We start from the raw sequence: 72089 nt of genomic DNA on the forward strand, positions 1-72089 counted from the left end.
AGCTTCGACAACTAGAATTGAGCCACTTGTTACAGCAAAAATTAAGGTTTTGGCTCGATTAAGGGTGAGCATTTGGTGCTCATGATGTACTTGATGTCTAATAAAGCTGCTATGTATTATGACTATTCAGTGACCAATAAAGCTATTTTTTTCATGTATTATGATAATTGAGTTCCACTTTTTCCTCTGTATTATGACATTTCGGTGACCAATGAACGTATTTTTTTAAACACATAGATATTTCATTTTTTTGGTTCACAGTGAAGCACGTATCCATGAGTTTTGATTCACTTCTAAATGTCACAATTTGCTTTCAGACACATAGATATTCCATTTTTTTGGTTCAGTGTGAAGCACGTATCCACGAGCTTTGATTCACTTCAAAATCTCACAATTTGCTCCACCCCGCACATAGGTGGTTGGTCGAGCAATACACTAGTAACACATTTACACACGTTCCACTACATGAAGCCTTTGAAGTGAAGTTGTTGCGAGTTTCCCCTCTAAAGATCAAGACGACATGAGAAAATGAGGCTTCTTTAATCATGGTGAGAGAGCTCTCAGTGAATAAACTAATTTTTTGGAGGCTTTAAGATCTCTAACCATAACATGGAAAGTCAACTACATTGTAAACATTATCAAAAAAAATATCCTTATATAAATTGAGAAATTAGGTGAAATTCTATGCTAATAAAATAATGAACCTTCTATTTTATAACATCTTTTTAAAAATAATACTAACACATATTCATAAACTACACTTATTTAATATCCACTAACTCTCTTTATGTGGTTGAGAATGAGTCAATCATTCCTTTCATAAAAATCGCTCTAGTCAAACGAGCTCAAACAAAATGGGACAGAGGGAGTAACTTTTAGAGAATATTTGTAAAAATACGATCTACAATTAGATGCAACCAGATTTAAGTTTAATTAATTGGCCTCACAGGGGTTGCAAGTATGGTTGCATCTGTTTGCAAGTATAATTGCATGTGGTTGCATACAATATTTTTGCAAATATTTTCAAAAATTGCAAAAATTGAGAAAGTCAAATTAGCTCAATTTATTCGAACATTAGAGAATATATTTTTCTACCATTAAACAGTACTAAAATTAATTTTTAATAACTTGTTATATTCAAAATACTTCAAGCCCACGAGCAGCGAATGAACCAGTATGATGATGCAAGCCATTTGGAAAAGGCGTTGCAAAGTAAGTGTCCATTGGTGACAGTTCTGGCAGTAGCAATTCTGCACGTGGTAGAGGTGGCTTTAGAGGTGGCTACCTTCAATAGAGGCCAGAATTCTGAAGGCTATCAGTCATCTGGTCGTGGTCAAAATTTTAGAGTCCGAGGACGAGGCGGATATCAACAACGAGGTGATAAGTCTCAGTATCACGGCTATAATTGTAATAAATATGGTCACTTCAGTTATGAGTGTGGAGCCCCAAAGGTGGAAGAAAGAAGTCATTTTGCTGAAACAAAAGAAGATAGAGATGTTGGCACTGCTATGTTCCTCACTTACAAAGGAGACGAGGAAACCAAGAAAAATATTTGGTATCTTGACTCAGGGGCCAGTAATCACATGATTGGTCACAAGGAATTATTCACGGAGATAGACGACACCATCAGCGGAGAAGTTACTTTTTGGGATTCGTCAAAGATTCCAGTCAAAAGAAAAGGTACCGTCACGATCATTTCAAAGAAAGGTGAAAATAAATGTATAAATGACGTTTATTATATTCCTGCTTTGAAAAATAATATTATCAGTCTCAGCCAACTCATGGAGAAAGGATATAATATACAAATGTAGGTCAATTCCCTCATTATAAGAAGTCAAGCTCGGGAATTGATTGCAAATGTGGAGATGTCAAAGAATCATTTGTTTACACTTGATATGCATACGAAGGCGCAGAAGTGCTTAAAGTCGGTCATTAAAAATGACTCGTGGTTGTGGCATTTGAGATATGGCCATCTTGGAATTTCTGGCTTGAAACTATTGTCAAAGACAAAAATGGTGGACGGTTTTCCAGAAATCAACGAACTAGAAAATTTGGGTGAAGCATGTGTAGAGGGGAAGCAACATCGACAAAGTTTTCCCGTTGGAAAATCATGGAGAGCCAGGAGGCCATTGGAGATAGTTCACACAGATATTGCTGGTCCATTTGATATCTCATCACTGGGACCAACTTCAACGGAGTTATGTTTAGCAATGGATGGACCGTAGGACTGTGATGGGCAGTTTCTTGAGCATCAATTGGGGCTCTGGTTGGTTTTTGGACTAGAGCATGAAGTTTGATGGGTCGGCATGGAGAAAGGACTGTTTTGGAGTTGTGTCAAAACTACTAAGATGAACTGTTTATATCTTTGCTCTTAATGTACATAAAGCTGCTATATATTTAGATACTTTTTTCTCTGTATTATGACAATTCAGTGACCAATGAATTTTTTTTTTCCAGACAAATTGATATTCCACTTTTTTTTTTCACAGTGAAGAGGCAACAAATGATAGCTAATCACATTTATATTAAAAAAACAAGGTAAAGAAAATGGAAATGTAGTAGCACAACCACTAAGAGTATCTCCCATTGATCCACATGTCATGAAGGTTTTCTAATGTTCTTGCAGAAAGATAGAGATGTTTCAGTACTGATATAAGCTTTTGCTTGTTCTCAAAATAATCTAAACCCTCCACCTCTTCTGCTCCGCACAAGTCCTTCCCATTCACAATCACCATTGGGAACCTTACCTTGTCATTACCGACCAGCTCTTCTAGGTCTCTCATATACTCTGACTCTTGTGAACAATTCCTCTCCTCAAATACAACATGCCCACTCATCAGAATTTTCTTTACCAACCCATTTGCACCTAGGCCATTATTAACACTAATTTTGTAAAGAATCACCTTGTGGTTAGATATTTAACCCCTAAGTAAATATACTAACTACAAGTGTTTATTTTTCAAAGAAACAGAGGAAGAGGCAAGAAGAAGGAGCAGATGTTTTTCTTTTTGTAAAAATAGCAGTGTTCATATTTATGCAGGTACTGAAATGAGATGCATGCATTATGCATCCATGTTGGCCAAAGTCAGCTCTCTAGTTCTCACGCTTTTAACAAAATTTGGAGATAATGTTTAATGGAATAATGGTGACAGCTGAGCATTAACTAATGCAAGAGCCAACAAGGGGTATGGGGGCTCTTTAGCCCCATCCTGAAATGAGCCGATAATACTTTCAGATCCAATCTACTTGATTTACAGTAAAGGTTTGGGCAACTAATAGATCATGAGAATCGACACTGTCCATATAGATCCAATTTTTTTGCATCCTTCCAAAAATAAACAAGCAAAGCTTTTAGCAGAACAGTTTGATGATGACGAAGCTAACATCAAATTATTTTAGGGATATATTTTAAGTTCTATCATTCTACACTAGTGTTGTGAGGTAAATGATTTCTCTCACTCGACTACACATAAAATAAGATAGTCTAAATCCCCAATTTCATTTTCATTTTTATCCGACTTTTGCAAATATTTTGGATGTCCAGATACAAGCATTTCATAACATAATACCTGTCAAAACTACGAGCTATAAACATACAAGTTCAACAAGAAATTTTTATACTTCCACATTCAACAATGAGGGAAGTCTTAGAAACCTTCCCCATTAGTTGAACTCCTTCTGCCGAATGGAAGGCTTTTCACTGCTCTTTCGGTGACATAAAGCATATTCAATACTGACAATAAAAGCTTTTGCTTGTCCCCAAAATCATCTAAACCATCTACCTCTTCTTCTCCACACAAATCCTTCCCATTCAAAATCACCATGGGAAACCTCACCTTTTCTTTAACCACCAGCTCTTCTAGCTCTTTCAAATATATAGGCTCCTTTGAACAGTTTCTCTCCTCAAATACAACTTTTCCACTCAACAGAACCTTCTTTGCCCACCCATTTGCGTCTAGGTCATTGTTAGCACTCGTTGTGTAAAGAATTACCTTGACGTTGGATGAAGAACTGCCTCGTAAAACTGATCTTTCAGGCTCTGGGAGCCGGCATTCTGGGAACTTGGCAGCCAGTGTTTCCCTAAACAATTTCGTAGTATTCTGGATGAAAGTGCTTTGTTGCCTACTGAAAAATCAAACACATTATCATCCAACAATCCATAAATCAAATAATATGTCTTGACACATGTTAACAAGTATAGCATTCCTCAACTAATTATAGAGAAAAACTAACTGGGAAAAGCATGAAATGTTGAATAATTGAGAAAAATCGGAAAATTTACCCCTCTGCATGCTCTCCAAGAATATTGCCAACTTCTACAAGGGCTTCTCTCCACTTCTCCACCTTATCATTGTGCCTTGCTTTATGCTTTTCTAGTGCGAGTCCATAATTTCCGAGCTTTATGTATAAGAGCCCGTTTGCCGGAGTTTATGACTTATGACTTAATGTGACTTATGTGATAATCTGGGAGTTTTAAATAACTGTTTTAGTAAATTTTGACTTATTAAGGACTTATGAGTTATTAAAATATAATAATAGAAATAAAAGTTATTTATGGGTAATTTATGTCTTATGAGTAATTTTTTTTAAAAAAATTTTAAAAATCGACTCACCGAAAAAGTACCTTAAACTAACTTGTGGCTATACTTGAAGTCGACTTCCGACATATTACACAAACAGACATTTTCCAGCTTAAAATTGGAAACAGCTTTTAGTCCCTGCTTTAAGCCCGGACAAACATGCTCTAAAACATACATACTTCCCCGGTGAGGGTCATCTTCAAGTGACGAAGCGAGGTCGTCCCAACGAGCCCAACTATGTAGTGCCCTCAACAAGGCCGAGGTTAGCAAGCCTAATGGCTAGCGACCCCTAGAGGCCACATCATTTCTAGCAGCCACCCCTCTCCTTTGGAAGGCTAGATAATTTCTCATATTAGCAGCCCATCTATTCTATGTAGGGCAGTCCAACATAACTGAGGACCGATGTGACTTGTGATATCTACTCAATGAGCCCATCTTGATGGTCCTTCAATTGTGAATCGGCCACGGCCCATGAGAATTTGGGGAGTAACATCTTATTAGAACAAAAAGCTATCCTACATTGTTAGTTTGATACAATCATCCCTTCCTCTCCTTGTTATCTCCGCTCGAAACTCTACCTTGTGCATCAGCCTCTCCTTCCTAATTTACCTATGACACCGGCTTCTCTTCTTAACTTATCATCTTTTTAGTGTAATAATTATATCACCACCATCCACAACAATCGTTGTTATGATATCTTTTATGATATTTTTCGATATATCATGTGTCTGAAGATTTGTTTCCAATTCATGGATAATCGGTAAGCCATCGTCATATATTTACTTCTTATTTTGGATTTACTTTTGTTTGTTCATATTTGGATTTAATTGAATGTTGGATTTTATTGATTTTTGATCAAGTTCCGATCTTTGAGTTTGATCTAAGATATAAAGTTTTCCATAAAGTATAAATTGATCATGATGATTGTAATTACATGAAAGCCTCACTGTGACACACTTTAATTATATTTAATCTTTTAATATAATTCTATTCTTAGAATCATATATTGTATATATCTTTGTATTTTTTAACTAGTTCATAAAATTTTATATTGCAAAAATAATGTGATGTTCATCTTATTTCAGTATCCGTGGGAAGAATTATCTGAAATAATGAAGAAAATGCTCCAGTACGACTTGAAATCCGCGTCCTTGTGAGTAAGTAATATATTTTATGGTATCTAATGTTTTGTACTGGTTATTCATTTCAAATTTAAGAAATAATCTTGTTAGAAATTTTATCATAAAAATTTAAATCAAAGAATTTACATCGACAATAATTATGTTTTTAAATGGTAAAGAATATATATTTTTATTTAAGCATTAATGTTTTTTTAATTTTTTTTATTTCACCGTTTCATCTTTAAACCACTTGTTTTCATTAAAATATTTTATAATATAACTACAAATAAATATTACAGTTAAGTAATGTTGGCAGACCACTTAGTAATACTTCTTGATTGGCACATAGAAGTGATCTGCGAATATCTTTTGCAGAGTCAACGAGGATGTGATTTTTTTTTTTGCAAAACTGAAAATGGTTAAAGAAGTTATGCATCTAATTGAATGTAAGGGTTATGAAGTTCAGGTAAGCATTTAACTGATTCATGTGTACACTTGTCTTCTAACCCGAATATCAGGTGACTCAAAAATTGCAGCACTCTTTTTGTAATCAGGTCTGGAGCATTTTTCTTAATGATGTTGATCAGTTCAGAATGCGTTGGCCAAGAAAAAGTAATATCAAAGTCAATGGTACGTAACGCTCAACCATATATATGTATAAAGGGTTAACGTACACGAATTAGATCATTTAGCTTCATTTTAATGTATAAGTGGATCACCTACAAATTTTTGGTCTCATCTGCACCCCTCATTTCAAATTAAGTTACATTTTGATAAATCTCATTTTTGCACTCCTCATTTCAAATTAAGTTACCTAGAATATAAGAATGCTGTACTAGAACTGTATATATGACATTGCCATGAACTTCTTTAAGAACTTTAATATGTTACACATTTCTGTTGCAGCTCAAACTCGTCGCCGAAAATTGAAAAGCCTAATGCCCAATGGAGTTTGGTTCTGTGATTCAACTTGTGTACAGGTAATTTAATATGTTAAACATTTCTAGTACGATTCAGGGGATTAAACAGAGTCTGTGGTGTAACACCTGAACTCCAGGTCATTGTTGGCCAACCAGCATTCCTGAGATCTGTGGCTACCTATAAATTCCATTTCTATGAGAGTTGGTTCATATATTTCTGCGTACAGATGTAACTTGAAATAACCCGCAGTCATGCTAAAATATAGCTAATTTCTACTTTGTGCATTCAGATGGTAAACCAACTGTGGGTATACATACGAAGAAACAAGCTTCAGAATCATATTGCTACTTTGTGAATTTTGGTTAAGTTGTGTTGCAGAGGTTTCTATTGCTTTGTCTTCATTCTCGAAGCTTGAATGAGTAAGTTAAGGGACCAACTTCAACAGAGTTCTGCTTAGGAATGGATGGACTGTAGGAACTGTGATGGGCAGTCTCTCGAGCATCAGTTGGGGCTCTGATTCGTTTTTGGACCATAGCACAAAGTTTGATGAGTCGGCATGGACAAAGGAGGTGTTCTGGATTCCTCTCTTCAAATATGACATTCCCACTCATCAGAATTTTCTTTACCAATCCATTTGCACCTAGGCCATTATTAACACTAATTGTGTAAAGAATCACCTTGTCGTTAGATGGTTTAGGTCTCATCATTGATGATGAAGAACTGCCTTGTGAACTTGGACCTGCTAGTGTAGGAAGGCTCTGGGAGCCGGCATTCTGGGAACTTGGCAGCCAATGTTTCCGTAAAAAGTTTCACAGTGTTCTGGATGAAAGTGCTCTGTTTCCTACCGAAAAACCAAACACATTATCATCCAACAATCCATAAGTATAATAAGAATCCATGGAATTATGTAGCATAAAACGTCAAATAATTAATAAAAATTGGAAAATAAGATTACCCCTCTACATGTTCTCCAAAAATATTGCCAACTTCTGCTTGTGCAAGGGCTTCTCTCCACTTCTCCACCTTGTCATTGTGCCTCATTTTATGCTTTTCTAGTGTGAGTCCATAATTTCCCAGATGGTGTTTGATATCACGGATTTCAACCTAAAAAAAAGCGGTATAATAAAATACCTGGAGTTCTTATTGCCTTCCAAGATCTGAACATGTAACACCCCTGATGTGTGATATTTATAACACACATTTTTCCCATATTTTAATTACTTTTGCATGAAACTGGATTTTATGTAATATATATTTTCATGTTTTCTTGTAGAAAATAAAGAATTCTCATAATAGAAGGAATGGAGCTAAAAGTGCATTATTTGAAGTGATTTCTAGCAAAATTCGGATTTTGGGATTAATTGTGTTGTGTTCATTGTTTTGATCATAACCGTAGTTCTGTAAGTCCGTTTTGGGCCCGTAAATAGCCGTTGGAAAGCTTGCGAGAAGACCTTTAATTCAAGTAAGGTTTCAGAATTTATTGACATTCCAATCAGCCCAGAATATGGCCAGAAGCAGAAAGTCCGAATTTTCTACTTTGAACTCCTATTCTATTTGAGAAACTTATTTGTAGTATTTATTTTATTCAAAATATAGTATAGGAAAAATAGATCAGTTATTGTTTTGTTTTCTAATGGGCTTGGGAGTTACATGGGCCAAGAGACACAAAAACATGACAGGAGGGAAGTTACAAAAAAAGACAATAGACACAGGGAGAGAGACACAGGGAGAGAGATACAGGGAGAGAGATACAGGAAGAAGTTGCACGCAAGAGAGCAAGGAGGAAGAAAGCAATTGGAAGAGACAAATATAGAGTTTTTCTTCTCTTCTTTACCTTTCTTAATTGTAACATGGATTTGATGTCTTTATACTTGTGTTTAGTTCTTAGTAGTGTGATGTTGAACTAATTTCTCTTATAGGCCTTTAATGGATTCTTTTGATTATATTTAAGTTGTTTCTTCATTTCTCTATTCTTGTGGTCATATTGATTGCTTATGTTGATTTGTGTGTATTGCTTCTCAAGGATTGATCACCTTTGAGATTGAACTAGTAACTTAAGAGGACTTGGGAGAGAAATCTTAAGTTTGGACTCAATCAACATAGCCTAAGATTAAATTTTTATATTGATTTGTGGTTGGGACAGGAATGTACCTAAGCACCTTGGGTAGTCGATTAAGGTGATGTTTAATGCTATTTATGAGTTTAAATTCTACATAGGGATATGGGGGTTAATTCATAAATAAGAGTCATTTGAGATTCGGAAGGTCCTTATGAATACTTGTTAGCCTTAGATTAGTAATTAGATTAGACCATGAGAATTGATGTATGATGAGATACTTGTTGATATCAAAAGATGAAGTTTTAGGCCTATCTTGTTAATCTTGTCATTGAAGTTGTGTTAGTTAGTTCTCTAGTGTTAATTATTTTAACTTTTTAAGCCAATGTGTACTTTAACTTGAATTAGGAGAACAATGGTGTATGGTACTTAACAACTTATTTTTAGTCTCTGTGGGAACGAATAAATATACTACTTGTAACGATACGTGCACTTGCGTATAAGTTGTAAAATCGCTAACAAGTTTTTGGCGCCGCTGCCGGGGACTAATTTTAAGTATTTATTTGTTAATATCATTACATTGTTAAGTATTTTAAGATCAAGTTATTTATTGTTCTTTTGTTGAAATTTTGTAGGAGTTCTACAGTGTATGCGTAGACTGCGCTCATCTTCACTTATTCCACTTGATTTGGAGATTGAGAAAACTGCAAAAGCAAACAGAAGATTAGCTAAGGAATCTAGGAATCGCTCATCCACGATGGGTGATGATGCAAATGTTCCTCCCAGGCGTTTGCGGGTGAAGGATTATATTATGCCTTCTTTCGATGGCATTCATTCTAGTATTGCAAGGCCAGCTATTGCAGCAAATAATTTTCATGTTGATTCAGCAACAATGCAAGCTATTAGAGACAACAAATTTAATGGCCTTTCTGCTGAAGATCCTAATGCTCATTTGAGGAATTTTCTTGAGATTGTTGATAATTTCAAGGTTAATGGTGTTCCCGAGGAGACTATTAGATTGAGATTGTTTAGTCGCTCACTTGATGGAAGGGCTAGAGAATGGCTGGATTCTTTGCCAAATAATTCTATTACTACTTGGAATCAGCTTGTTGAGAAATTCTTAAACAAGTACTTTTCTCCTGCAAAGACCGAGCGCCTGATTAAGGAAATTCAGAATTTTCAACAGTTTGATATGGAGTCTTTGTATGAAGCTTATGAAAGATTCAAGGACCTTTTGCGAAAGTGCCCACATCATGGGTTATCTGATCAACAGAAGATCCGTACTTTCTATAATGGGTTGACAATACAATGTGCTACTCAAGTTGATGGTGCAGCTAGAGGTTCATTGACAAACCAATATCCCGAGGATGCTTTTGAGATATTGGAGGATATTACTTCAAATAATTGTAGAGCCTATGATCGTTCAAGTTCAAAGAAGGTAGCAGGTGTACATGAAGTTGATCCATTGACATCTTTTTCAGCACAAGTGGTGTCTCAATTTGAAGCTTTGAACAAAAATCTTGAGTCTTTATCAGTGGATAGACAGCAGCCAGTTCAGTCGGCTCATCAAGTGCAGAATATTCATGTCTTTTGTGATATGTGTGGGGAAGGCCATCCGACTCAGCAATGTCCATTGATCTATCACGATGTGGCACAGTCTAGTTCCGTGAACTATGTGGGAAATTCAAGCAATCAGCAAAACAACCCTTTCTCCAATACCTACAATCCAGGTTGGAGAAATCATCCCAATTTTTCATGGAATAACAATGTTAGGCCAAATATGCCTTTCAAGCAGAATGTACCACCTGGTTTTCAACAGAATCCAAGGCCACAAGAGATGGAAAAGAAGCCTAACACTGAAGATCTTTTACTTCAATATATGCAGAAAACTGATGCTTTAATTCAGAGTCAAAGTGCATCCATGAGAGCTTTGGAGATGCAAGTGGGTCAACTGGCTAGTGCTATCAACAACCGACCTTCGGGTTCTTTGCCTAGCAACACGGAGCCAAATCCCAAAAATGACAAAAGAGAGCATTGTAAGGCAATTACTTTGAGGAGTGGAAAAGAAATTGAAGGAAACACAAAGAAAGTTGATGATGGTGGAGATCCTGAAAAAGTGTTGAATGAGGAACCTAGTGTACTCTCAAATCCTAAGGCCGATGCATCAACACCAAAGAAGCATGTATATCCTCCACCTCCATTTCCTCAACGTTTGCAGAAGCAGAAGCAAGATAAGCAATTTCAAAAATTTATGGATGTCTTCAAGAAATTATCAATCAACATTCCTTTTGCCGAAGCTTTGGAGCAAATGCCAAGCTATGTCAAGTTCATGAAAGATATTCTGTCACGGAAAAGGAGATTGGAAGAATTTGAAACTGTGGCCTTAACTGAGGAGTGTAGTGCTATTTTGCAGAAAAAGCTACCACCAAAACTCAAAGATCCTGGAAGCTTTACTATTCCATGCACTATTGGAAATCAATATTTTGGAAAAGCTTTGTGTGATTTGGGGGCAAGTGTGAATTTGATGCCTTTGTCAATTTTTGTGAAGTTGGGTGTTGGTGAAGTAAAGCCTACATCAGTGCGGTTACAGTTGGCAGATAGATCTTTGGCATATCCAAGGGGTGTAGTTGAAGATGTTCTTGTCAAAGTTGATAAATTCATTTTTCCCGCGGATTTCATTGTTCTTGATATGGAAGAAGATGCTGACATTCCTTTACTTCTTGGTAGGCCATTTTTAGCTACAGGGAGAACTCTCATTGATGTTCAGAAGGGGGAGTTGACTATGCGAGTGGAGGATGAACAGGTAACATTTAATGTTTTCTCAGCAATGAAATTTTCTAATGATGAGGAGAGTTGTTTTTCTGTGAGTACTTTCACAGGTGGAGATGATTTACCCTTAATGTTAGAGCAACATTCCACCGATCTTTTAGAATTGTCTTTACGAGAAGCGGGTGATGAAAGCAATGAAGAAATTGCTGAATGTGTGAAGGAACTAAATGCATTGCCTACATATCGAAGGCCTTTTCAGCAATTTGAGTCTTTTGAGATGCCGGTAAAGTCTAAAGCTTCTAAACCTTCCATTGAAGAACCTCCTGAATTGGAGCTCAAGCAACTACCAACACATCTCAAATATGCATTTCTTGGAGAGAATTCAACTTTGCCGGTGATTATATCTTCTACCTTGTCTGATGAACACGAAGGAAAATTACTTCGGGTCTTGAAGGAATACAAAAGAGCCATTGGATGGAAAATTGCTGATATTAGAGGTATAAGCCCTTCATTTTGTATGCATAAAATTTCAATGGAGGATGATCACAAGCCTAGCATTGAGCATCAAAGGAGGCTGAATCCTGTTATGAAGGAGGTAGTAAAAAAGGAGATCATCAAGTGGCTAGATGCAGGAATCATATACCCTATTTCTGATAGTTCTTGGGTGAGTCCTATACAATGTGTACCAAAAAAGGGTGGAACCACCGTTGTGGCTAATGAAAAGAATGAACTTATTCCAACAAGAACAGTCACAGGATGGAGGGTGTGTATGGACTACAGAAAGTTGAACAAAGCAACAAGAAAAGATCATTTTCCCCTGCCTTTCATTGATCAAATGCTTGACAGATTAGCAGGCAAGGAATTTTATTGTTTTTTGGATGGGTATTCTGGGTATCATCAAATTGCTATTGCACCAGAGGATCAAGAGAAGACAACTTTTACATGCCCATTTGGCACTTTTGCTTTTAGAAAGGTATCATTTGGCTTGTGTAATGCTCCATCTACTTTTCAGAGGTGTATGATGGCTATATTTTCGGATATGATAGAGCAAGGAGTGGAAGTCTTCATGGATGATTTTTCTGTACTTGGAGATTCTTTTGATGCATGTTTAATGAATTTGGCGTGAGTATTGCAACGTTGTGAGGAAACTAACTTGGTACTCAATTGGGAAAAATGTCATTTATTGGTTCAAGAAGGCATTGTTCTTGGTCATAAGGTGTCGAGCAAAGGTTTAGAGGTTGATAAAGCTAAGTTGGAAACTATTGGGAAGCTTCCTCCACCAAGTTCTGTTAAAGGTGTTAGAAGTTTTCTTGGCCATGCGGGTTTTTATAGGCGATTCATCAAAGACTTCTCAAAAATTTCAAAGCCCTTGTGTAATCTTTTGGAGAAAGACACGAAATTTCTCTTTGATGATGCTTGTGTTGCAGCTTATGAAGAACTGAAGAAGAAATTAGTTTCCGCACCAATTATCATTGCTCCGGATTGGAGTCTGCCGTTCGAGTTGATGTGTGATGCTAGTGATTTTGCACTTGGAGCAGTTTTGGGGCAACGGAGCAACAAAATCTTTCATTCAATATACTATGCTAGTAAGACTCTTTCTGGTGCTCAACTTAACTACACAACAACAGAGAAAGAATTACTTGCGGTGGTGTATGCTTTTGAGAAGTTCAGATCATATCTTGTGGGTACTAAGGTGATTGTATATACAGACCATTCCGCCATCAAATATCTAATTGAGAAGAAGGATGCAAAGCCTCGTTTGATTCGGTGGGTTTTACTCTTGCAAGAATTTGACTTGGAGATCAAAGATCGAAAAGGTTCTGAAAATCAAGTTGCTGATCACTTGTCTAGGTTGGAAAATAAGGAGGATTCTGACAATTCTCAAATCATCAATGATTCTTTTCCTGATGAAAAACTTATGGCTATCACCAATAAGGGTCTGCCTTGGTTTGCTGATTTTGTTAACTATTTGGTGAGCAATATTATTCCAGCTGAGCTTAATTATCAACAAAAGAAAAAGTTTTTGCACCAGGTTAAATCTTTCAGATGGGATGAGCCTTATCTTTTCAAGCTCGGGCCAGATAATGTTTTAAGAAGATGTATTCCCCATGATGAGATAGAAAGCATCTTGAATCATTGCCATAATTCTCCATATGGTGGTCATTTCCAAGGTGACAGAACTGCAGCAAAGGTCTTACAATCAGGTTTTTACTGGCCCTCTCTTTTTAAAGATGCTCATGAATTTGTGAAAAGATGTGATAGATGCCAACGTACAGGGAATATTTCTAAGAGGAATGAAATGCCTTTAAATTATATTTTGGAGGTTGAATTATTTGATGTTTGGGGTATTGACTTTATGGGACCATTTGTGATGTCATTCCGAAACCAATATATCCTATTGGCAGTGGATTATGTCTCTAAATGGGTTGAGGCCATAGCAACCCCTACTAGTGATGCATCTATGGTACTTGAATTTCTCAAGAAGAATATATTCAATCGATTTGGAACTCCAAGAGCTATCATCAGTGACGAGGGAACACACTTCTGTAATAAGCAGTTTGCAGCTTTGTTGTTAAAGTATGGTGTTCGTCATAAAGTAGCATGTGCTTATCATCCTCAAACCAATGGGCAAGCTGAAGTGTCTAATAGGGAAATCAAGCAAATTTTGGAAAAGACGGTGAATGCAACAAGAAAAGATTGGTCAAAGAAGTTAGATGACAGTCTTTGGGCTTATAGAACCGCTTACAAAACGCCACTTGGACTATCTCCTTATCAGTTGGTTTATGGAAAATCTTGTCACTTGCCAGTGGAATTGGAACACAAAGCTTTTTGGGCAATTAAAAAGCTTAATTTTGATTTCATTGCAGCTGGAGAGAGGCGTCTCTTAGAATTGAATGAGCTTGAGGAATTCCGACTGAAAGCTTTTGAAAGCTCCAGAATTTACAAAGAAAAGATGAAGAAATGGCATGACCAGAAAATTGTACCCAAGGTAATTGAGGCAGGTCAAATGGTGCTATTATTTAATTCAAGGCTAAAAATCTTTCCGGGCAAGCTCAAATCACGTTGGTCAGGGCCTTTTAGAGTAATTCATGTTGAATCACATGGTGCTGTTGAAGTTGAAGATATAAGTACCGGGAGAACTTTCAAGGTCAATGGGCAAAGATTAAAGCCTTACTTGGGTGGGGACATTGATAGAAATGCCTCATCCATCACTCTTGGAGAGGTATGAAGGCCAAGAATAGTCAAGCCATGACTCTAAATAAGGCGCTGCATGGGAGGCAACCCATGAGTTTGTATATTATCAGGTAAAAAAAGAGTAGTTATTTTCTTTAATTTGTATATTGTTTTTCCCCCTCCCATTTGGTGCGGTAATCTGTTTGTTGAGTGTTTCAGGGATGTAGAGGAATTTATTATGCATTAAAAATACATCTTGCATCCTTGGAATGATTTTTGAGCATGTGTTTGAAGGCAAAAGTAAGGTCATACATGTGTGCCTTATACTTGGTGTGATTGTGTGAAGCAGCATGTTCATGGAGACATGGAGTTAAAGAGCTTTGTCATGCTCAAAGTGGGGAACAACTCTGGTGAATTTTAGCACGTTGACATTCGAGTGCTAAACTTGCACGTTCATGCCGCTCTAATTTTTTTCCCCAGGCCTCTGTTAGATTTCTACATGTTGGCATGCGAGTGCTGGTCGCAGCATGATCATGCAGCTCCTCCTACTTGCTCCCTGATGATTTGGGGCATTTTAGCATGCTCGTGTTGATATGAGCATGTTCATGCTACTCTCCTATGTTCCCTCGGGTGAAATTTGGCATAATAGCATGCTTGTGCCGATCACAGCATGGCAGTGGGTTCACTCTTTAGCCCCTGATGTTTTTGCAAACATATGCATGCGAGTGCCAACCATGGCACGGTCGTGCAGCAAGCTTATTGCTCTCTGGTAGATTTTTGCAGGTTAGCACTCTCGTGCGGAGTAGTGCACGCTCGTGCAACCAAACTTATCATGTCCCAGGCTATCATTATGGCATGATCATGCCCACGATCATGTTGCACACCACGTTTGAGAAAACTACACCTCCCTGTATCCTTTTATAATGCTGCTTTTGTATATTAATTTTCTAACCACTAGCATCATCAATTATTTATAAGTTTATTTATATAAATAATTTAGATAAACCCTTTATAAATATTATTATTATTTATTATTTATTTTTGTTTTTATTTTTATTTTTGTTTTTGTTTTTGTGCTTTTGTTTTTGTTTTTGTTTTTTGTTTTGTTGTGTTGTTGTTTTGTTTTGTTTGTGTAATATTACTATTATCTTGTTTAAATAATATATTCTATATATTATGCTATATATGATATAAAAAATCTTTTTCCTTTGTTTTCTTTCTTTATATATGTATGAGTAATTTATATATTATCTTCTTTAGGTCTTAGTGTATATATATATAGGCCAACATTCCAGGGAGGGACTCCTTATATGGAGTTACATAGTGCGCCACTATAAATCATCAATTTTATTATAAATTCTGTTATAGAATACATATAAAACGTGATTCTAATATAGAATACTATAAAATAAATCTATTTTAAGTAATTTAACACTTAAAATTTGATTAAAAAAAGTATATTTTCGAAACTGATTCTACAACAGAATAATTCTGGATGATTATTATTCTGTTATAGAATCATGTTGAGATATTGCATAATTTTAGATGATCTTTGGAATAAAAAAATTGTATAACTTCGTTTTCAGTTTAATAATCAAAATTTGTAATTATATTTCATAAAAAATATAACAGAATATATATTATGTATATATTTATAATGATGTGCTCCGTAACTCCATATAAGAAGGTATGCTATGGAGTGCTACCCTATATATATATAAAAATTGTATTATATATGTTTCATATTTATAATAATATTGTTTATGTAACGCCCCCAGATCTGCATCCCGCAAATCTGGTCCGTCACTAAACATCTGGCTCAAAACAACACTAGCATTATATTAATATTATACAAGTACAATTCTCGCCCCACAAGTCCAGGGTCGATCGTCCACAACACTACTACCAAGTCTAACTTTATTACATAATAGTAAGTCTGATTACAGACTATTATAATAATTGTAGTTGGCATCACCAAACAGCGTTGCCTAGCAGCTTCAGCTCATGTGATGTGTCTTTTCCTTTTCCTTGCCAAAACCCGTTTTCGGGCGGTTCTCTTGAGTTGCGCCATACTCACTCTTTACTGCTTAAAAGGAATAAAGTAGATGCAAGAATGAGCAACTAATTGCTCAGCAAGTCCACATAGCACAACACAACAGTTAACAAGATATGCGAACAAAGCATATAAGACAGTTCAAGTCAAAGTAACAAATCAGTTACCATCAAATGACAATACAATTTCCAATAAAGAAAACGCTGGTCTTCCACCTTTCGGTAACACTACATGGCTCGATCAGCACCATTTCGTGAATACCGTTCTCCTGTGTAGTCCTCGTGGTCTGATCGTAACCACTGAAGACACACCAACACTCTCTTTGCTAGCATCAGGGTTTAACACTGGAACCCTTCTATCTGCCTTACCAGATAGTAAATTTCAACTCTACCACGAATTTAATAAATTCGTGTTGACCAGCTTGAACAGATTCCTCCGAATACAAAGAAATTTTCCCAAACAAACATTCCTCAATCATCACTACTCATCTCTATCAAAGAAGTGCGAACAATGCACCCTTTCGTCATAACAAAGATTACCCGAAGGTAAAAGTGAATGATAATTAAAAGAACTAGATTTCAAAGGATACGGTGATCTCCAAAAGGAGTAAATTGAGACCATCGCTGCAATGTATTCACATCAAGTTTCGAAGATTCAAAATTATTATCATTATAGGATCAGCTTATTCCCGAACAATGGGATGGCTCGAATTATAGAAAGTAATATACGAATAATACTTTTAAAGCCTTCAAATGAAATTTAGATATTTTCTCAATACACAATGGTATGAAATACAATATCTTCACAATCAACACTTTTTACAAAATTATTAAATAGGCGAAAACTTCACGTCAAGAAAGGGATAGTGAACTTGCCTCGGGTCCTTAGCTTGAAATATTTCCTCAATTTAATACTTATAAATCAGCTCCGCCTTTCCAATATTAAATTCTAAAGCATATCAACAAGAATAGCTTAGTCTTCCCGAATTAAGAATCTCGTAATAATTAATTATTACTAATAGTAAAACAAGAATTTGGGTGACCTCCATCTAAATATATTTAGTTTCTTTGTTCTTATTATTGTCTGATATCCCGACTTCCTTTTATTTATCGATTAATCTAATATTTCCTTTACAACTTAATACTCAAATAATTTTTTTATTAAATCCAACTTCTTTATTTATAAGTCTCTGATTATGAAATTAATTTCTTTTTATAACATAATCATCAAATCACCTTTCTTTAATATTTATCAAAGTCTTTAACTAAAACATTTCTCAAATTAAGTCACATATTTATTTATATCCAAAATTATTATTAATTTAACGGCACTATAATAATAATTTTCTAGACCACAACCTTACAATAACCACCATAAATTGTCCAAACTTTATTTCAAACAAATCTTGAATTCTTATTTATTTTATCTTTAAAAGCCAACACTCTCAATTCCCTTTTTTATTATTTCTTCATATTCTCAATTATAAAATGACCAAACTGCCCTCCTACCACCTCCATCTTTCTCCCTCATCTCCCTCACCTGCTCCTTGGCTTGTCGGAGCACGGCTCCGGCGACCTATCGCCGCCGTCCCCTCCCCCCCTCTCTCTCTCTCTGAGCTCTGTCACGGCGACAAGTCCACCGTTTCTCCTTCTGAACCACCACACACTTCCCATCATCCCTCTTCCCTTTTCCAGCCCCGTCGCGAAGCTCCGTTGGCAGTGCCGACGGAAGCTCCGCCTCCCTTTTTGTCCCGACCAGCCTTTCCTCTCCTTTAAACAAACCAAACCCAATCTTTAATATAATCCAATCAATCAGCACAACCAAGAGAAAACACCTAAATTCACATAAGAACCCTAGCCCTTAATTTGTATAAATGATAGTGAGAAAGCACAAGCCTTCTACTTATATACGGTTGAGGTTTTTGTTTGAATAATAATAAAACTTCACTTCATTATTTAGAAATAGAAAGAATACAAATCTTCCACCAAAGCAAATCTTAATTTAAGTGTAAAGTTTCCACCAAAGCAAGCATACAAATCTTAATCTAAGACAGGTGCTAAGCTAAAGGACAATTACCTTTTATTATAGTGCTCTAAAACGTCCAAAACTTCTCCGTTCCAAATTAGCTCACTGATTTACTATCCTGTTTGCCTAACTTTCTCTCTTTTCTTTTATGCAGGAAAAATGGAAATGGCAATTGACAACTTGCTTGGCTTTTATAGCCATTACTAATCATCATTAGCATTTAATTACCCTTTAATCTATTTTTTTTTATTATACTTTACTTGGTTGCCAAGTACAGGACGTGGGCACCAAGTTCAAGACTTGGGCACCGACTTGCTTTATTATTTCTTTTATTTCTTTTATATATTATTTTTTTTTAAAATAATCTCCGTTTGGCTCGGTTTGGTCTCGGTCCTGGCTTATTTAACGCTACTATGAAATATTATTTGAGATCATAACATAATAAATTAATTAATTAATAATTATTCTAATTATTTTCTAAATATTTCGTAATTAATTAAATAATAAAATAGTTACAACGAAATATCTATTCTAGCTAACCCGTAATATTTGTTTATTATCGGGCCGTAGCACAAAACTACACATTTACTAACTTATTTACGTGGCTAACATTTAAATCCACACAGTACGAAACTATATTTGATTTGCTAGTCAATATAAACTAAAGCCGTACTAGCCTCAAATATTTTATATACCAATATTATTATAAATTCACAATTATTAAAATAATAACATTAACCGCATAAAATTAAATAATTTATGTACTTGAAAATTTGCGGTTGTTACATTCTTCCCTCCTTTAAAAGATTCCGACCTCGGAATCAGATTTGCTGTTGAAACAACTCCAGATGTTTTTTTTTTTTTCTCTTTTTTTTTTCTTCATAATTTCCTCCAGTTCCCAAATAGCTTCCTCTATTGCTTGATTTTGCCAAATTTCTTTAACCAACTTTACTGTCTTATTTCTTAATTCTTGATATTTTGAATCTATAATTTTCACTGGTTTCTCTTCATATGTTAAATCCGTCTGAAGGTTTATTGGCTTAGAATTCAGAACATGTCGACTATCGAGCTTGTAAGCCTTCAAAAAGACATATGTGAAATACATAGTGAATGTGTTGTAATTCTGGAGGTAAGGCTAGTTGATAAGACACAGCTCCAACTTTTCTTAAAATCTCAAATAGTCCGTATATCTTGGATTTAATTTGCTTCTTTTCCCAAATGTGATTATTCTTTTTCAAGGTGATACTTTCAAAAGTACTTTTTGTCCAACCTCAAATGCTTTCTCTTTTCTTTCTAAATCCGCATAATTCTTTTGTCAATCCTGCAACTAATCTTTTACGTATCTTCTCGATTGAGTGTGTAGTTTGTTGAACACATTCTGGTCCTAATAGTTTTTTTTTTCTCCCGCTTCATCCCAAACAAGTGGCGATCTACATTTTCTATCATATAATGTTTTATAAGGTTCCATTCCAATGTTAGCATGGTAGCGGTTGTTGTATGCAACTCCACCAAAGGCAAGTGATCATCCCAACTTCTTTTAAAATCCAATGAACAAGTTCTTAACATAATATATGGTTTGTATTGTTCTTTTACTTTGTCCATCCGTCTGAGGGTGATATGTTGTACCTGAATTGAGCTTTAGAACCAAAACATTCTTGAAAAGCTTGCCAGAATCTAGAAGTGAATCTTGCATCTCTATCCAAAACAATTGATACTGTTACTCATGTCTTGTCACGACCTCATTCATATACAACTTTACCAATCTTTTCATGGCATACTTTTCACTAATAGGAAGGAAATGTGCAGATTTTATTAATCTATCTACAATTACCCGAATAGTATCATGATTGGCTCAAGTCTTTGGTAATCCAACTATAAAATCCATAGTGATGTGTTCCCATTTCCATTCTGGGATCTCTAATGGCTACAATAATCCACTAGGTCTATGGTGTCCTGCTTTCACCTTCTGACATGTCAGACATTTACATACCTAATCAGATATTTCTCTTTTCATGTTAGGTCATCAATAATTCTTCTTTAAATCCTGATACATCTTGGTGCTTCCCGGGTGAATAGAATATCTTGATTCGTGTGCTTCACCTAGAATATTTCTTTTAAGATTTGTCATGTTAGGGATCCAAACCCTATTAGCAAATCTCCACATCTCTTTTTTTTTTTTCATCTTTAGCACCTAGGCACTCACCACCAGTTAGTTCTGAACGTCTTTCATCAATCATTAACTCTTGTTCTTTTTTGATTCTTTCTAGTAACTCCGGTTGTGCTAACATCTCATAAATCCTTCCCTCCTTGTGCTCTGAATTCTTAATCTCCAATCCTAGCTTTTCTCCTTAATCAATTCCTTTGTAAAAGACATAACATTAACTCTTTCAGTTCTACTTAATGCATCAGCAACTACATTCGCTTTCCCTGGGTGATAGTTAATTGTACAATCATAGTCCTTTATCAACTTTAACCATCTCCTTTGTCTCATTCTTAACTCTTTCTGAGTAAACAAGTAATGTCACCAAATATTTAAAGCAAATACTATCGCAGCTAATTCTTGGTCATGTGTAGGACATCTCAATTCATAGTCCTTAAGTTGCCTAGAAGCATCTGCTATCACTTTTCTATGTTGCATAATAACACATCCCAGTTCATTATGAGATACATCATTATAGATCACAAACTTTCCTGTCTTATTAGGTAAAGTTAACACAGGGCCATAGTAAGTCGCTTCTTTAATTCCAGAAAACTCTCTTCGCACTTAGGCGTCCATTCAAATTTCACTTCTTTCTAGTCAACTTGGTCAAAGGAATTGCAATATTAGAGAAATCTTGTACGAATCATCTACAATATCCGGCTATCCAAGAATACTTCTCACTTCTGTTCAGGTTCTCGGTCTATCCCAATTTGATAGGGTCTCAATCTTTAAGGGGTCTACCGACATTTCTTCCTTATAAACAATATGCCCTAAAACTGCACTTACTCTATCAAAATTCGCATTTCGAAAATTTTGCATATAACTTTTCTTTCCTCAAAATATCCAAGTTATCCTAAGATGCTCAACGTGCTCTTCTTTCGTCTTAGAATAAATCAAAATATCTTTGATAAACAATGATGAACTTGTCCAAATATATCTTAAATACTCTATTCATAACATCCATAAATGTTGTAGGTGCATTAGTCAATCCAAAAGATATTACTAAGAACTCATCATGTCTGTATCGGGTCCGAAAGACCATCTTAGGTACATTCTTAGACCTGATTCTTTAACTAATGGTATCCAGATCTCAAGTCTATCTTAAAATGTAAGATGCTCTCTTCAAATGATTAAACAAATCATCAACCTTAGGTAAAGGGTCATCTTATTCAACTTTCGATAATCAATATCCTAAAATCCGAGGGTCTAGATTTGATGTCTCCATACAAGACCTTCTTAAAACACCTTTAAAAGAAAAAAAAAAATTGTATTTTTGAAAAGAACAAAATCACAGAATTTGAAATCTAAGTATTTTGAAGAGAACTCAGAAGAAATAAGAATTTTAGAACTTTCTTGGATATATAGAAGTCTTTCACAGTGGTAACCACCGATCAATAATTTTGTTTCTTCTCAAAATAGCTTTCATTTGAAATAAAAGAATGACTGGGAGAATAATTTGATCAAATGAACTAAGTGTTGCGTGTCCAAATTAAGACACTACTAAAGGTTGTTAACCTTCTTGTAATTACAACACACACAAGTGATGGCGTCCCATCCAACTCCTATCACACAGATAGGTATACCTTGTGTCCCCTATAATTAGGGTTGTTCATCCCAATCAGATTGAAGAAATATCAATGAATATTTATTTCAAAGATTTGCTTTTGAATCGTTATTTCACAATTTGGACAACCGTGACCTACCATAATTATTTCTTAGCACACTTCCAAGGAATGCGTGCAATGCATCCTTTAATCACAAGTCAAGGATTTTCAGTGGATAAAATCAGAAATAAGATCAAATATGAGATGATCTCTTTAGAATTATTAGATTGAGATCATCATTGTGGTGTATATTTATTCCAATTCTCGAATATTAAACCATGAATCACAAAAGATTTTGTAACATCAAAGAAATATTGATTATTAGGAGTATTCGCTTCCGAACAAAGGAAGGACTCCAGATACAGAATAAACTTCTCAGTTTTCAAAATGAGATTTGATGTCAACTTGAGCTGAAATAGTGTGAAACGTAATATTATTCATAAATAGCGTATTCTACAGATCTTCTACTCAGGTAACGGGAGTCTCTCTTATAACACGTTCGCGGTCTGCAAAGATCTTTCCTTCTATATTACCTTTATTCTCTGCTTGCGACATCTCATTCTTCACAAAAGGTTTCTTCACATTATAATTCCAAGGTTTCTTTCCAAAATCTTGATTATTCTGCGGGGTTTTCGGCTTTCTATCGACTTTCTCTTTGTTAAACAACTCACTACTTGACTCAACGATACAAACTTTGTTCACTAACTTCGCATAACTAGAAATCTTGAGCACAGTAACCCAATTCTGAATCCAGGGCTTCAAGCCGGAAAGAATCGTCTAGCTTCTTTCGTCCGTATTTACTCGATGCGGAATAAATTTTGAAAGTTCGATAAACTTAGTTCGTTTTCAGCTACCAACATATTCTCTTGCTTAAGCTCTAGAAATTTGAGCTCCATTTTATTCTCTAGGTGTTTAGAAACATACTTTTATAGGAATAACTTTGTAAACCTAGTCTATGATATCAGACTAGACTCTTCTAGAACTTGCTTAGCTTCACACCAATAATTAGCCTTTCCATTAAGCATATAAGCACCAAAGATAGTGTTATTATCCTCTTCTACATCAACTGTTTCAACATTCTTCTTTGTTTCTCTTAACCATATCTTGGCCTCAACGGGATCTACAATCCCTTTTAAACTCCGGGGTTTGCAAAAATTTGAAAGATTTGAATGAAAAGGTAGGTTTGGTAAGTTGACTCGAAGAACATCTTTCAGGATCGTTTTGAAAATTCTGGGTATGTGGTTGAAGAAGATCAACAAGTAATTGAATAGGATGAGGTCTGAGTCGAATTCCACGTGAAACATCTGGTATTGATTCATCAACAGGGTTGTCATTCAGGTTTGAATCCATCTAAATCTTTAAGAGTACACAAAATAGTTTAAAAGGTTTCATCACTATATCAAATACAAAGTTTATCCAAAGGTACAACAAGTGGACTTTTGTAAAATTCACAGTATAAAACTTTTGAAAGCAGGTTGCACATTTCCGTTAGAAAGACATGTGGTACCAAAGTTGCATATATACACACACACACACACACACACACACACACACACATATTTAAGAAACTTTAAAGGTTACACCTTCTCTTTTGAAAACTCTAACTTTAGAAACTTGAACATTTCTCTTTTTGAAAACCTCCAAAAAAACTTTAAAAGGTGGAATACACACACATTAAAATTTCATATTGGATCATGGATGTAGCAGATGCAAGATAGGTTGACAAAAATGAAACAGATCAAAAGTAGTTGACAAGTGCAAGAAGCATAGGGAAAGAATAAACAAAGAAAGAGACAACCATATGAAATAAAGATTGGTCATCCCTCCTATAATGGTCATAATATCCGAAGCTTTTAAGGTAGAAGTCATGATATAAATACTATATCTGACCTGGTCATCATTCTACTACATCGAGTCTAATCTGGTCATCACTATACAAAAGATCACCTACATACATCTCCACTGCCAGAATGATCTATTGATTGAAACTGTAACATCTGCATAAAATAGAAGGAAGTGCACGATCCTCTATTCCGATACTATGCAATGTCTACATATCCTCAAATACACCATATACTACAACTGAGATACACAAGGACTGTGTGTTATCTCCAAAAATCAAACTATACATAAAGTAACAAATTTATCAACCAAATATCTCTGGGCTGGTGGAGGGTATCCTGCAGATATCAGTACGGAGTCTTTCAAATACAGAAAAAAATAAAAAATCTGATATACAATCTCCATAGAAACCTCTCGGGCCAGAAAACCTGAACCCGCATAAATAAACATAGGATCATAAGATCCTAGAATCCCACATCTAGGATCATAAGTAGACTCTCTCAACTGCTAGAACTGGTGAACCAAAAACATATACTCTGAAAGTGGTACAAAATCGCCACTCGAAAGTATAGAAACTGGTACAAAAAGAGATCCACTAATATGAAGAGAAGTAGTCTGAGGTGTAGAAAACTAGAATAGTTGATAAAGCTGTAAGTGGTACAAAAGTCTCAGATAAGGTGATAACAGTGGGTGAGACTCGAACTCGAGACTAATTAGATAGTGTATCAACAAAAGTGTGGCTACTTAAAAGTGGTACAGGAGCATCTCCAGTGACACAACAGTCCCCAAATGATAACAATCAAAAGTATTCGTGGTAATAGGACTATAATAAAGAGGTGTAGGCTCGAAATGTTGAAGCAAGTCCAGAATGGAAGGGTTTCTACTCTCAGAAAAAGTGGCGTAACAATAGAAGTGGTAACCGAAAAGGAAGTGGTCAAAGTAGGAACAAAAGTCATCTCAAGTAAAGATGAAAAGATGTCCATCCCATCACTCTCAGGAGATTCTCTATCCTCAATCTTCTCAGATATAATTGCCAAGTTAATAATCTCAGGTGTTGATGGCTCTAACATCTGTATAGAAGAATTCTCATACTCGATATCCATCATTTCAATTTCCATCACTGGATCTGAATCAGCCTCGTAACCTGATATCTACATAGTAAAAAAAAAACACCTTTACTAATAGTTAGTCCTATAATTCCTCGTAACTATAATTGTTTATATTTGTAGGGTCTACTAACCCTTTGCCAAAATTTTTATTTGGTACATATGTTTTCTAACATATGGAGATAGGTTCATCTAGGGTACCTATCTTATACTTCGTGTCCATCTCGCTCGTTATATTCCCAGGGTTTCTCAAATCCTAAGGATATAACTATCGCTCTGATACCAAACTTGTAACGCCCCCAGATCTGCATCCCGCAAATCTGGTCCGTCACTAAACATCTGGCTCAAAACAACACTAGCATTATATTAATATTATACAAGTACAATTCTCGCCCCACAAGTCCAGGGTCGATCGTCCACAACACTACTACCAAGTCTAACTTTATTACATAATAGTAAGTCTGATTACAGACTATTATAATAATTGTAGTTGGCATCACCAAACAGCGTTGCCTAGCAGCTTCAGCTCATGTGATGTGTCTTTTCCTTTTCCTTGCCAAAACCCGTTTTCGGGCGGTTCTCTTGAGTTGCGCCATACTCACTCTTTACTGCTTAAAAGGAATAAAGTAGATGCAAGAATGAGCAACTAATTGCTCAGCAAGTCCACATAGCACAACACAACAGTTAACAAGATATGCGAACAAAGCATATAAGACAGTTCAAGTCAAAGTAACAAATCAGTTACCATCAAATGACAATACAATTTCCAATAAAGAAAACGCTGGTCTTCCACCTTTCGGTAACACTACATGGCTCGATCAGCACCATTTCGTGAATACCGTTCTCCTGTGTAGTCCTCGTGGTCTGATCGTAACCACTGAAGACACACCAACACTCTCTTTGCTAGCATCAGGGTTTAACACTGGAACCCTTCTATCTGCCTTACCAGATAGTAAATTTCAACTCTACCACGAATTTAATAAATTCGTGTTGACCAGCTTGAACAGATTCCTCCGAATACAAAGAAATTTTCCCAAACAAACATTCCTCAATCATCACTACTCATCTCTATCAAAGAAGTGCGAACAATGCACCCTTTCGTCATAACAAAGATTACCCGAAGGTAAAAGTGAATGATAATTAAAAGAACTAGATTTCAAAGGATACGGTGATCTCCAAAAGGAGTAAATTGAGACCATCGCTGCAATGTATTCACATCAAGTTTCGAAGATTCAAAATTATTATCATTATAGGATCAGCTTATTCCCGAACAATGGGATGGCTCGAATTATAGAAAGTAATATACGAATAATACTTTTAAAGCCTTCAAATGAAATTTAGATATTTTCTCAATACACAATGGTATGAAATACAATATCTTCACAATCAACACTTTTTACAAAATTATTAAATAGGCGAAAACTTCACGTCAAGAAAGGGATAGTGAACTTGCCTCGGGTCCTTAGCTTGAAATATTTCCTCAATTTAATACTTATAAATCAGCTCCGCCTTTCCAATATTAAATTCTAAAGCATATCAACAAGAATAGCTTAGTCTTCCCGAATTAAGAATCTCGTAATAATTAATTATTACTAATAGTAAAACAAGAATTTGGGTGACCTCCATCTAAATATATTTAGTTTCTTTGTTCTTATTATTGTCTGATATCCCGACTTCCTTTTATTTATCGATTAATCTAATATTTCCTTTACAACTTAATACTCAAATAATTTTTTTATTAAATCCAACTTCTTTATTTATAAGTCTCTGATTATGAAATTAATTTCTTTTTATAACATAATCATCAAATCACCTTTCTTTAATATTTATCAAAGTCTTTAACTAAAACATTTCTCAAATTAAGTCACATATTTATTTATATCCAAAATTATTATTAATTTAACGGCACTATAATAATAATTTTCTAGACCACAACCTTACAATAACCACCATAAATTGTCCAAACTTTATTTCAAACAAATCTTGAATTCTTATTTATTTTATCTTTAAAAGCCAACACTCTCAATTCCCTTTTTTATTATTTCTTCATATTCTCAATTATAAAATGACCAAACTGCCCTCCTACCACCTCCATCTTTCTCCCTCATCTCCCTCACCTGCTCCTTGGCTTGTCGGAGCACGGCTCCGGCGACCTATCGCCGCCGTCCCCTCCCCCCCTCTCTCTCTCTCTGAGCTCTGTCACGGCGACAAGTCCACCGTTTCTCCTTCTGAACCACCACACACTTCCCATCATCCCTCTTCCCTTTTCCAGCCCCGTCGCGAAGCTCCGTTGGCAGTGCCGACGGAAGCTCCGCCTCCCTTTTTGTCCCGACCAGCCTTTCCTCTCCTTTAAACAAACCAAACCCAATCTTTAATATAATCCAATCAATCAGCACAACCAAGAGAAAACACCTAAATTCACATAAGAACCCTAGCCCTTAATTTGTATAAATGATAGTGAGAAAGCACAAGCCTTCTACTTATATACGGTTGAGGTTTTTGTTTGAATAATAATAAAACTTCACTTCATTATTTAGAAATAGAAAGAATACAAATCTTCCACCAAAGCAAATCTTAATTTAAGTGTAAAGTTTCCACCAAAGCAAGCATACAAATCTTAATCTAAGACAGGTGCTAAGCTAAAGGACAATTACCTTTTATTATAGTGCTCTAAAACGTCCAAAACTTCTCCGTTCCAAATTAGCTCACTGATTTACTATCCTGTTTGCCTAACTTTCTCTCTTTTCTTTTATGCAGGAAAAATGGAAATGGCAATTGACAACTTGCTTGGCTTTTATAGCCATTACTAATCATCATTAGCATTTAATTACCCTTTAATCTATTTTTTTTTTATTATACTTTACTTGGTTGCCAAGTACAGGACGTGGGCACCAAGTTCAAGACTTGGGCACCGACTTGCTTTATTATTTCTTTTATTTCTTTTATATATTATTTTTTTTTAAAATAATCTCCGTTTGGCTCGGTTTGGTCTCGGTCCTGGCTTATTTAACGCTACTATGAAATATTATTTGAGATCATAACATAATAAATTAATTAATTAATAATTATTCTAATTATTTTCTAAATATTTCGTAATTAATTAAATAATAAAATAGTTACAACGAAATATCTATTCTAGCTAACCCGTAATATTTGTTTATTATCGGGCCGTAGCACAAAACTACACATTTACTAACTTATTTACGTGGCTAACATTTAAATCCACACAGTACGAAACTATATTTGATTTGCTAGTCAATATAAACTAAAGCCGTACTAGCCTCAAATATTTTATATACCAATATTATTATAAATTCACAATTATTAAAATAATAACATTAACCGCATAAAATTAAATAATTTATGTACTTGAAAATTTGCGGTTGTTACAGTTTACTTTTTTTTTTATTTTATTCTTTATTCTTGTTATAATATGTGTGTGTATATATTATTATTATTATTATTATTATTATTATTATTATTATTATTATTATTATTATTATTATTATTATTATTATTATTATTTTACTTGTATATTTGTTGTAGGTGTTTTGTACAAGTGTCCTACTAATACTTCTAACCCTAGCAGCATGTACAGAGGAGTCTAACCAGGCGCACGCAACAAAAACACAGAGCATACCCAATCTCTGCAAATTCACCGGTGTGTCAAACTAGTTCCATACATTGTTTCGTGAGAGATTTCTGGCTACCTGAGACAACATGAGAACAAACGGTGTTGGAATGAAAAGAAAAGCACAGCCTGCACAGTTTACCGACAAGAATCCTGGCTCCAGTTCTAAGCAAAAATCAGGGAAGACTCCTGTCGCCGGTTTGATGGACAAGAATCAGCTGTTATCGACACCGTCGGTACGTTCTAACAAGGACAAACTCTTACATCTCAAAAATTTAACAGCTGATCAAAGAATCAAATATGATGTTTTAGCAGCCCGGGGCATACTTCCAAACCGATATGCAGATAAACAGGCACTTGCAAGTATTGGTCTCTTAGATGACGTTACCAAATTGTTGGAGGGGATAGGCTGGGTGCAGTTGCTTGATTTTAATGCTCCATCTTATGCAGAGCTTGTGTATGAGTTCTTGAGCACATTTGAATTTAAAGAGCCTGGTCCAGTTTCAATGGCAAGTATGTTTCACTTTCAGTTAATGGGAAAACCATATGTGCTGAGCGATACAACTCTAAGAAAAATTTTTGGTTGGTACAATGGTTACCAAAGAGACCCTCCTGAGTTTGATGAAAAAGAATTTTGGCAAACACTAACGACAAAGAAATCTGCAGCATATTCAGGGCGAACTTCTAAGGCTTCCACAATGGTAGACCCTGCATATAGATACATCTATAAATTGTTCGCATATACACTATTTGGTCGTGGGAGCATTGGTCCGGTATCAAAACCTGAATTGACTATATTGTATTGCGTTCACAAAAAATCCAAAGTGGATTTCGCAATTCTGTTTGGTAAACGAATGAACGAGGTGATAGCTCAGAAAGATGGTCCAATAGTGGTTGGTGGTTTTGTAAGCATGATTGCTTCACATCTCAAAATTTCTGACCAGTCGCTTTCTTCTCTTACTATGCAGCCAGCCAAGATTCTTGATTTCTCAACATTGGTTACTATGCGCTTCATACGTTTATCAGGGGACCGATATGAGATTATACCTCCGGAAAGTAGAAACACTTCTTTAGAGCCGGTAGTGGAGCCACGAGTTAGTGAGCCAGTAGTGGAGAATAACTCTGTTGCTTCGTTGGTTAATTGAGTAACGGTGCTCGAAGACGTTGTTAATTATTTAAAAGCAGATATCAGAGTTGTTCGCACGGATATTTCAAATCTACACGAGAGCATGTCTAGACAATTGACAGAGGTCTTGCACTGCGTCAGGCATCAGGGTCCGCCTCATATGCCTTGACACCTAGGGGAGTTCTCTTTCTTTTCTTTGTAGTTAAATATTTTATTTTGTTTTTTTTTTAGTTATTAGTTCTCTTTTAGGAGAAGTAGTTAGTTATTTTGTTCCTTCAGAGTCATTGAGGGCAATGTCTCACTCAAGTGTGGGGAGGTACTCTCAATAAAAAAAAAATTAAAAATTTTGAAAAATTAAAAATAACTCTAGTCTTATAAAATAGTTGGATGATCATATCATGTTAAGATAGATACTCATGCATTGCATATATTAGTTCATATAGTAGTATTTTATGTTAGTTCATTGCATAACATAGCATGATCCCATAATGTAATATCCCAAGTTAATAGCCTATGATGATACTATGTGTAGCATGTTTTTATTTTACTCTTGCTATGATCACATATTAGCAATGTTACGTGCATAGTGTCACTAGTGCAGAGCTTATTTATTGACACAAACTATCATGCTCTTGAATTTCGAATTGAGACTTAGGTACACTTACTTCTTGAGGGGTAGCCACTTGTTGATGATTAGAATTTTGTCTATTCCCTTTTGAGCTTAGTACATAAATGCTTAAGTTTGAGAGGACTTTGGGGTGTAAACGTGTTCGAAAAAAAAAGAAGAGATTAATAAAGCATCAAATACTCCTTTGAGATCAACGGGTGACACACATGAGAGGGACGACCCATGTACTTGTGCTGGTAATAAGTGCAATTGTACTTGAAAGACATTTTCTTGGTGACTTTTCATTACCCTTGATTACTGGAGAATTATTTGGCTTAAAAAAAAAAGAGAGAAAAAGAGCTTGTGAAGTCTTTAGGTGGTCGTAACTCACTTGCCCTGAGGAGCGTCCTGACCTTAGACCGAGCATGTGAAAAAAAATAGTAGTATTATAGCAATAAAAAGAACACATGGAAACTCCTAGTCATCTTGAATGATAGCTAGTTCTAAGTAGCAAAGTGTTTAGGATCTATTCTAGTACTCAACTTAGGAGCTATTAACTCACATGATTCGTCATGTTGAAGTTCGTATATCTTTGTTCTTAATTCAAAGAAGAGCATGTTGTTAAGAACAGCACACACGCACACTCTGCATTTTTGTTCACTAAGTTGTGATATTGTGGTGTGAGCTTGATGTGTCGAAACTTGTTGCACATCCTGAGGGTTATCACTGATTTGGGAGACACTATTACTATTAGGATCCATTGCATTTTCATTATTAGTTGCATTCATGTAGTTGCATTCCTTGTGTTCTTATGGTCATCTATATTATTATTATATGAGCTAGATGGATTTTGTGGATACATTCAATATAGGCCCTCACGAGACAAAACTCGTCCCACTAGGGCTACCTAGGGGTTTAAAGGCTTGTTGCATATGCTCAATGCAATCGTGTCGCCTCCGAAAGTGGTGTTAATAAGTTTAGAAGTAATTTTTATTTGCATTCTTTCTTTGCCCGAGGACGTGCAAAAGTTTAAGTGTGGGGATGTTTGATGTGTGATATTTATAACACACATTTTTCCCATATTTTAATTACTTTTGCATGAAACTGGATTTTTTGTAATATATATTTTCATGTTTTCTTGTAGAAAATAAAGAATTCTCATAATAGAAGGAATGGAGCTAAAAGTGCATTATTTGAAGTGATTTCTAGCAAAATTGGGATTTTGGGATTAATTGTGTTGTGTTCATTGTTTTGATCATAACCGGAGTTCTGTAAGTCCGTTTTGGGCCTGTAAATAGCCGTTGGAAAGCTTGCGAGAAGACCTTTAATTCAAGTAAGGTTTCAGAATTTATTGACATTCCAATCAGCCCAGAATATGGCCAGAAGCAGAAAGTCCGAATTTTCTACTTTGAACTCCTATTCTATTTGAGAAACTTATTTGTAGTATTTATTTTATTCAAAATATAGTATAGGAAAAATAGATCAGTTATTGTTTTGTTTTCTAATGGGCTTGGGAGTTACATGGGCCAAGAGACACAAAAACATTACAGGAGGGAAGTTACAGAAAAAGACAATAGACACAGGGAGAGAGACACAGGGAGAGAGATACAGGGAGAGAGATACAGGAAGAAGTTGCACGCAAGAGAGCAAGGAGGAAGAAAGCAATTGGAAGAGACAAATATAGAGTTTTTCTTCTCTTCTTTACCTTTCTTAATTGTAACATGGATTTGATGTCTTTATACTTGTGTTTAGTTCTTAGTAGTGTGATGTTGAACTAATTTCTCTTATAGGCCTTTAATGGATTCTTTTGATTATATATAAGTTGTTTCTTCATTTCTCTATTCTTGTGGTCATATTGATTGCTTATGTTGATTTGTGTGTATTGCTTCTCAAGGATTGATCACCTTTGAGATTGAACTAGTAACTTAAGAGGACTTGGGAGAGAAATCTTAAGTTTGGACTCAATCAACATAGCCTAAGATTAAATTTTTATATTGATTTGTGGTTGGGACAGGAATGTACCTAAGCACCTTGGGTAGTCGATTAAGGTGATGTTTAATGCTATTTATGAGTTTAAATTCTACATAGGGATATGGGGGTTAATTCATAAATAAGAGTCATTTGAGATTCGGAAGGTCCTTATGAATACTTGTTAGCCTTAGATTAGTAATTAGATTAGACCATGAGAATTGATGTATGATGAGATACTTGTTGATATCAAAAGATGAAGTTTTAGGCCTATCTTGTTAATCTTGTCATTGAAGTTGTGTTAGTTAGTTCTCTAGTGTTAATTATTTTAACTTTTTAAGCCAATGTGTACTTTAACTTGAATTAGGAGAACAATGGTGTATGGTACTTAACAACTTATTTTTAGTCTCTGTGGGAACGAATAAATATACTACTTGTAACGATACGTGCACTTGCGTATAAGTTGTAAAATCGCTAACAACCCCCATCTTAAATTAAGACAAGAGGTTACCTACAAATCCAAAACCTGCAAACAGAGCACTAAATATATTCCAGACGATAATAAACAAGTCTGATAATTCCTAAAATGATTTAAATCCTCGAAATAAATAGATCCGAATATTGCGAATAAATAGAATCTCTAAACAATAAAACTGAATAACTGCTAGAAGTCCATAAATCCTAAACAATGAAAAGAATGGGTTGCTCTCCATCACACAGTCCCGAATCCCCCTAAGTACCTGCCAGAAGAAGAATACGGCATGAGCCAAATGCCCAGTACGGATTGGAAGCATTTACAAAACAAGAAACATTTAAAATATTTTGACGGTAATATAAATCAGTTATTTTAAAATAATAGGCTGGAGCAACAAGGGGTTAGGATATTTCATACCGAGATCAAATCAGAACATATACAGATACACACATCATAGGGTACCTAATATGTGCAACAAATCGGATAACGTGTACGGCATATACAACGTCACCGTCAAATCACAAATCATATCAAAACTGAACTGGGTGCACCCACGTATCCTGAACAAATAATCAAAATGGCCAAAGCTCCTCCCAAGAGCTAACAGAAGGATACGCCGTGACCAATCACACAGTCACCAAAGTGTCATGTCAATGGTGCCGCAAAGACATGGCTGTAGTACCCCTACAGCTGGGTAACTCGGTATACCCTATATCTCTCTAAGGGTTCAAAACAAAATAGTTTTCACAACTTAAAAATCACATGGTACATATATTTCAAATAAACTGAGCAAATCATATTTTGTAAAATCTTTGAAAACCGCATAACAAATATTTCAATCTTTCAAAACAGATTTTTAAAATATTTTTCGGAAATCAAAACAGTCAAATGAATAGTACAGAACGAACTTAGCAAGTCGGACGGATCAAAAGAGGACAAATCAAAATCATTTAATATCGAAAGGAGTAGCGCTTAATAAAAGGAATAGAATCTGTACCTCGAAAATAGCTAACCGAACACTCACGAGAAGACGTAAATAATCCGCTAAACTCCCGACTCCGAACCTAAATATAAATTATAATTTATAATTAAAATATATAATTATTTATATACTTAATGGCATTAGCAAATAATCTACGTAACTCCAAACATATGCCAGCCTACGTGTGTAAGTGTGTAAATGGGGTACGTCTCATGTGCACCAAATAATTCACAGTTTCTATTCTTTTATCAATGTGCCAAAGCAAGTGTTGTTGTACAAGTACATCACACTTATTAATCAACAACATTAATAAAAAAGGGAAAAGGTTTGTTTATACCTTCCGTGAATTGATTCTGTTGATCTCCGATCCTCTCTTCTCTGTTTTCTCTTTTTCTTTATTACGCGGCGACGTTGCTTTTCTTAACTAGGGTTATTAATAACTAGCATGTTTTTATATATATAGGCCTCTAAGTATCCTATAACTAATATAAATCTAATTATTAATATTAATCTTTTTCTAATCTAATTACTGAATCTATTTCTAATCAAATTACTAAACTAATATTATTGATAAAATATACATTATTAATAAAATACGGATATCACAGAACAAGTTCATCAAGACACCATGTAGAGTATGTTGGATATTAATCTTAAACTAATTTAGTAGGTTATGTTTTTATTTGTTAGCTGGTTTTGAGGTTTAGTCGTGATCTTAGCAGAGTGTTTTTAGGAGCTAGTTGAATAAGCAATAGAGAAGTAGAGTTTGTATAAGAGTCTAGGATTTTAGTTGTTTATCAGTTATTTTATTTGTAGTCATCTGATGTTTTGGCAAGTCATTATATATTGACTTTGCAGTATCAAATAATATTAGAAGTAATGAACATTCAGTTTATATTTTGAGCAAATAAGAACAAATGGACGTTTTGTTCAAGTGTTTGTTCCTTAGTCTGTAAACTAGTATACCAGCAGTGTGCATATTGAATCATTTACGGCCATTGAAACCAACACTTGATATCAGAGCGAGGTTCATCTAGTGGCGATGTAAGGTCCCATGAAGGTAGTGAGTCCAGCAGGTGCTTCAAGGAATGCTTATGGTGCCCCAAAGCTTCATCTGCTGGTGGTGAAGTACAATACGGTGATGGTCAAAGATGCAGTCAGGAGAGCTGTAGTCCAGCTGCTGTAGGTAAATCTGGACTATGTTTTAGACATGGGGTGGAAAGAGGTGCACAGAGGAGAACTATACAAAAGGGCCATACGGGCTAAGTTGAAAACCAAATGGGTTGAAAGCCATACGGGCTAAATTGATGTTAGGAATCAATAATTTTTGATGATAACATAAACATTTTGTAACATGTCTTACTTAGAATCTTTATCTAATTTCAGTTGTAATTGTTACATTTCTTGTCTTTGAGAATTATCAACGGATGGGTAGAATAGGATGGCTAATTGTAAATATCCAATGCCATGTAATTTTATCTAAGTGAAGGATATTCAACTGATGAGATGTAACTGTTCAACTGATGAAGACTGGATGATGTTTCAACTGATGAAAATCAAGCATTCAACTGAAGACAAAGTGTTCAACGGATGATGCTGAAGAATTCAACTGATGAGACTGGAACAGCATTCAACTGATGGAGTTTGTAATTCATTCAACTGATGAGCCAGGCATTCAACTGATAAAGTCAAGAGCAGTTGAAAGCAACCAGAACTTTCAACTGATGAAGCAAAGAGCAGTTGAAAGTGACTAGAGCTTAAGTCTGACAAATCACATGGATCGAATTACACTAAAATAGACATGGAAGCCTAATTAGGAAAATAAAGAAGAAGCAGAAACATACTTATCTCATGCAATGCAATCTGGATCAAATCAAGGTGATGGTCAAAGATGAAGACATCTCAGAAAGCATGCATAAGACAAAGTTGTGCAGCATTGTTTTTAGATTAGAGTGCATTTTGTAATCTAGCTAAAAGCTTTGTAAAAACTTGGAGTATATAACCAAGTTAGTAGCATCAGTTGAACGTGTTCAAATTACTTGAGAGAAAAATCTGAGAGTTAGAACTTGTTGAGTGATGAACCAGCAGCTGTGCGAATTGTAAACAATCCACAGATTCTTCTATATAAAATCTCACGGGTGGATCATTCAATCCACCCGTATTTTTAATACTTGGTGTTTTTCTGTTTACTGTGTTTTTAGTGTATCATTCTTGAATCTTTTAAATTTGAAAAAGATTGTATTCAACCCCCCTTCTACAATCTTTCTCATAGTTGGTGTAAAATAACAATTGAAAGCCATACGGGCTGGAAGGATTGCATGAGACAAACGGGTTGACGAAGGTGTTGTAGAATACAACATTATTAAGCCACACGGGCTTCCGAAGAATAGCCATACGGGCTCAATTTAATAGCCATATGGGCTCAGTTTAATAGGTCATATGGGCCAATAAAGAAAGTCATATGGGCTTACGAAGGTCTTGCCAGATGGGCACCAAAGATCATGCCAGACGGGGACAGAAGGTTGGTTTTGATAGAGTGTGCCAAGAGTTCCATTTCGAGAGATCATCATTTGTAATATGGGATGCATATGTCCACGTTGCTTCTCTTAACTAGGGTTATTAATAACTAGCATGTTTTTATATATATAGGCCTCTAAGTATCCTATAACTAATATAAATCTAATTATTAATATTAATCTTTTTCTAATCTAATTACTGATTCTATTTCTAATCAAATTACTAAACTAATATTATTGATAAAATATACATTATTAAGAAAATACGAATATCACAGAACAAGTTCATCAAGACACCATGTAGAGTAAGCATAATTCTGAGAAAATACAATTATGGCTCTCATAGAGTTCTTGATCCCCTCTTTGATTGTGGAATACACCTCATCTCCGACACGTATGTCACTCTTGTCCATGAAAGCTACAAAGCCTTCGGTCTTTAAAGCCTCATATAGAAAGCATATGAAGTTGTTGCGAGTTTCCCCTTTAAAGCTCAAGAAAACATGAGAAAATGAGGCTTCTTTAATCATGGTGAAAGAGCTCTAAGTGAATAAACTAATTTTTAGGAAGCTTTAAGATCCGTAACCAACTAACCATTACATAGAAAGTCAACTAGATTGTGAACATTATCAGAAAAAAGATCTTCTAATATAAATTGATAAATTAGTTGAAATTCTATGCTAATAAAGTACATCTAATTAACGACAGAAGCGGCAAACTAAATGTGGGAACTCAACTAGGTAAATTTTACTTCATCGCCTACATGGCATGCATGTCAGTCAACGATCAAAGAGTTTCACCTCCCGGTTTTTTTTTCCAGGACATTCGGTACATAAGATAATTATTTTAGAAGGAACAGCTTGTAAGATGTCCTGCACAACTGATTTGATTTCGAATTTCGATTTATAGTCCAACTTGTTTCAATATATATGATTATTTTTTCATGAAAATTATTAAAAACACTATATATTATTTAGATTTTGTATTGAATATTCATAGTCGCACTTGTAGACAGAAAATAGAGAGAAAGATAATTTTGATAGGGAGATTAAGTAAAGGATAAAAAGGTTGATGGGCGTTTAAATTAGTTGTAGTCTTGACTCTTGTATCATATTGTAAAAAAATTGATAATAAATTAATTTTGAATTGAAGATATTTATTCTAAAAACTCTATTTGACTTCCAAATTCGCTAAATTTTCTAATGTAAGGATTTTCCCACCAACAAAATTACATTGTACATTAACGAAACTATTCATTTTATTTTTTGAAACTCGAACAATTTAATTTACGAAACACAATAGGTATAATATAGTAGATTATTTAGTCTATGGACTGGGCTTGCAATAAAAATGAACCGATTCAAAATAATTGGGATGGGCTCATTTATAAAATACACCAATTTTAGAAAGAAAATTGAAATTGCTATGGACTCAGGGGTGGGCTCAAGCCCCCTGAGCCCCCATATGTATCCGCCACTACGTAAATGTATACATAAATTCAATGTTAGCTCTATGATTACTTCATTAACATCTTCTCTTTTCCTTTTCACAACCTTTTAAATATCTTTATGAAGAAACTCTTGTAATAATAGCCTTTCACATAGTCTCTTCATAGTCTCTGCATTTGTTGTCGACCGATTTATAGCTAATTTGTGAATCGGCGCCTAATATAGCCTAATTTTTCTTATTACGTTTACGAAACCTCCGATCGTCCTCACTTTTGTCTAGTTTTATCCGATCTATTTCTGATCTAGTTGTTATACTGATTACAAAGCATCTGAGCGGTCTGACTTTTTTCAGATGCAATCGGTGATCGAGCTCATTAAATTAGAATCCATTTATATTTTTTTATCAGTTTTGTTTGGATAGATGCAGAGATTTATATTTGGGGTTGATGCTTTTGAGTTTCGATGGAGATCTGACGTTTGTAAAACGGATCTCTTAAATTCAAGATTGCAAAATTAATTATTATGTTCTTTATTTTTCTCAGCTCTTGCATATATGGAATAGTTATCATAAACAATGAAGAAAATGCTTCAAGAACATTTCATTCTCATCACCTTCTTTAGATGTGGGGAATCGAGGTAATTTTTTATTATATTGGCTTAACTACTTTTTTATATATGTTTTACAAATTATTAATACCAAATTTGCTGAACTAATTTTTTTTCATATTGTCATAAGGATTTAAATTTATAAATTTGTTTAGACAAATTATAATACTTTTAAAAATGACAAATAAACATATATTTAGTATATTATCATCTTTGGAGTGTTGTTATATCTCGAGTGATGAGAACTAAGACTTCAATTAACATGTGTTTGCTTTGTTTTATATAAGAATAGATGATCAATTTATAATCTTTTCATAATTTTTACTTATATTATTAATATTATTAACATGTGTCATGTTCTGATTTTGACTTCCAGCAATCAAAACATTATTTGAATTTTCATAATTGTCACCCGGACCCGTATCATTAAGCCAACTGGAAAAATCTTCCAATTCAAAGTCAGTGTAATCAATTGGAGGTTGATGCTCAGAAGGAAACTCAGAAAAGGGTATTTCCTAGACTTCTGATGTATGGTTAGGGGACAAAGAAGATTGATAATGATTTTTTGGAGAATTAACTCCGTCACCTCCATCACCTTGTTTTTCCATTATGAATCAAAGTGATAACAGAGAAAACTTGTTAATGTGTATATATATATGGGGTGTGTGTGTGTATGAAATCAAGAATTTGAACAAAAGGGATTATGTTGAACTTTTTTTTAATCTGATCCCAGTATTGTAAGAGGGTGAATATGGTGTATGAGATGGGTAGCTAGCTTCTCGAGTGCAACGCTACTTGTAAAGTGGAGCCTAAATTACTAGCCATTGATTTTTTTCATCTAACGATCCATATCTTATTTTTTTTATCTTATATTACCTTACATAAGTGTAATACTTCTTATGAGTGAATACCTAATTAGCAACCAGCTTGTTGAATTAGTTTTTCTTTTATTCTTTTTAAATAAATACTTTAGTAATGTTTTCCATTATTCATATTTAAACACTTGATATTATTTTCAAATAGTTCTAGACCTTTTGACAATGTATATAAAGTAAATTAAATAATTTTTTAAATATTTAGAAAACATATATGACTACTAAATTACTAAACATATATGACCACTTATATTCTGCAATTAAAACACTACCAAATTTATTGTTTTGCGAAATACATTCGATAAATATCACTATTTCATTGAAAATGTTGAAAATTATGTATGCTAAACAAGTAGAATATGTATGTTCTGCAAGATCAAAAAATGTTCTGCATACTAAATTAAACATGGCTTCGTAAAATAATATGTTTTTTGATGTTTTATTTGCAAAATGGATAAAATTTGCAACATTGTCAATAAAATAATGTTTATTGTAGAACATGATTCGAAAAATAATACGTTTTGCAATGTTTTTATGGTTTATTTTAATTGCAGTACATAAGTCGTCTTCAAGTCTCAAATGAAAACCTAGTCTCCATATAACTTAACGCATATATATATATATATAGATATACATATATATAGATATACATATATATAGATATACATATATATAGATATACATATATATATATATATATATATATATATATATGGTATGATATAAACACTCACTTGATGAGATTGATGGTCCATTACTAGGTGATAGGTTTTATGATGAGATTTTGTATGTAATTTAATATATTTCCACCATATATTTTACATATGGCATTTCATTTATTCTTTCTAAAGCAGGTTCAATAAAATATCAGAAGTATTTTGACAGGAAAATCTATAGCCAAGAATGAAGCTTGTAACACTCATCTGCTTAAGAAATGCACGTGCACTGGTACAAGGTGCAACTCAAGGAGGCAGATCCAAGCAACTGAAATTAATAGCACAATTCCACAAGCACGGGATGACATTTGTTCAGCCTGTCACGAAGGAGGTAGCATAAATATGTGTGGTCGATGGCTTGGTTAGAGGTGCGCCTATTTTAAGTTAATTTATCCTTCTATAATGGTATAGCTTGTCTTGTTTGTTTCCGCTTGCTATTGTTAAAATGTGCGCACATATTACGTACATATGTACATAGTAGTGTATCTGTACATAGTATTTGTTGCAAGAATGTTTATTTAAAATCTTTCATATACAGAGTGTTCCTTATGGTGACTGGTTTTGAGATTGAGGTCGATAAGAATCAGCCATCTGCCTTGCAGTATGTGGAGAAGCAAATGCTCTCCACGAAGAGCCTGCTTGCACCATTATGAGCCACAGGTGTTGAGCCATGAAACCCTTAATGCTTGTGAATCATGACTCGCATCTGGAGCTATTGCTTTCTGTGAGGTCTTAATTTCTTCAGTTAGTCGTTTAGGAACGTTCAACTCTTTTAGCACCATATTTACTGGCGTAGATTCAGGAACAACAGTTTCTGGTGTCTGACCATATCCCACATTCAACGCACCAGGCGCCTCAAACGGCTGAGGGTGAAGAAAACCCATTCCAATATTAAGATCACCATAAAGTTCATCGTACTCATCATCATCGCCAATCAATTCATCCTGGCGCTGCATAATTTGTGGAAGGGTTGAAATGAAAATAGACAAGGAAGACTTTGACCAAATAGTGATCTGTAAGTGTAACCAGCGTGATCGTATATGTAAGTTACCTAGAATATAAGAATGCTGTACTAGAACTGTATATATGTCATTGTTATAAACTTCTTTATGAACTTTATTATCATATCATTGTAGCAGACAGCATAATACCAATTTAATTGGGCAGACATTTGACTTGAATGTCTTTGGAATTAAATAATTATTAATTGTGAATTTTTGATACCAAGATCTTTTTAACTATTTTGTTTCGTTGATTTTGGCTATATATGGCAACATTTCAGTGTGCCAGCTTAATAAAGAGGTAGTTAAGGGATAAAACAAAGTATATGTCGTAACACCTCAACTTAAAATGCAACTTAAAATAACCGGCAGTTCGGCTTAATTATAGCGAATTTCTACTTTTTGCATACAGATCGTGAAACAGCTGTGGGCATACATCTGAAGAAACAAGCTACGGAATCCTAGTGAGTAACAAGGTGCAAAATTGAGAATTTTCGTTAAGTTGTGTTGCAAGGTTTCTATTGCTTTGTCTTCTTTCTTGAAGCTTGAATGAGTAAGTTAAGGCTCCAACTTCAACGGAGTTCTGTTTTGAAATGGATGGAGGCCGTAGGAACTGTGATGGGTAGCTTCTCGAGGATCAGTTGTTGCTCTGGTTAGTTTTTGGACCATAGCATGAAGTTTGATGGGTGGCATGGAAGACAAAGCACGTGGTTTGGAGTTGTATATATTTGTCAAAACTATACTAAGCGTTAACTATCACTGTAGAGGCGTGGGTCATGAGTAGCTTCAGCTTCGATTCTTCGACAACTAAAATTAAGCCACTTGTTATAGCAAAAATCAAGGTTTTGGCTCCATTAGCGGTGAGCATTTGGTGCTCATAATGTACTTGATGTCTAATAAGGCTATGAACATACAAGTTCAATAAGAAATTATTAGACTTCCATATTTCTACAATGAGTGTGATGAAATATAGAGAAAAATCCACTCAACAACCATTAAACTAATGCAATAGTTTCTCCAAGTTAATAGCTCCACAAAAGCACTCTAACAACTGCGAAAAATATTACAAAAACTTCAATGCGAGGGAAGTCTTAGAAACCTTCCCTATTAGTTGAACTCCTCCGCAAAACGGAAGGCTTTTCACTGCTCTTTCGGTGACATAAAGCATATTCAATACCGACATAAGCTTTTGCTTGTCCCCAAAATCATCTAAACCCTCTACCTCTTCTTCTCCACACAAATCCTTCCCATTCATAATCACCATGGGAAACCTCACCTTTTCTTTACCCACCGGCTCTTTAAGCTCTTTCAAATATATAGGCTCTTTGGAACAGTTTATCTCCTCAAATACAACATTTCCACTCAACAGAACCTTCTTTTCCAACCCATTTGCGCCTAGGCCATTGTTAGCACTCGTTGTGTAAAGAATTACCTTGTCGCTCGATGGCTCAGATCTGGACAAAGACCCGTTCCAAAATCACTATTGCAACTACAAGAATCACTAGTTTATACTGCATTAATCACTGTTTTATATAGTAAAATCTACAATTTTTATTTTTCATAATTGAGAAAATTATCTACTTATTTGAACTATTAGTTGTCGTTAATTTATTAATGATCAATTATGGTAATAGGAGGTGTATAATAGCCGTAAGTGATGAAAGGGGGCGTGTGATGGTGGCAAGAAGTCGCTAATTAATTGTGGTAAGTTATGGTGGCAAGCGGCGATGACTATTAGTGATGGTAGCCGGTGGTGCCCCGTTATAAAAAAGTATTGGTAATGATGTTAAGAGGTCCCTTACTATAATACCGGTAAAGTTGATGATTATATACATTGTATATATGTTTATATATATTTATATTCGCGAGATATGCTATATAAAAACTAGTGATATGTTATGTAAAAATTAGTGATTTCCGTTGTTAAAATATATATAAAAAACGTACCAGAAACTTGATTTTTAATTTTTAGGCTAATTTTCTTAAACATCTTATTTTGTTATCTCACATCCTTTTAATGTCTTATCAAAATAAAAATCATTCTACATTCATCATTTTATGCAATCATCTCTTCATCTTCTTATTCTCCCTACTTAAAATTCCACCTTCCTCATCAGCCTCTTGTTCATAATTTACCTTCCGTGGGCGGAACTAGACCAATGACTACGCTGGGCTGCAACTGGCCAAAAAAATATTTTTACAATATATACATATATATATATATATATATATGAGCAAACTAAACCTAATTCAAAACCTAATTCTATTCTTTACATTCCGCACAATTAAAACCGCCTCTGCTTCGCCGCTCTGTCTCCCAGTCCAGGCCGATTCCAAATCCTGGTTCGGCCCCTACTTCGCTATTAGCATCTCTTCTTAATTTATCATTTTTAGTGTAATCACTACATCAACATCATCCACAACAATCATTGGGATGATATTTTCCATATATCATATATATGACGATTTGTGCTCGATCCACGCCTAATGGGTAAGCCATTATCATATTTTACTTTTTACTTTGGATTTATTTTGAAATTTACAAATTTGGATTAATTAATCCAATGATGGATTTTCTTTCTGATTTTCAATGTAAGATGTAAATTTTCTAACTGAGCCTTAATTTATCTTCTTTTGTTTTAGTGTAATCACTCTATCACCACCGTCCGCAACAATCATTTCTTTTATGTTCTCGATATATCATAAATCTGAAGATTTGTGCCCGATTAATTCATGCCTGATCAGTAAGTCATTTTCATCTATTTACTTTTGATTTTGGATTTATTTTTATTTGTACATATATTGGTTTAATTGAATGTTGGGTTATGATTTTTGAGTTTCGATCTAAGATATGAAGTTTCCAATAAACTCTTAATTTGATGTTCATCTTATTTCAGTATATGTGAAAGAATTATTCTAAACAATGAAGAAATTGCTCCAACATACTTAAAATGCCTCCTTCATCATGTGCTAAGCAGGTAATATTTTTTATTGTAGCTAATATGTCGTACTAGTTTTTCATCTTTAATTTAATTAGTAAAATCTCTTGTTAAAATTTTATCATAGGAATTTAAATTCACTACACCATATTTCACCTATGCAACGGCTGAAAAATGTAGCCTAAGGGCTTAAAACTATTACAGTAGACCTTTTGGTCACATTTTTGACAAAATTAGGTGTTGCATTTGTTGTCGTTGCAATAGACCTCTGTTGGAGCAGATATTTGGTTTCTTGCAACGTTTTTGAGGTATTGCAATAGACTTTTAGTTGTAATCTGTTGTAACATTTTCGAGGCCTTTGGTAATAATTTTATAGTATTACAATAAATTTAGTGTAACATTTCTTTGTAACACTATATACTTAAAAAGTGTTGCATGCCAATAATTTAATATTTTGTTGTAACACTTTTGTGCAACATTAGTAAATCAATTGCAATACTTTTTAATTTTTTGGTAACACATTTCTCCAACATTTTTGTGTGTATTGTAATCCTTTTAAATTGTTGGGCGTGATTAACAGTGATATTATATAAATGCAATAGTACTTGAAAATTTTCTTAACTTGAAATTGACAAAAATAGAATGCAAAGTACAAACCGAGTCATCAAATTGAAAGATAAATAGAAACCAGACTAAGGTGCCAACTTATAAACTATCCATACAAAAGTCAATCCAAAAGCAAGCATAGATAAAGATTTAAAAATAAAAAGTGACTAAAAATCTTCATTTTCATCACTATGTTGAGCAGCTGCCTTCCCATCCTCCTCGCTGTAAAATGACTAAAAGCTGCACAAAACTAGTTTGTATTAGTATATGGGGACCATATAGAATCCTCTTCTATTGACTTCTACCGTATACTATTTATATTAATTTGCAATATACTTCAGTTAGAAGCAGAGATGCATGAGCTATTATAATATCAACTAAAAAGCTATAGATAAATAACATACTATTTCCAGCTGATATAATAAAATTGCACTCTTAAATTTTCATCCAAGTTAATGGTCTCATACTTGCCACCATAGGAAGTGTTAGCTTGCTGCAGAGGTCCAATAATGTCCATCCCATGGCTCCCTGCGTGTAGTACCTCCTTTATCTTTAGAAATTCACACACCTTCATTGTGTGACTCTGAGCAGAGTATATTTCGAACAAGGTAAACATTCTCTGAAATAACTCAAGTGCTACATACCTTGTTACGGCTTCTGCCACTTATTATATATAGGTGTGAGTAAGTGCCTGGAGACTTACTGGACGGCTGAGCATATCTGCATATTCATATCCAGTAGAATGTCTTCAAACTCATATCTGTTAGAATGTGATCAGATATAAGTGTGATGTAGGTCATATTTATATATTTGTTGTATGTACGTCGTACTTGAGTTATTATGCTAACTTGCAAGCAACAAGTATAGGATATCTATAAAGTTGAAGGGGCTATATTAAAAAGATATCTATTAGGTAGATAATAAATTGTAGAACAATCATTATGCAGTAACTTGTGATTACTATCTCTTTGTACATAATCAATAAAAGTCACAATCGTTAGCTCATTTTAGTTCTACATGATATAGGAAAAACTAACCTGGAGATGCCTCTACACTACTTTCGGAAGTCTGGTGTCTGGACCGGTAAAGTAGCCTGTACATTAGCGCTTGTAACATTGTTACCATAAATCCTTACCAAATTCGACAAAGAAACCCATAAACCAAAACCCCACAATGAACCTGCTTACCCAAATCCTTACTTCTGACACAAATAGTCAAAACCCCATAAAAACTAACTCATTAAACCCAATCGACGACCTCCTCAACTCCTTAAAAATCCTCACATACTCACCAAACTCCCAACTCTTGACATACCCAACAACCATACTATTCCACCACACAACATCCCTCAGCGGCATTCTATCAAACAACCTCCTAGCAGCACCCACCATCCCCAACTTAACATACCCAGAAACTACATTATTTCACATCTCTCATATTTCATCAAACAGTTGGCGGACAACAACATATATCATCACCACATTTACAGTACATTTTAATCAAATTATTCAATAAAAACGTACAATCTAACATGGTACATATAGAGAAAGACAAGACAGAAAATTGAACAAACTAACATAGTGGATACAGAGCAACATTAATAACTCTCAAAATCTTACCCTAATCGAACAAATTAAGACACAAAATAAGAACAAAGAAAAAAACACAAAAAAAGATACAAAACCCTAAAAAATTTAAGCTCTAAAGAGCACAAAATAAGAACACAAAGCCCTAATCGAAATATTCGGACATGAATTAGGATAAAGATACAAATTTTTCCTTGATTGATATTAAGGATTCGCAGCGTGAGAGACGAAAGGATTTGCAGCGTGAGAGAGGAGAGGAGAGAAGAGTAACAATAGCGTGAGAGTACTGGAGACTCGAGTGAGATTGGAGAGGATTTTGTTTGGGGGGTTTGTTTTGGGGGTTAATTTTGGGGGGTTTGGTTTGTCCGGCCAACAGAAATAAAGAAGCCCGCCTATTGTTTTGGTTTAATTTGATAAAAATGTTGCGAACTATTGTAACATTTGACAAATGTGTTACAATTGGTATTAAAATTTTTGAATCTCTGAAAAAGATACTAGGCATGCAACACTTTTCAGTTTTAGGCAACATTTTCGAAAAATATTACAAAAGGGTAGCTGTTTTTTTGCCTACAGCAACATTTTGTGCAGCATTATTGACTTTTGCTGTTGCAATAGCCGAAATATGGTGTAGTGATTGTTGGATTTATTTGTGAAAATATTTATGATTTTCATTTGGAAAAGAAATGTAAATATTTGGTATGATATAAACACTCAATTGAAGCAAATCTTGATTTTAATTAACATGATTTGTTTTGAAATAAATACATCAATAAACATAAACTTTTGTAATGTTTTTCATACTTTTCCCTAACAATATTGATGTAAGTTCTATTATTTTATATTTATATATCTACAGTATATTTTTGAAGTGTTTTGTATACTAAAGTAATACTATATTGTGACATTATGCACGCAAACGCATGTTCTTTTATATTTTATCGATCACGAGTGTTTTCTACCTAATTATAAGAGAAAAAAAATCATATTTCTTCGTATCATCTAAATACAACATAATTTTTATTGATAAAAGATTCCTCAATTTTTAGTTTGATTAAGGGCCTAATTTAATTCACTCTAGACCTATATTTGCGTATAAAAATAAATTTTGCATGTAAGATTTGATTATCTTTGAGGGAAAAAGAAAAATCAATATTATTCAATAGTTAAAACTTGTTATCGGGTTTTCTTTTTCTCTTATCGTCTCTTCCTATTTCTTCCATAGATGGTGTGTGTATATCTAATCAAGGGTTCTCATTCACGCTTTATTCATTTTGAGGGTGTAAATACTAAATATGTATTGAAATGCCTGAGTAGAGGCGAATACAATTTGACCAAAACAAAACATTGAGACGTAGTGTATTTTACTAAAATTGGGCGTGAAAATGATCCACAACTTAGTCTAAAATGCCGAGTATTTCCAACAATCTCCACAAATGAGATTGATGGTCCAATAGCACTCACCAAGCCGACAGATAGACACTAAACTTGACTAGGTGATAGTTTCTATGATCAGATTTTGTATGTTATTTAATATATTTCCACCATATATTTTACATATGGCATGCATTTCATTTGTACCTTATAAAGCAGGTTCAATAAATATCAACAGTATTTTAACCGGAAAATCTATAACCAAAATTGAAGCTGGTAACACACTCATCTCCTTAAGAAATGCACGTGCGGTGGCAGAAGGTGCAACTCAAGGAGGCAGATCCAAGCAACTGAAATTACAAGCACAATTCCCCAAGCACTGGATGACATTCACATTCCGGTAAGGAGGAAACATCGATGGAAAAGTAGGACGTGGAAAACCTCGACCCATATGGGTTGAATTAAATCCAGCACCAGCTTCAAACCCTCGTGCATTTGGCATGTTTGGTCTCATAGAGGCACCTATGTCCCAGCTGTGTCATAAAATTGAACCAAACAATATCATTTAAATTTTCCACTACGTTTTTCATCCAAAAACTTAAATTCATTGACCCTCCCATATTTGGACAGAACACTCTCAACTTCCGCATCAGTAGTCCACCAGTGTAGCTCTCCCACGAAGAGCCTGCTTGCACCATTCTGATCAGCCACAGGTTTTGAGCCATGAAACCCAAATTTTAATGCTTGAGAATCATGACTCACATTTGGAGCTATTGCTTTCTGCATGTGAAGTCTTAATTCCTTCCAAATTCGATGCCACCTTACTGCTATCTCATCCGCTGCCTCTGGCAATGGAACTCTAGGAACATTTAACTCTTTTGGCACCAGATTTACTAGTGTAGATTCACCGCACCATTTGGACCAGGCGCCTCAGACAGCTGAGGCTGAAGAAAACCCTTTCCAATATTAAGATCACCATAAAGTTCATCGTACACATCATCGCCAATCAATTCATCATGGCGCTGCATGATTTGTGGAAGGGGCCAAATGAAAACAGACACGGAAGACTTTAACAGTGATCTGTAAGTGCAACCAGCGCGAGCATATATGTAAGTTACCTAGAATATAAGAATGCTGTACTATAGCTGTGTATATGACATTTCCATGAACTTCTTTAACAACTTTAATATGTTAAACATTTCTGTTGCAGCTCAAACTCGTCGCCTAAAATTGATAAAAAGCCTAATGCCCAATGGAGTTTGGTTCTTCGATTCAACTTGTGAACAGGTAATTTAATATGTTAAACATTTCTGTTACGATTCAGGGGATTAAACAAAGTATGTGGTGTAATACCCGAACACCAGGTCACTGTGGGCCAACTAGCATTCCTGAGGTCTGTGGCTAGCTATAAATTCAATTTCTATTAGAGTTCATAGTTTTCTGCCTTCAGAGGTAACTTAAAATAACCCGCAGTCATGCTAAAATTTAGCTAATTTCTACTTTGTGCATTCAGATTGTAAACCAGGTGTGGGCATACATCTGAAGAAACCAGCTACAGAATCCTAGCTAGTAACAAGAAGCTACTTTGTGAATTTTGGTTAAGTTGTCTTGTGAGGTTTATATTGCTTTGTCTTCGTTCTTGAAGCTTGAATGAGTAAGTTAAGGGACCAACTTCAACGGAGTTATGTTTAGCAATGGATGGACCGTAGGACTGTGATGGGCAGTTTCTCGAGCATCAATTGGGGCTCTGGTTGGTTTTTGGACTAGAGCATGAAGTTTGATGGGTCGGCATGGAAAAGGACTGTTTTGGAGTTGTGTCAAAACTACTAAGATGAACTGTTTATATCTTTGCTCTTAATGTACATAAAGCTGCTATATATTTAGATACTTTTTTCTCTGTATTATGACAATTCAGTGACCAATTAATTTTTTTTTCCAGACAAATTGATATTCCACTTTTTTGTTCACAGTGAAGAGGCAACAAATGATAGCTAATCACATTTATATTAAAAAAACAAGGTAAAGAAACAGGAAATGTAGTAGCACAACCACTAAGAGTATCTCCCATTGATCCACATGACATGAAGGTTTTCTAATGTTCTTGCAGGAAGATAGAGATGTTTCAGTACTGATATAAGCTTTTGCTTGTTCTCAAAATAATCTAAACCCTCCACCTCTTCTGCTCCGCACAAGTCCTTCCCATTCACAATCACCATTGGGAACCTTACCTTGTTATTACCGACCAGCTCTTCTAGGTCTCTCATATACTCTGACTCTTGTGAACAATTCCTCTCCTCAAATACAACATGCCCACTCATCAGAATTTTCTTTACCAACCCATTTGCACCTAGGCCATTATTAACACTAATTGTGTAAAGAATCACCTTGTCGTTAGATATTTAACCCCTAAGTAAATATACTAACTACAAGTGCTTATTTTTCAAAGAAACAGAGGAAGAGGCAAGCAGAAGGAGCAGACGTTTTTCTTTATGTAAAAATAGCAGTGTTCATATTTATGCAGGTACTGAAATGAGATGCATGCATTATGCATCCATGTTGGCCAAAGTCAGCTCTCTAGTTCTCACGCGTTTAACAAAATTTGGAGATAATGTTTAATGGAATAATGGTGACAGCTGAGCATTGACTAATGCAAGAGCCAACAAGGGGTATGGGGGCTCTTTAGCCCCATCCTGAAATGAGCCGATAATACTTTCAGATCCAATCTACTTGATTTACAGTAAAGGTTTGGACAACTATTAGATCATGAGAATCGACACTAAAATAAAATAAGATAGTCTAAATCCCCAATTTCCTTTTCATTTTTATCCGACTTGCAAATATTTTAGATGTCGAGATACAAGCATTTCATAACATAATACCTGTCAAAACTACGAGCTATAAACATACAAGTTCAACAAGAAATTTTTATACTTCCACATTTTACAATGAGGGAAGTCTTAGAAACCTTCCCCATTAGTTGAACTCCTTCTGCCGAATGGAAGGCTTTTCACTGCTCTTCCGGTGACATAAAGCATATTCAATACCGACAAAAGATTTTGCTTGTCCCCAAAATCATCTAAACCATCTACCTCTTCTTCTCCACACAAATCCTTCCCATTCAAAATCACCATGGGAAACCTCACCTTTTCTTTACCCACCAGCTCTTCTAGCTCTTTCAAATATACAGGCTCCTTTGAACAGTTTCTCTCCTCAAATACAACTTTTCCACTCAACAGAACCTTCTTTGCCCACCCATTTGCGTCTAGGTCATTGTTAGCACTCGTTGTGTAAAGAATTACCTTGATGTTGGATGAAGAACTGCCTCGTAAAACTGATCTTTCAGGCTCTGGGAGCCGGCATTCTGGGAACTTGGCAGCCAGTGTTTCCCAAAACAATTTCATAGTATTCTGGATGAAAGTGCTTTGTTGCCTACTGAAAAACCAAACACATTATCATCCAACAATCCATAAATCCAATAATATGTCTTGACACATGTTAACAAGTATAGCATTCCTCAACTAATTATAGAAAAAAACTAACTGAGAAAAGCATGAAATGTTGAATAATTTAGAAAAATCGGAAAATTTACCCCTCTACATGTTCTCCAAGAATATTGCCAACTTCTACAAGGGCTTCTCTCCACTTCTACACCTTGCCATTGTGCCTTGCCTTATGCTTTTCTAGTGCGAGTCCATAATTTCCGAGCTTTATGTATAAGAGCCTGTTTGCCGGAGTTTATGACTTATGACTTAATGTGACTTATGTGATAAGCTGGGAGTTTAAAATATCTATTTGAGTAAATTTTAACTTATTAAGGACTTATGAGTTATTAAATATAATAATAGAAATAAAAGTGATTTATAGGTAATTTTAAAGAAAAAAAAAATTTAAAAATCGACTCACCGAAAAAGTACCTTAAACCAACTTGTGGCTATACTTGAAGTCGACTTCCGACATATTACACAAACAGACATTTTCCAGCTTAAAATTGGAAATAGCTTTTAGTCCCTGCTTTAAGCCCGGACAAACATGCTCTAAAACATACATACTTTCCCGGTGAGGGTCATCTTCAAGTGAGGAAGCGAGGTCGTCCCAACGAGCCCAACTATTCAAGTGAGGAAGCGAGGTCGTCCCAAAGAGCCCAACTATGTAGTGCCCTCAACAAGGCCGAGGTTAGCAAGCCTAATGGCTAGCGACCCCTAGAGGCCACATCATTTCTAGCAGCCACCCCTCTCCTTTGGAAGGCTAGATAATTTCTCATATTAGCAGCCCATCTATTCTATGTAGGGCAGTCCAACATAACTGAGGATCGATATGACTTGTGATATCTACTAAATGAGCCCATCTTGATGGTCCTTCAATTGTGGATCGGCCACGGCCCATGAGAATTTGGGGAGTAACATCTTATTAGAACAAAAAGCTATTCTACATTGTTAGTTTGATACAATCATCCCTTCCTCTTCTTGTTATCTCCGCTTGAAACTCTACCTTGTGCATCAGCCTCTCCTTCCTAATTTACCTATCGCACCCGCTTCTCTTCTTAACTTATCATCTTTTTAGTGTAAAAATTATATCACCACCATCCACAACAATCGTTGTTATGATATCTTTTATGATATTTTTCGATATATCATGTGTCTGAAGATTTGTTTCCAATTCATGGATAATCGGTAAGCCATCGTCATATATTTACTTCTTATTTTGGATTTACTTTTTTTTTGTTCATATTTGGATTTAGTTGAATGTTGGATTTAATTGATTTTTGATCAAGTTCCGATCTTTGAGTTTGATCTAAGATATAAAGTTTTCAATAATGTATAAATTGATCATGATGATTGTAATTACATGAAAGCCTCATTGTGACACACTTTAATCATATTTAATCTTTTAATATAATTCTATTCTTAGAATCATATATTGTATATATCTTTGTATTTTTTAACTAGTTCGTAAAATTTTATATTGCAAAAATAATGTGATGTTCATCTTATTTCAGTATCCATGGGAAGAATTATCCGAAATAATGAAGAAAATGCTCCAGTACGACTTGAAATCCGCGTCCTTGTGAGTAAGTAATATCTTTTATGGTATCTAATGTTTTGTACTAGTTATTCATTTCAAATTTAATAAATTAACTTGTTAGAAATTTTATCATAAAAATTTAAATCAATGAATTTACATCGGCAATAATTATGTTTTTAAATGGTAAAGAATATATATTTTTATTTAAGCATTAATGTTTTTTTAATTTTTTTTATTTCACCATTTCATCTTTAAACCACGTGTTTTCATTAAAATATTTTATAATATAACTACAAATAAATATTACAGTTAAGTAATGTTGGACTTAGTAATACTTCTTGATTGGCACATAGAAGTGATCTGCGAATATCTTTTGCAGAGTCAACCAGGATGTGATTTTTTTTACAAAACTGAAAATGGTTAAAGAAGTTATGCATCTTATTGAATGTAAGGGTTATGAAGTTCAGGTAAGCATTTAACTGATTCATGTGTACACTTGTCTTCTAACCCGAATATCAGGTGACTCAAAAATTGCAGCACTCTTTTTGTAATCAGGTCTGGAGCATTTTTCTCAATGATGTTGATCAGTTCAGAATGCGTTGGCCAAGAAAAAGTAATATCAAAGTCAATGGTACGTAACGCTCAACCATATATATGTATAAAGGGTTAACGTACACGAATTAGATCATTTAGCTTCATTTTAATGTATAAGTGGATCACCTACAAATTTTTGGTCTCATCTGCACCCCTCATTTCAAATTAAGTTACATTTTGATAAATCTCATTTTTGCACTCCTCATTTCAAATTAAGTTACCTAGAATATAAGAATGCTGTACTAGAACTGTATATATGACATTGCCATGAACTTCTTTAAGAACTTTAATATGTTACACATTTCTGTTGCAGCTCAAACTCGTCGCCTAAAATTGAAAAGCCTAATGCCCAATGGAGTTTGGTTCTGCGATTCAACTTGTGTACAGGTAATTTAATATGTTAAACATTTCTATTACGATTCAGGGGATTAAACAGAGTCTGTGGTGTAACACCTGAACTCCAGGTCATTGTTGGCCAACCAGCATTCCTGAGATCTGTGGCTAGCTATAAATTCCATTTCTATGAGAGTTGGTTCATATATTTCTGCGTACAGATGTAACTTGAAATAACCCGCAGTCATGCTAAAATATAGCTAATTTCTACTTTGTGCATTCAGATGGTAAACCAACTGTGGGTATACATACGAAGAAACAAGCTTCAGAATCATATTGCTACTTTGTGAATTTTGGTTAAGTTGTGTTGCAGAGGTTTCTATTGCTTTGTCTTCATTCTCGAAGCTTGAATGAGTAAGTTAAGGGACCAACTTCAACAGAGTTCTGCTTAGGAATGGATGGACTGTAGGAACTGTGATGGGCAGTCTCTCGAGCATCAGTTGGGGCTCTGATTCGTTTTTGGACCATAGCACAAAGTTTGATGAGTCGGCATGGACAAAGGAGGTGTTCTGGATTCCTCTCTTCAAATATGACATTCCCACTCATCAGAATTTTCTTTACCAATCCATTTGCACCTAGGCCATTATTAACACTAATTGTGTAAAGAATCACCTTGTCGTTAGATGGTTTAGGTCTCATCATTGATGATGAAGAACTGCCTTGTGAACTTGGACCTGCTAGTGTAGGAAGGCTCTGGGAGCCGGCATTCTGGGAACTTGGCAGCCAGTGTTTCCCTAAAAAGTTTCACAGTGTTCTGGATGAAAGTGCTCTGTTTCCTACCGAAAAACCAATCACATTATCATCCAACAATCCATAAGTATAATAAGAATCCATGGAATTATGTAGCATAAAACATCAAATAATTAATAAAAATTGGAAAATAAGATTACCCCTCTACATGTTCTCCAAAAATATTGCCAACTTCTGCTTCTGCAAGGGCTTCTCTCCACTTCTCCACCTCGTCATTGTGCCTCATTTTATGCTTTTCTAGTGCGAGTCCATAGTTTCCTAGCTGGTGTTTGATATCACGGATTTCAACCTAAAAAAAAGAGGTATAATAAAATACCTGGAGTTCTTCTTGCGTTCCAAGATCTGAACAAGTTCATCAAGACACCATGTAGAGTAAGCATAATTCTGAGAAAATACAATTATGGCTCTCATAGAGTTCTTGATCCCCTCTTTGATTGTGGAATACACCTCATCTCCGACACGTATGTCACTCTTGTCCATGAAAGCTACAAAGCCTTCAGCCTTTAAAGCCTCATATAGAAAGCATGAAAAGTTGTTGCGAGTTTCCCCTCTGAAGCTCAAGAAAACATGAGAAAATGAGACTTCTTTAATCATGGTGAAAGAGCTCTAAGTGAATAAACTAATTTTTAGGAGGCTTTAAGATCCGTAACCAACTAACCATTACATAAAAAGTCAACTAGATTGTGAACATTATCAGAAAAAAGATCTTCTAATATAAATTGATAAATTAGTTGAAATTCTATGCTAATAAAGTACATCTAATTAACGACAGAACGGGCAAACTAAATGTGGGAACTCAACTAGGTAAATTTTACTTCATCGCCTACATGGCATGCATGTCAATCAACGGTCAAAGAGTTTCACCTCCCGGTTTTTTTTCCAGGACATTCGGTACATAAGATAATTATTTTAGAAGGAACAGCTTGTAAGATGTCCTGCACAACTGATTTGATTTCGAATTTCTATTTATAGTCCAACTTGTTTCAATATATACGATTATTTTTTCATGAAAATTATTAAAAACACTATATATTATTAGATTTTGCATTGAATATTCAAAGTCGCACTTGTAGACAGAAAATAGAGAGAAAGATAATTTTGATAGGGAGATTAAGTAAAGGATAAAAAGGTTGATGGGCGTTTAAATTAGTTGTAGTCTTGACTCTTGTATCATATTGTAAAAAAATTGATAATAAATTAGTTTTGAATTGAAGATATTTATTCCAAAAACTCTATTTGACTTCCAAATTCGCTAAATTTTCTAATGTAAGGATTTTACCACCAACAAAATTACATTGTACATTAACGAAACTATTTATTTTCTTTTTTGAAACTCGAACAATATAATTTACGAAACACAATAGGTATAATATAGTAGATTATTTAGTTTATGGACTGGGCTTGCAATAAAAATGAACCGGTTCAAAATAATTGGGATGGGCTCATTTATAAAATACACCAATTTTAGAAAGAAAATTGAAATTGCTATGGACTCAGGGGTGGGCTCAAGTCCCCTGAGCCCCAATATGAATCCGCCACTACGCAAATGTATACGTAAATTCAATGCTAGCTCTATGATTACTTCATTAACATCTTCTCTTTTCCTTTTCACAACCTTTTAAATATCTTTATGAAGAAACTCTTGTAATAATAGCCTTTCACATAGTCTCTTCATTGCCTTTTTATTTTCACTTAAATCTCTCTGCATTTGTTGTCGACCGATTTATAGCTAATTTGTGAATCGGCGCCTACTATAGCCTAATTTTTCTTATTACGTTTACGAAACCTCCGATCGTCCTCACTTTTGTCTAGTTTTATCCGATCTATTTCTGATCTAGTTGTTATACTAATTACAAAGCATCTTAGCCGTCTGACTTTTTTCAGATGCAATCGGTGAGCTCATTAAAGTAGAATTCATTTATATTTTTTTTATCAATTTTGTTTGGACAGACGCAGAGATTTATATTTGGGGTTGATGCTTTTGAGTTTTGATGTAGATCTGACGTTTGTAAAACGGATCTCTTAAATTCAAGATTGCAAAATTAATTATTATGTTCTTTATTTTTTTAAGCTCTTGCATATATGGAATAGTTATCATAAACAATGAAGAAAATGCTTCAAGAACATTTCATTCTCATCACCTTCTTTAGATGTGGGGAATCGAGGTAATTTTTTATTATATTGGCTTAACTACTTTTTTATATATGTTTTACAAATTATTAATACCAAATTTGTTGAACTGGTTTTTTTTCATATTGCCATAAGGATTTAAATTTATAAATTTGTTTAGACAAATTATAATACTTTTAAAAATGACAAATAAACATATATTTAGTATAATATCATCTTTGGAGTGTTGTTATATTTCGAGTGATGAGAACTTAGACTTTAATTAACATGTGTTTGCTTTGTTTTATATAAGAATAGATAATCAATTTATAATCTTTTCATAATTTTTGCTTATATTATTAATATTATTAACATGTGTCATGTTCTGATTTTGACTTCCAGCAATCAAAACATTATTTGTATTTTCATAATTGTCACCAGGACCCGTATCATTGAGCCAACTGGAAAAATCTTCCAATTCAAAGTCAGTGTAATCAATTGGAGGTTGATGCTCAGAAGGAAACTTAGAAAAGGGTATTTCCCAGATCTGATCTTCTGATGTATGGTTAGGGGACAAAGAAGATTGATAATGATTTTTTGGAGAATTAACTCCGCGAAGGACTTCACCTCCATCACCTAGTTTTTCCATTGGTAAGATATGAATCAAAGTGATAACAGAGAAAACTTGTTAATGTGTGTGTATATATGGGGTGTGTGTGTATGAAATCAAGAATTTGAACAAAAAGGATTATGTAGAACTTTTTTTTAATCTGATCCCAGTATTGTAAGAGGGTGAATATGGTGTATGAGATGGGTAGCTAGCTCCTCGGGTGCAACGCTACTTGTAAAGTGGAGCCTAAATTACTAGCCATTGATTTTAAAGTGGAGCCTAAATTACTAGCCATTGATTTTTTTCATCTAACGATCCATATCTTATTTTTTATCTTATATTACCTTACATAAGTGTAATACTTCTTATGAGTGAATACCTAATTAGCCACCAGCTTGTTGAATTAGTTTTTCTTTTATTCTTTTTAAATAAATACTTTAGTAATGTTTTCCATTATTCATATTTAAACACTTGATATTATTTTCAAATAGTTCTAGACCTTTTGACTATGTATATAAATTAAATTAAATAATTTTTTAAATATTTGGAAAACATATATGACTACTAAATTACTATTATATAGTTATATATGTGTGTTTTGAGTTTACAATGAAATATGACGGGCTAATCATGCTAGAGTCATGTCAGAAAACTTTTCGCTTTATTCATCGTATATATATGTATTTTAAACTATAAATTAAGTTGACGGTCATTTTCTTTTTTAATATATAACATGGTGTTGTCCAAAATATACTTACAGAAGAATTTTATATAATTAATGTATAATTATGTGCTTGTTTTTAATTTTATTATGAATTCATTGTTACTTATGTTCACAGGTCGAAAAATCATTTCAATGGAATTGGACTTTAACCAAATGCCATGGTTTCTTTTGAATATGTTGGTCAACTTCTTGTGAATAAGCGATCACTAGTTATTAGATATTCTTTCCGCCTTTAACTTGCTCTCCTCAATACAATATATATATATATATATATATATATATATATATATATGTAATTTTTCTAAAATATGTTGTTTGTTACGCGAAGGATATAGAATAAAGTTACTCTTTTTAGGATTTCAAAAATATACTGTGTCCTCAAATATTAATATATATGTGTGTGTAGGATAATGGCACCAATTTGACTATTATATATTATTTTATATTTCTTTGGGCAAAGGCTAAACTGAGGTTGAACCAAATAGCTTCTTATACGAAATCTTAATCGACGCAAGAGAATGTAAGAAAATTATTATATTAATTACAGTGGTTTAAACTTAAAAATAATAGTATACTTACAAGAAAAAATCTCATCGCATTGAGAGATGCCATTTGCAGCAACATAAGCTGGCCACCCAAGTTACCTAATCAATTTTTGTTGTGCTCAGAACCATGGAAATAAGAATTTTTCCGTGCTACAATTGTCGCATAAGTTTTAATAGAAAAAAAATGTCACATATATATTACATGTGACTATGTGATTATATGACACACAGAATACAGTGACAAGAATATGAAGCGCCGTATGTAGAGTAAATTGTCAAAGAGGGTTGGTTTGTACCTACGAAAATGAGGAGCGTTGTGAAGAACAGGGTGAGCTGTGGGGATAAAAAAATCCTTTTAAAGCCCCTAATTGTTTCCCAAACTCCAAATCTTAGCCGACCCCTCTAATACAAGAGGATTGAGATAGTGCGGTAATATATGGGGAGGGAGGGAGAGAGAGATGTCTGACGAGTAGATCTGGGGCGGAGATGAGAAGAGTGTGTGATTTCAATTTGATCGGCGAGTGTGAAAATTAGGGATAGGTAAGTGGATGTGCCCTGCAAACAGCCAATCATAGTAGTATTGAAGTGGAGCTGCTCTGCTAATTGAATATGCACAAGAAAAGAGAAATTTTGGGGGGAACAGAATATTTGGGCAAAACGCTAAGGGAGAAATCCAAAATTTTGGGGGAAATGAAATGCCTTATTGGGATAGAAAAATTGTATTAATAATAAAACCACCATATTTTAATATATTATGTTGATGAATTATAAAAAAAATGATTTTTTACATATCTATTTGTAGTTGATTATCAAAATATCATATAGAGTAGAATTTTAAAAGTATAATAATTTAGTGATATTCAAAATACATATTTATAATTATCTTGTGCGAGCTTTTAATTAAAATATAGTAGGATTATTATGTCTAATAAACAAAATAATATTTCCTTGATCAATTCTTGTTTTTGTACTCTTTGTCTAAACAAATATATTAATATTATGCATATATGCAAATATGTATTGTTCATTTGTAATACCAAGATAATTTTGTATTTCGGACCTAAGTATTAGTATGTGTCTAATGTTTACAATTTATAAAGTACCAAATAGAATCTTTATTATGTATACGATTAGCTCTATATTAATTTATAAATATTTTTTTCGATGATCTAACCTTATGGATGTCGAGAACTAACGATATTAGTCATGTATAAAAAAATAAAAAAAAATGTGTTTATTTTGTTGTTTTTTTAACAATACTAGTTAAAAATAAATTCTGTCTTATTGTATAAAGGTATTTTTTTCCTGTTAACAGACAACGGTTTTTACACGCACCTATGTTGTATTATTGAAAATGACACAATTGTTACGTAAGTTATACCGTTTTTACAGAATCCATTGTCTAAAATAGGCTCAAACAACGTTTTGGAGGAAGTTCGTTGTATAAAAGTAGTGCAGACAAATGAGACAACAATGGTTTATGAGAAGGAAACAGTTGTATAATAAGTTTTTTCATTTTTATGAGTTAAAAATTTGCATTTCCTTGATGAATACTTGTTTTCGTACTCTTTGTCTAAACAAATATAGTAATATTATGCATATATGCAAATACGTATTGTTCATTTGTAATACCAAGATAATTTTGTAGTTCAGACCTAAGTATTAGAAAGTGTTTTATGTTTACAATTTATAAAGTACCGGATAGAATCTTTATTATGTATATACGATTAGCTCTATATTAATTTATAAATATTATTTTCGATGTTCTAACCTTATGGATGTCGAGAACTAACAATATTAGTCATGTATAAAAAAATAAAAAAAAATGTGTTTATTTTGTTGTTTTTTTAACAATACTAGTTAAACATAAATTTTGTGTTATTGTAAAAAGGTTTTTTTTTCCTGTTGTGTCTAACAGACAACGGTTTTTACACGCAGCTTTGTTGTATCATTGAAAATGACACAATTGTTAGGAAAGTTGTATCGTTGTAAGATAATCCATTGTCTAAATTAGGCTCCAACAACGCTGCATGAAAAATCAGTTGTATAAAAGTAGTGTAGACAACGGTTTATGGGAAGGAAACCATTGTATAATAAATTTTTATTTTCAAGAGTTAAAAATTTGCATTTACTTGATCAATTCTTGATCTAATGCAAGAAAAACCTATGACTATATATGAAGAAATTGACTATTTTAATATAATTTTGGTTAGGACATTTAAATGTTTGCACTCTCTTACATACGTTTATTTTCTTAAAAGTCATTCAGTCAGACAACGTTTTATCAGTTAAAGACTTGTCTATGAGGCCATGATACGATGCTAACAAAAACACTTGTATGTTAGCTTCTCAGTCACACAACACTTTATGTAACTCTTGTTTGAACTACTCGTAAACAACACAACATATAAAACACTTGTCTAATTACAACAACGGTTTCTTGAAATATTCTCTGAAGTTTCTTCACACATCGGCGCTAAAAATAGTTGTCTAACGTGCATCATTACACAATACCACAGTTAAGATACATTTGTCTGATTAAATTTGCTAGACAATAGTTTTTTAACCGTTGTAAGTCGTAGATGTTAGGCAATAGTTTTTCGAGGACGAAAATAAAGTGGTGTGTCTTTGTTTCGGCCAACAATTTTTTCAGCGTCCTCTGACTAGTGTTGTCTGATGCTGTTTTTGTTGCAATGCCATAACCAGCATAAAAATTCAACTCCAGCTCTAACATTTACTTGCCATTTTTTTTTGATACGCAAATGTAATTCATTTCCACTTAGAGAATGCAGCGTATGATTTTGGTTCATTTAATAACACATTAAAAGATAAACAATTTTAATGTCAGGTGAATTAAGAATATCGTTCTCATTATAAATTTGTGACAAGAATAAATACTGATGGGAAAACCCAAACTTCTAATAAGTATGAATTCAAAGGTCGGCTAAGATGATGTTAACTTCACAAGATGAGAATAAGATGCAGGTGCATCACAGAGTCACATGTTTAGACTTTCGTTAGAAAAAAACTAACACATGTCATCACATTGATGCAATACTAGAATAATACAATTAGAACAATGAACAATAAAGCTAATTAATTCACCAGAATATCACCAATATAGAATCACTACAAGAGCTGGTATTCAATTATGAAACCAACTACAAGATTGAAACCCCAAATTGTTTTAAAATTGAAATTATTTAAAAACCTAATGCTATCGAAAGCTGAATACCATGTTGTGCAAAATTGAAGCAATATTGAAGTTAACAGGTTTTTTTCAAACCTAAATATAAACATCTAAAGTTGAATATCCACATCTTAGATGTACAGAATTTGCAGTGAATCGCCTGGCAAGATTTGTTGAGATATGAAATACCAAATCCAAGAATTAGGCTTGGAAATGCCAAATCCAAGAATTAACGCCAATTTACGGCGAAAAACAGCAATTAAAAGTGTTAACAACAACGAGACAGAACAACGGCAGTGAAGCAGTGCCATTGAGAGAACAGAGATTGTATGACAAATAGATTTGGACTAAATAGATTTGTTACTATTTAGACTAAATAGATTTGGTTCTCCCATTTGGTGGATATGCTTTGGATGTTGCTGCTCGAAGGTTTGGCATATATGAGGGGTAGGCTTTGGACTCTTTGGATCCTACAAACACTAGGAGGCGTATTCTGCATTCTCCTTGGCCGCTCTAATTCACTTCCAATTGCTGTAACAATGATGATTATCTTTTCTGTGGGAGCACAAGCTGCATGCGGAGCCACTTTTGGCATCATTCAATTCCTTTCATTTCACGTCGATCATTAGGTATTATATCCGGCATGACTGGTGCAGGAGGGAACTTTGGTTCTGGATTGACACAGCTTCTGTTCTTTACAAGCTCACAGATATCGACAACGATGGGCTTTAACATACATGGGAATTATGATTGTAGCATGCACCATGCCTGTGACATTGGTTCACTTTCCTCAATGGGGTAGCATGTTTCTACCACCTTCAAGAGACGTTGTCAAAGGTAGTGAAGAACATTACTACGTTTCTGAGTGGACTGAAGATGAGAAGCAGCAGGGTATGCATCAGGGGAGTGTTATTTTTGCAGAGACCAGCAGGTCAGAGCGCGGCCGTCGTGTGGCCTCTGCACCAACACCTCCATATGCTACCCCCAACCATGCTTGATGGCACATGGGCAAGTTACCAACACCAGCTTTTAGTGTACTGCAATTTTAAAGTACAATATTTTGATTTTAGTCGGACTCTTGGCAACCTCACCCACCTGCTCAAAATTCATACTAGGACTTATATTTTACTCTCAAATTGCATGTAAGCTCTACCTATTCTCAGTTTTTTTTGATAAATTAAGACCTCGGAGGCTAGGGCTAAAGGAATATCTGTATCAATCCATTACCTGTTAACTGTTCCGTTCCTGAAAATTCTAATGATCACGCAAGCACAAGCCTAACCAAACAAAATAATAACTGGGGATCAGAATCTGAATCTAATTTCACAAACTAAGGAACCTGATCTGTAGCTCAAATAACTTATATATAGAAGTGTGTAGAAACTCAAGGTCATTTTCACTCCATAATTGTAAATACATCATATCTTTATTTTTGGTTTTTGAGTAAAAGTTTCATGGTGTGACACAATAGGTTTTGGAGAAGTTTTATGGATAGAGTACAAACCAAAATGCAAGATCCTGACTTCTAGAAGAGATTGATACAAGTGTAAGATCTACAATCAATGGTCTCATACCACATATGAGCCAGAAAGATGATGAACAAACAAAATAATGTGAGAGTTGGTGAGATGGTGAGAGAGCTGAGGTCGTGAGGTTGTGAGAGTGAGAGATGGCGAGAGAGATGGTGACCGAGAGAGGGAGAGGCTGTCTGAAGAGAGGGAGAGCGGGGAGAGAGGGAATAAAAGAAATATGTATTATTTGGGTTTTTTTTGTTAAGTACAAAAGAAGTGTTTTGTTGTCTGATAAAAGGGGGGAACAAGGCGCGCGTATTTTTTTCGTTTTTAAACTACATATAAGATATCGGTTATTTTAATTACCGATGTCTAAAGTACTCTTTTACATCGGTTTTTTCATATTTGATGTTAGAAAAGCTTTTAACATCGGTGGTTTTTACAACCGATGTTAAAGCCGCGATGTTATATCCACTTTTTCTAGTAGTGCTGGGTTGATTGTAATTCGACATGTGCAAAATGAAGAGATGAAAAAGTGAAGGAAGAAGCTAAAAAGTGGAAGACTTGTTGTGTGATATTGTTGTTGTATACCTATGATAATATAAGCATTTTACTGACACGAATTTATGCATTTTACTAACACATTTCTACATATTTATATGAGCAAGTGAAGCAATATACACAAAGCTCTAATTTTTATGCTATATAAAACCCCAACTAAGTATATCAATGATATACCACTCTAGATGAGACATTCTTTTCCTTGATACACTATATTATCTTCTTTAGACATCATTAAACCAACTCATTGTTATGTTTATAAGAGATGATTCAATGGAATTCAATCAATTAAAATTAAACTAGGATTTGAAGGGAGACTGAATGGGTAGGAGGGAAATAATTTTCAAGAATGGACGTAAAAGTGAGTGCATTGATAATCTTTTATTTTAATTTATCTCATGTGGATGAAAAAATTGTTCGAATTTAATCTTAAATTCATTGATTAGATATTTGTTTTATTTGTATTTAGCTGACAGTTGAGTTTGTATCTATCACTACAAGAAAAAAGACTAAAAGCGACCGTCAAAATTTGGTAGCTTTTATCTAAAAGTGACCGTTTACGGTCGTTTTTAATTAAAAGCGACCGCACGGAGTTGGTAGCTTTGAAGAGGGTCGCTTTTACTAATTTCGGTCGTTTTTATATAAAAGCTACCGCTTTGTTGGTCGCTTTTGTTAAAAATCCAATTCCCTTATATCACTTCAAATTTTTGGCCATATTTTAAATTTCCCGCCCTTACAATACAAATTCTACCAATATTGGTGGAATTTGAAAAGCGACCATAATTCTCTTCGGTCGCTTTTATATGGCTATTTCTATAAAAAAAAAATTGTTGCTTCTCCTAATTAGTGCACAGCTCAATAAACTATTCAATCATTCAAATAATCAACCATTCAATTACTGGGGGATTGGTGTAAACAAAATACAAATTAATAATCATAAAATGAAGCTTCCATAGGTCATAAATAATTCATGATAATAAATATATCAGATTACAAAAAAAAATCATCGGAATATCAAAAATCAAGTCCCGTCATCATCGGCATCAAAATCCCCACTAAGAAATCAGTTTCGTAATCGGAATATCAGAATTATTATCCTGCACAAACAAAACATATAGTCAGGAGCTATATGAATAGTTATAGATTACTATGTCTAATATTTGCAAACCTGACATAATGAGTAATTATGTGTTTATAAACACATATACACAGTGCATAAATACATGTTCCTTAAAAAATTGAACCATTACTAAAAACAGGACGGACTATATATGTGTTTCAGCTTTTCTAGGAGAGTCATAGATTAGTGGGGGTCATGGAGTACTTTTAGGAACAGAAGTGGTTAACGTGTGTTATGTAGTTTCTATATGCTCACTATATATGTACTCTGAGCATCTGTTCTATGAGAGCAGCAAGTTCTTCTATGATAAGTATATCAGTTTAGTATCACTATATCACTTTAGATTCGACACTTGGTATCAGAGCCTGGTGATCAGTTTTTTGTATGCCCAAATATCAACCCAAACACACAAACAAAACCACCATGCAAACGTCCAAGGCGAAGGAAGGTGTTGTGGGTTTGAGCTATCCCATGTTAACGAGAAGCAATTATACAACTTGGTCCCTAAAGATGAAAGTGTTCATGAAGGCGCAAGGAGTATGGGGTGCAATTGAACAAAAGGATCCTGAAGTAACCGTGGATGAAAGAACGGTGCAGGTGGCCCTTGCTGCAATATATCAAGGTCTGCCAGAGGATATTTTGTTGACCATTGCTGAGAAAGAAACTGCTAAGGAAGCTTGGGAGGCCATTAAAACGATGTGTGTGGGAGCAGAGTGAGTGCAGGAGGCAAAGGTGCAGACGTTGAAGGGAGAGTTTGAGTCTCTTACTATGAAGGATACAAAGAATATAGATGACTTTTGTATGAAATTGTGCGGAATAGTGACCAATATACATGTGCTTGGAGAAACTATGGATGAATTGTGTGTTGTCAACAAGATATTACGAGCAGTCCCTGAGAAATTTTTTCAAATAGCCTCAAATATCAAGCAATTTGGAGATATGAAAGTAATGAAGGTGGAAGAATTAGTGGGTCGACTCAAGCCCAGGGGCGGACCGCCGTTAGGGCTGCGGTGGGCTGAAGCCCGGTCCACTTTTGCGGTTCTTAAAATTTTATTACTACTTTTATGTTCAATTTGAGATCTAGCCCCGGCGACTCGGCAAGGTTTGAGGGGAATCAACTGAGCTTAGCACACAATCTCCTGTATACATATTATGGTTAACATAGGTCGATTTTTGTCTACCTTATATCTTTAAAAATAGAAAAGAAAATATATTCAACATTAGTTATGTTATTAAAATGCTTTATTTTTATTTTTTAGTTTTGGTATATGTCTAAATTAGTTTCCTCATTTTATGTTGATATCATAAATGTTTTTTTTGTTTCGTAATAGCTGCCTGCAATTCTTATTAATTTCTATATGTTTTTTATATTCAGAATCTTGTTTATCAAAACTAGCAGAAAAATAATATTATATTCATAAAATATATAACTTTAAGGAAATTGTTTTCAGCTCTTAAAAAATGGACAACATTTTATATTCCTTTCATAAACTGTTTTATATATTAATTTAATTATGCATATTAAGAAGAAATAAAATGCTTTTAAATTAATTTTAAATTTCTTCGAAATAAAGTGAACAAAATTTTCATCTGACTATACAACTAAAAATTTTTAAGTTAAAAAGACATGACTGGAGAAATTTTGAATCGGAACTAATTAGTTAGCCTACCGATTCATGATTTATCATGGGTTTTTTTTATAAATCAGTTATTTTAGTCAAATCGAAACGTGATCGATGAATCGATAAAATATTTTTTTACAAATATATAGGAGATTTTTCAATAACTAAAAATATTTAAACTTAAAAGGAAAAAATTTCAGTTCTACCAGGACACATGCATATTTTTGGGATTAACATCTATATATTCTTAGAGTTACACAGTAGAGAAAGATCAGCCCGGGCAGATAAAAATGTCTGGGTCCGCCCCTGCTCAAGCCTCACGAGGAAAGGGGCAAGTCTGAGAATACAAGTGGGCAGCTTCTTCTAACTCAAAAATGGAAGGCAAGAGCCCATGGAGGATTAGATGGTAGGAATGGTGGACGTGACAAGAGCAAAATAAAGTGTTATAACTGCAACGTCTTTGGAAACTATGCTGCAGAATGTAGTAAACCACGCTGGGAACGAGAGAAGGGACAAGAGGTGAACCTGGCACAGATGGAGGATGATGAGCCAGCATTGTTATAGACAGAAGTATGAAGCCATAGGGAAAATAAAGGTGCGAGACGGGCATACAAAAGTGCCAGATGGGCAAGTTTTTCTTTAAATGCCAGATGGGCCGAGTTTAAATGCCATATGGGCAGAGAAGTTGAAAGCCAAACGGGCTCAGATGAAAGCCAAACGGGCTAAGCCAAATGGGTTCATGACAAATTTAAGATTAAGGGAGAGATTGTTGGAATTTAATCTTAAATTCATTGATTAGATATTTGTTTTATTTGTATTTAGCGGGCAGTTGAGTTTGTATCTATTTGAAGTAGTTGTAGGTTGTTTCAGATTTTCTAGGAGAGTCATAGATTAGTGGGAGTCATGGAGTACTTTTAGGAACAGAAGTGGTTCACGTGTGTTATGTAGTTTCTATATGCTCACTATATATGTACTCTGAGCATCTGTTCTATGAGAGCAGCAAGTTCTTTTATTATAAGTATATCAGTTTAGTATCACTATATCACTTTAGATTCGACACTAAAATGACATTACCCCTTCATTTGTAAGACATCTTTAACTCCGTTCGGAAGATTTGAGGAGGAGACCCCAAATGACTTTAAAATATTATCTCCTTGTACTGTACTGTCAAGTTGGAAAAATCGGCCATCAAAGTGTATAATAATTTTATTTAAACCACCAAAATTTAATTTAGTATATGAAATATTATTAAATGTTCGTGCGCATCAAAATAAATATATTATAATTATTAAAATATAATTTTTATTCACTATTTGACAAAATTTAAATAAGATGCCATATAGGTTCATTATTCATTCTCTAAATATTTCTATTTGTAACACTTGTAGCATTGTTATTTCTCTAGAACCTTCTTGCTTTTCACATCATTAAACATATGTTCTTATATAAACTATTGTCACATTTTTCATTTCGCACAATTGTCCCATTCCTACCTCTTTCTCTCCGTCCTTCTCACCTCTTTCTCTCCGTCTAAAACTCTAAATTCCTCTAACCTCTCCTCCCATATTTAATAAATCATACCTTTGTTAAAGACATTGATTCTGTCAATGAATGTAACTGTTTTCGTCAGAGTCCAGATTAAGCACATACGCCATAAGAATTGTATACAAGATCTCGTGTACATATTTGTGCCCAATATTTGCATAATTTTCTCATTCACTCATAAGATAATTACTAAGCCTCTGTCTTTATTTACCCGATTTCTGTTTGATTATCTCATTTTCCTTGTTATGCTTACAAAACTGCTAAACCTTTCAATTTTGCCTAACTCTAATTGGTAAGTAATGGTGAAATTCACGTTTTTGTTTTTGTTTGGATAGGTTTAGTTTTCTATTAAAATTTTGGATCTTAGATTTTGGATTTGAGTATTTTCATACTGATTTTTGATATTACGGTGTGCAATAAAAATTATCTTGGTATTTTACATGAGAGCTTTGGTCAAGGACATTTTCATGGCTTCCTGACACAAGTCTTTTGTGAATTTGATATATGGCAAGTAATATCTCCTAATAATCCTTGAAATTTTATATCGTAGAAATCATTGATCACATTTGTTTGTTTTAATTTCAGTTTATGCATATTTGGAACGTTATAGTAGATAATGAAGAAAATGCTCCATCTCGATTCAGGATCCGCGGACATATATTCGACCGGTAATTCATTCTTGATTTATGCATTTACTTGTGGGATATATTTATTATACTAATGCAACTATTTTATTATAAAATATGGTATTAGTTATTAATTTCAATTTTGTATAGTAACTTAGTTAAAAGTGTTGCCATGCTACCTGTATCCATGAATTTTATTAGTCATACAATTATATTTTTATCTTTAAAAATACAATATTGGTTAGAACATATAATGGAATCAAGCCTTTCTAAGTGTTTTAATTTAATTATGTATTTGGTAATAATTTTAAAATACAGTATTTAGCCATCATACGTGTTCACTTTTGGCTTAATGACTTTTTAGCTCGCAAAGTTTGGAGGCTTGAACCAATGCCGTCATGATGTTTCAACTCGGCCGATTGAACCCTCCAAGTTTCACAAATGTACCTTTTAACCCATATACCGGTATATGATTGAAAAAACGGTATAAATCTGAGGATAAAGTAGACAAATCCTAATATTGGTAAAGTTGGGGCATAAGGGTTAAAAGGTACAACCCTCCAAACTTTGAGGGCTAAAAGATCATTAAGCCTTTAATATATTGTTCGACTACTCATGCACATAATGATTTCATAAAGAATGTGCCAGAAATAGTTTAATACTTGATAGGACGATGTTGATAGGAAGATGTTTGGCTCCCATGCTATCAGGCCATCAGGGTGGTGCCTTCCCGATCTGCAATGGCACCCGTTGATCATATACTTTTGCCGAGAGTTAGTAGTTTAATTCATTATCTTTTAATACTTTGTTATGATAATCTCATACATGCGTACAATTGGAGATAAGTTAGTGATAAGCCAATCTATGCTAATTTTTTTTTTTTTTGTAAGAGAATCTATGCTAATTTAAATTATCGTATTTTGTGTTTCTTTAGTCTGATGATGAAAGGGAGAGATGCTCAAGGACTATTTACTGTACAAATATACAGAGAGAGGTAGTTTAGAAAAATATAGATAGTTTCCTCTTTTGTTAATCAAAAGCTTGTTTTCTTCATTATTAATTTGATCAATCTGTATGCTTGTTTACTTTAGGTTTTTGCAGAAGAGATCATATACTTTTTTGATCAATCTTTCTGTGGGAAGGTTTGTGATTTCATGCTGCTGATGTATAGGTGCTTGTATTCTTAAAATTAGAAGTAGATATTAAAGAATATTTATTCTGCCATAGGTTCTTCGCTTGAGGGTGTTTGAAAACCGTCATTACCCAACTTGGGCTGCATTCGTGGAGTTTGCCACGGTAAGTAGAATGAGTTGTTTAAAAGGAGAAAAGAATGAACCAGTTAATCAATGGCACAAGATAATAACCAGTTCAACAATAACATGAAACTCCTGCCTGTTAATGGACTAGTCTGTACTAATTAATGATCAAACTAATTAGGCTTAATGATCTTTTAGCCCTCAAAGTTTGGAGGGTTGTACATTTTAACCTTTATGCCCAAACTTCACCAATATTAGGATTTGTCTATTTTACTCTCTAATTTATACTTTTTTTCAATCATACCAGTATAAAGGTTAAAAGGTATATTTGTGAAACTTGGAGGGTTGAATCTGCCGAGTTGAAACATCAAAGCCGTATCGGTACAACCCTCCAAACTTTGAGGGCTAAAAGATCATTAAGCCTTAGTACAAATTTGACAACAGTCGCATAAAAAAGTGTTGCCCGAAATCAAGACAGCTTATTTTCATCATCGAAAAATCATTGTTTAATTGCGTGGGTATTGGACAACGGTTAAAAACCTATTGGCTAGTAAATTAAATAAGACAAGGGCATTTTCAGAATGGTATTGTGTAATAGATATTTAATCCATTCGATATGTGAGTATCTGGTAAACCGGGCACTATCTCTTTTGTTTTGGGTTGGCACTCACAGATAGTGATTTTTGTGTCACAGCCACCCACATATGGCATTTATAGTTCAGCCTCCTGTGTTTGTTGTGGTGGAGTCTGCTTATCCTGGAGAACAAGCTTCCACATATTCACCAGCAGCACCTTATCCTAGCGTTGCAATTTGGAATCACTACCGTAACTGAAGGAGAACTAGAAATTTTTGTAGACAAATTAATTGTTCATTTATCTTCTTAGATTTCAGTTTATCATTTGAATAGCTTCATTATCTTTTGGAATACTTCTTGTACTCGTAAAAAATATTGTCTCGTAAAACTGAAACAATGATTAGGGGCTCTACTTCCATCCTCAACATTTCCTTTTCTCAGAAGAGTGACTTGCTTTCTAGCATTTCTTTTGATTCTCATGGGTGATTTGGCTTGCACAGCCTGACTGTTAGAATTCAAACCCTCATAAGTAGTATTAATAATAATGCATGGAAAACTTCCTGGAATCATGGATTATGTGCACCTCATTATAGTTCCCACTTTAAATAGCATTGTTAGGTCTTCTGTAATGCATATTTCTTTGACCATTTATTCTTTGATGGTCTTGTTACCACTTTGACAAGTCATGGAAGAGGCTTAGGCTCAGGTGCCATGCCATGAAATTACATGGCTTTTCTCCTTGTTCAAAGAACTACATATGCCAGTTTTTACACCTGTTTCACTATATTGTGACTAAAAGTGTGCGTGTTGCTTCTAATTCAGTCTTCCATGAGCGAACTGAGTACTAGGAAAGACAATTTTATCCAATGCGACGGATACCCGATCCATTCCTATCTGTTTGGATTTCTGCGAACCCGATTTTTCAGATTTGGATCCAGATTCGGATTTTTCTTCAGACCTGAATATATCCTGAAAGTTTAGAAATAATTGAAATAATTATCTAAATTCAATCTTAATAATAGTGAATTATCACTTTTTTTTTTGACTTGGCAGGTTCTAAAGTTATGAGTAGAAGCCTTGTGGGAAACATAATTTGCTACCAGCAGTAAGAAAGTGGACTTTATAATTGAATAGCATAATATACTCGACAAAGTGAAAACAGAGCACGAGTTCAATGTTAATTGCAAAGAGTCTATGCTCGATGTACTGGGCCTAATGGCCAACCTTGTATATTATGTACAAACAATAATAGTTAACCTGGTGTGTAAAGAACAGCAGGTACATCAATAGAGACGAGAACAACAAGTCAAAGTGCAAAGGAAAATCCTCTATTAATTCCAGGGAAGTTAATACAAAGTAAGGTCTCGGTCGGTAGGTGCAAAAGGTTAAACACCAGCAAACTGTTCAGGGTTACCAGCCAAGAAAATATAATATT

At 34.4% G+C, this 72089-nt stretch overlaps 3 protein-coding genes, 3 long non-coding RNA genes and 1 other non-coding gene across 10 annotated transcripts in view; all 7 read right to left on the minus strand.

Moving 5' to 3' along the window:
• Positions 1-3600: 3600 nt before the first annotated feature.
• LOC135150370 (uncharacterized) lies at positions 3601-4777 on the minus strand. Its single transcript, XM_064086646.1, has 3 exons — positions 4760-4777; positions 4283-4398; positions 3601-4125 (listed from the first exon to the last, which is right to left on the minus strand). Exons 1-3 carry the CDS (start codon positions 4775-4777, stop codon positions 3648-3650), a joined length of 612 nt encoding a protein of 203 aa, XP_063942716.1. The 3' UTR covers positions 3601-3647.
• A 5054-nt stretch (positions 4778-9831) lies between these two features.
• On the minus strand, positions 9832-9938 carry LOC135150977 (small nucleolar RNA R71). Its single transcript, XR_010289435.1, has one exon. It is a non-coding gene; the product is annotated as a small nucleolar RNA R71 (small nucleolar RNA).
• Positions 9939-16440: 6502 nt separating this feature from the next.
• LOC135150269 (uncharacterized) lies at positions 16441-18909 on the minus strand. The gene is made up of 3 exons (XR_010288593.1): positions 18751-18909; positions 17550-17622; positions 16441-16704 (listed from the first exon to the last, which is right to left on the minus strand). It is a non-coding gene; the product is annotated as an uncharacterized LOC135150269 (long non-coding RNA).
• A 6886-nt stretch (positions 18910-25795) lies between these two features.
• Positions 25796-28702, minus strand: LOC135150270 (uncharacterized). Its single transcript, XR_010288594.1, has 3 exons — positions 28106-28702; positions 26905-26977; positions 25796-26059 (listed from the first exon to the last, which is right to left on the minus strand). It is a non-coding gene; the product is annotated as an uncharacterized LOC135150270 (long non-coding RNA).
• A 16241-nt stretch (positions 28703-44943) lies between these two features.
• On the minus strand, positions 44944-46937 carry LOC108209399 (uncharacterized). The gene is made up of 4 exons (XR_010288595.1): positions 45982-46937; positions 45589-45704; positions 45349-45472; positions 44944-45184 (listed from the first exon to the last, which is right to left on the minus strand). It is a non-coding gene; the product is annotated as an uncharacterized LOC108209399 (long non-coding RNA).
• Positions 46938-54002: 7065 nt separating this feature from the next.
• Positions 54003-59324, minus strand: LOC108209398 (uncharacterized). 4 transcript variants are annotated; one of them, XM_064086493.1, is made up of 6 exons: positions 58945-59324; positions 58683-58747; positions 55057-55210; positions 54801-54949; positions 54523-54686; positions 54003-54431 (listed from the first exon to the last, which is right to left on the minus strand). In XM_064086493.1, the coding sequence occupies exons 3-5, from the start codon at positions 55138-55140 to the stop codon at positions 54539-54541; spliced, it is 381 nt and encodes a 126-aa protein (XP_063942563.1). In that variant the 5' UTR covers positions 55141-55210; positions 58683-58747; positions 58945-59324; the 3' UTR covers positions 54003-54431; positions 54523-54538. The 4 variants fall into 4 exon arrangements, 3 of the variants coding, with proteins under 3 accessions (XP_063942563.1, XP_063942562.1, XP_063942564.1); XM_064086492.1 differs by having other exon boundaries at positions 54003-54686; XR_010288592.1 differs by having other exon boundaries at positions 54003-54679; positions 54801-55210.
• A 12436-nt stretch (positions 59325-71760) lies between these two features.
• LOC108209509 (calcium-dependent protein kinase 1) overlaps positions 71761-72089 on the minus strand; it is a 7258-nt gene continuing 6929 nt past the window's right edge. Inside the window, exon 8 of the mRNA XM_017380451.2 lies at positions 71761-72089. This exon is cut by the window's right edge and continues 112 nt beyond it. The gene's annotated coding sequence lies outside the window, so the exon portion shown is untranslated.

Source organism: Daucus carota, chromosome 2 (genome assembly GCF_001625215.2).
Source record: "Daucus carota subsp. sativus chromosome 2, DH1 v3.0, whole genome shotgun sequence".
NCBI lineage: Eukaryota > Viridiplantae > Streptophyta > Magnoliopsida > Apiales > Apiaceae > Daucus > Daucus carota.

Coding starts and splice junctions, on each gene's coding strand:
- LOC135150370 (XM_064086646.1), bottom strand. Junction 4,126..4,282: donor CTTGGAGAGCATGCAGAGGG/GTAAATTTTCCG, acceptor TTGATTTTTCAG/TAGGCAACAAAGCACTTTCA.
- LOC108209398 (XM_064086494.1), bottom strand. CDS start 55,140: ATGGACAAGAGTGACATACGTGTCGGAGATGAGGTGTATTCCACAATC. Junction 54,950..55,056: donor ACTCTATGAGAGCCATAATT/GTATTTTCTCAG, acceptor TCTTTTTTTTAG/GTTGAAATCCGTGATATCAA. Junction 54,687..54,800: donor TTTGGAGAACATGTAGAGGG/GTAATCTTATTT, acceptor GTTTTTCGGTAG/GAAACAGAGCACTTTCATCC.